Raw genomic sequence first — 72,089 nt, forward strand, 5'->3', positions numbered from 1 at the left:
AAAATGAGTATGAAAACTACATAGAAATATTGCAGGCGCAAAGCTACAACGGGTACGATATTATGGGAACTCTCCCGTTATACCATGTAATTCAGCAACTATTAGATGGGTGAAGTTGTTTTGTCTATGTAAATATGTAGATTATCCAAAATAACCATGAGGCATTAAAAAAGTATAAAATATTAGAGCGCTGTAGTTATAAATAGAATTTGCTTCAGTAATACGCACTTTACCGCTTAGTGCTCCATGACTAGTAATCTTAACATCATTCATTTTTATCATCGTAATCAATAAAAACCTGACGCATCACATTATTTTCTACAATACGGGTGTAGAAGGAAGACGGATATTACAATTAAAATGCACAGATTTTGTAATTATTAGTTCTGAATTATATCTGATTGCGAATAGTGAGAATCGAGAACAATTCCTACTGCTGGACTGGTAGGAATGAGTAATAGTTGGTTCATCCAAAGTGAGAAGCAATTCCTCGTTAATATCTCATTATCTGGTTGTGGGTCTCATTTTTAACTATTTGTTCCAAGGCCTAATATTGCAGCTATGACAATTTTATTGTACATTTTTATATAAATTTTCCACAAGTGTATATTATAAATATATATATATAGTTTATACCTAACAGTCTATAAATATGTGAAATAAACTTTAAGTAAAGTAGATGTTATTGTGTATAAAATATAAGCATCACATTATAATATTATGTCAAAATAAGTGTTTAAATATATTTTATTCTAATTAATAAAAGAATATTAGTTCAAATTTGAGTGTTTCATTCTTCTTCATCTATACTTCATCTTTTCATTCAATGTAACCTTTTTGATGATAATTTCATACCCATAGGGTGTTTGTCCACTACACGGAATTACACATAATTTTACCGTCTGGCACGTCAGTCAGCGTTTTAAAATGACGATTGGCTTGTGCTTTTGTCCATCTTTTTTCGGATCAGTGCGTGAACACGTTGCGCGTAAATTCGATCACACTAAACTGTCGTAGTAGCTTTTATTTACCGGGTAGTGGACAAGCGCCCTTAGAATGACTAGATTCCAGCTGAAAAATAAATACATACATAGTTTGATTTACAGCTGCAACACTTTCAATAAATTCCAATATAATAATATATATATATATATATATATATATATATATATATATATATATATATATATATATATATATATATATATATATATATATATATATTTTTTTTAGCTGGTTTATAATAATGCTACCCGAAAAATGGCAAAAGGCCACAGATAATAATGGTCAATATGTACTTTATTGAAATTGATTTTCGATAAACAATTTTTTTTGTTAAAAAATGTACCAAAAAACCGCGGAGACTATGGCCCAATAAACGTGTCCAACTGATGTACAGTATAATATACGATCGAATGCTGCTTCCATATGCTACGTATTAGTACACAGTATCAGTCGAATTCGGAGAAGGGGAAGTGTTTCACTTTCTTGTCTAATCCAGGACAATAAGCCCTAAAAAGGTTTACTTAACAAAAAAAAAAACAATCTAATCTTTTGATTTTTAACCGAAAAATTTACTAATTTAAATTGTTATTTTAATGTATATTTTGTTTTAACTCTTGTAGTTTAAGAAAAATATTCGTGAACCAATAAATCAAAAAATGTTTTTACTTATTTACTAAATGAATGTTACACTTAGTGCAATGCAGCATTTACAAGATTACATGATGTACAACCCATTATCTTTGTGATCCTAATCGATGTTTTCGCAAATTATATTAATCAAGAATTCCAAGATGCAAATCCTCTGCAAAAAGTATCAAGCGATGTAAGCTGCGATTAAATCCAATTATTAGTTATTAAAACTATTATTTTTGGCTTTTTTTTAACGAAACTATTTTTTGTTAATGTAATGTAATATTTATTATTGTCAATGTAACTATTGTTTATTATATCATTTTTTATATGTAAGCTGTACAATTCCCGAATAATAATAATAATAATTAATAAAACCCTTATCCGCACCCCAATGGTGCATAGGGCACTGCTTCATATGAACACAGTGTTATCTTGATCGTTTACACACGAAGGAAAGGTGATCAGCCCTCCGCTTCAGGTACCAGTCCAGGGTAATATTGAATAAATATTACAGTGAAAAAATCACTACAAAAAAAATTCCCGAATAAATAAATAAAATAAAAATATGTTACCATCGACGCTTTTCCACTTCGCGAACGTTAAGTATAGCATAATATATCGTAAATATTATTACGGTTTAAATTTACGCGTTTTGGGCGGTTGCCGGCAGTCGGATTCAGTTGAATGTTGAATATCGTTTATTGTTCTCGATCTCCAATCAAACATGGTCAAATAGCCTGAGCCCGCTAGTTATCAAATGCTTTAATATATCAAACTATTTTAAGTCATGTCACGTTGTCATTTTTTAATGTGATAAGTCTCCGGCTGTTCAAATAATGACTAAATTGTATTTTTGACCGATTTAAAAAAAATACTGCGCGGCCTTCACGGTACGAAGCAGATAACATTATTAAGGTGTACCTAATCTGGCAAGGACACAACGACTTTTCGGCCGATCTCCGCTACGAGTGTGCGAGCTAACGCCAGCTGACGACTCGGGCTATGTTTATCTTGGCAATGTTTAGTGCGGGCACGTGCGTAGCACCCGAGTTCTTATATTAGTGGTGTGCGCTACAGGACGTCTGGCACCCATGATCGCATGATTAGTATACACAGTGGCGGTGGTGATAATCTATGGTTGATTCTTTACCGATTCCGGCTCATACCTACTACTAGCTTTCTGCTAACCGGCTCTCATCCTGCTCTCGAGTCCTGCACTGCTGCCAGAAATGTTGGAAACTCCCCCACTTAGGGAGAGTGCATCTCAGCATATCATCAAATGCGAGAAGTAAGTTCTCATTTCAATTTTGCGAGTGCAATTTTGTGCTCAAGTCGGAAAATTAATTTATTCGTTGTAATATACACTTTTTATTATCTGAATGTATATGTATATTGTGGCTCGTGTCCGGAAAACGTGACTGGGTGGATGAGCGACCGTTGCGCGGCATATATAGTATTTGAAACAAGCAATGATCACCTACGATTGTGTTTTTTAAAAAAAGTTTTTATGGCTACGTTACAGGAGAATGGCTCAACATTAATTTATGATTTGTAATTGTTTTGGATACACACTACATCAGACAAATTATTATGACAATTACCACTATATATCAAAATAACTGTAAATTGTAAAGCGCCTTTGAGGAAACTTTGTAAAACGTAAACGGCGAACTTTGTAGAACGTAAACGGCGCTATATAAATTATAAAATAAATAAATGAATAATGATAGATATGCTTAATGGGTAACTGTAATTTAAAAAAAAATTGACATGTATTGTGATCTACAAAATACTTCATCCAAAAATACTTTCTCATTAGGTATGTGTATGAAACCTGAAATCCGAACCACTGTAATACGTTACTATTAGATCCCCATTTTACAACTAGTTTTTAATGCATTTTCCCAGTCAGGTTGCTAGATTTTCTGTTAAAAAATGTAGTGCAATTTTAAGTAGGTACTCATGGATGTAATAAAAATAAATAATATATTTAAAAAAAATGTACTGCCGCACCTCACCGTTCTATGTGGATCGGGATAATATTGACACGTGACAAGTGTCAAATCGAAATGTGGGGAAGAGGTGAAGTCGGCCGCGGGAAGGGTTATCGGGTTATTCTAATTTAGATCTAAATAGATTTTTCCAAACTTTCCAAAACTTTATTTGAAAAAATATTTTTGTAATATTGTTTTCCCCGTTTGGTTTTGAGCCTTATTTTTTTTAGATAGCACCAAAATAATTCGTATCAATTGCCATAATTAATAAAACATTGCCGTAATATGTATAATAAGTAGGCACAACGTAACAGAGTGGTACGAGTAAAAATGTCCGCCTTCGTATTGCGACGGTTAGTTATCTGGATTGGCTACCGTGAGTTCTCGGTTTCTTTTCTGGTGGGGCTGACATTACCAGCTTAAGTTGATAATCTTGTTATGGTCGAGATAATTATTGGATGCTGATAGGGATTTCATTATAAGGAAGATTAAGAAAAATTACTTACGTTTTACGATAACACTAAAAATATATGTATGTTCGTTGTACGATTTTTTTCCAAAATCTTAACGTTTAATTAGATGCAGGTGACAACTTACTACTGTTTTTGAAGCCAGTTTCGCCCGTGATTTGGATTTTATGAAAATAGTACAAACAATTTCCTTTTCGGACATTTTATGGTGTGTTCAATTCTCCATAGGAGCTTTACCTAAAACAACCTTTCATGTCAACAAAGGTGATTAGACTTTGCAGGCCCAAAAAGCTTATCCGGATATCCGGTATTCTGCCAAATCTAACCAGTTGGTTAGGCGTCAGTACGCCATCGTCAGGGGCAATACATAAGGCGTCGTCGATCATCACGCGTTCGCGCGATAGCGTGAATCGGGTGTCCTAGTAGATAGCCGCGCGAGTCCTCGTTCGTGCGATGTCGTCCGTTCGTCCCCGACGACGCGACGCGATTTTCGCGCGAATAGATTATCGAACATTTTCGTCGCGCGACCGTATCGCGCGATTGCCAATTAGAACACTTATTCGAGATCTGTATTTTTAATCGCGGATTCGTACGAGTAAAATTCGCGTGAATGCGCGATGATCGCGTAATCGTGTTGTATTAGGACGACGCCTAACACCTTACGCCAGTGGTCACCATCATCCGGGCCGCAAGATTTTCTTCCGGCCCTCCGATAATTCCTGATTTTTTCGAATAAATAATTCTATTCTATAATTTTATAGAATTTTGTCATTTGGTTGTAAATTGGCGGCAGCTATATTTCATTCACCAATCGGAATTTGAATAGGTAGTGCACAAATACTTGGGCATTTGAGAGAGTTCTCGGATAATAAACTATTTTCACTCGGGAAAAATATCGAATTCCACATACTTTACATATAAAGGATGTTTTTAGACTGTTTTTGTGTACAGTAGACGCTCCTTAACCTGCGCCGCTTTAACCGGCCTCTTCTAGGAATGCCTCGCGCGCAAAATACACGCAGACAATAAGCAATAAAGACAGTTTAATGATGACGAGATATTTCAGGCGGTTATCAACGAAGCACAAGAGAAATAAGAAGTCTACTGTGAGGAGTACGAAGAAGAAAACTCAGTTGGCCACGACGAAGAAAAAGAGGCTCTACAGGTGGCGGTGATGTACATTCAGCAGCAAAAGGATTCTACTGCAGTAGATGTAATGTTCATAAAAAAATGGTGTGACTACGCTTTTAAAAAGTCAATTCAACACAAGAAGCAGCAGAAAATAACAAATGTTTTAAAATCCATTGTAGGCCTACTTTAAAAAAAATAAGAGTGATGTCTGGTTTTTTCCTGTACATATTTTTTACAGTTTGTGAAATGTTAATTTTTAATGTGTGGGTTTCTTATACAGAATAAAAGTGTTTTCTGTGTTTTGAAAACAATGTTATTTTAATGTGTTATTCACTACCTTTTCTTTAATTGGCTTCTTCCTTATTCGGCCCTAGGTCGTTCCCGTCAAGGCCGGTTAAGAGAGCGTCAACCGTATATAACAGCCAATATGGTTAATGATTTCATTCATCATTTTCATTTACAAAATTAGCTTTCATAAAACGTGAGTCTTTGCAAATACGAGCGAGTATTCATCTTAATTGTTTTATTTGTAGCTCAACAGATAGAATAACATCCATACAATATGTATAACTGTAAAATTACACAAAAAATTATTTAATAATTGGGAGGCGTTTAATATTACTTTATTTCTTTTTTAATTATCTGTAAATAAAAATTCGATATTCCTGCATTAAAATAAATATTGATTTATCTATCAATATTTTTTTCATCCTGTCTCTAAGGTTAAAAAAAAACAATCCGACCTTTTTCTCGAAAAATTTGGTGATCACTGCCCTAAATAAATAATCCTAATTTACAGGATTTCTGTGAAAACAACAGACGTCTCCGGGGTGTAAGTGTCAATTGTTTCAATTGCCCTTTGGATAGACGTCGCGTCAATTAAATATCAGAATTAACGTGTCTTAATAATAATTTTTCTGAAATTGCCAATCACCTTATATCTAAGATAATAATTTGGCTTAACTGGCATAGAAATTTTACATGTAAATAAAACTTGTCTTCGTTTAGATCAGTCCTGGCCAACCCAAATTGCACCCCGGGCCGCATCGATGACCTAAAATTTTCTCAAGGGCCGCATACATTAAAAAAAAAATAGAAATTTAACAAAGAATTTCATGTATTTTTATAAGTATTATAAATAATTTGAATGCAGAGGTAATCAGAATATACAATCAGGGTAATCGTGAAAAAAAACATTCCTACGACCAGATGTGAGAAGACAACACACATTGAACCAACAAAAAATGTATTTGCATAGTAATAAACATTTTGAAAAATTTTAAAAATCAAAATTATTAATAAGGACACATAATTCAAACAATATTAAGAATTTTATTTTAAATAAAACCAATTTATCAATGGCCACTCAGTGTGAGATTTTAGTTGCTTTTCGCTTACTTAATTTTTCTAAATCTATTTTAATAGTTGAAGTTGGACACCTCAACTGGTTTTTGAGATTTTTTAAGATTGCCATTGGGGATGCTGAAGAGCGTACGAACATGTATTGTTCACTGTTTTTATAACAACACGTATACTTGGCTCATAGATAATACTTGAGCGTTTAAATTTTGTTGATGTATCAAACCGTGTATCTCAAATATATCACTGGTTTAAAAATATATTCTTCAAACATGACCGCGGGCCGCACGTAAAGCCGTCGCGGGTTGGCCACCCGTGGTTTAGATAATCTTGAAAAATTATAAATAAGTAAAGCAATTAATAAAGACTTACCCATAATAAATAACCAATTAAATTAAACTTCAAGTCCGCTTTTGAAAATATGTACATATTTCCATTGTGGTTCCTTTATCTTTTTTCTCTCTTTCATATATTAATAATAATAATTTTTGTTTTACGTAAATAGGAGACTGTAGATAATTTAGAAATAACCATTCCATCATCAAGTCAACTGTAGACCCTTTAGTCTACAGTTGACTTGATGATGGAATGGTTATTCCAAAACCGGTAGTCATCAAGTATTGTTTATAAGTGGTATTACACAAAGTGATCGAATAATGATAAGGAGAGTGTTACATATGATATTAACCAAATAGGATTATTTATATTAACATAAAACATTATTTGATTTCAGTGTGGATAGAAAAATACCCCTTTATATCGAGAACTGTGAATATTCAGATAACATCATAAAGAGTTCTAAGCAGAGTCGAGTAAGTTTCTTTAATAAAATAAAAATAAAACTTTTTCAAAACCCTATATTACTTAGTAATAAACTAAAATTTATTATTTTTTTTCAAAAATGGGAAAGATTCCATTTGAATACGTTTTGTTTGTAGATTAGCATGACTATCTTAAAATAATCTCTTAACATGACCAAATTTAAAAGCTTTATGCGGAGGTAATTTTAATATACATCAGCATTACGCACCAAGGTCTTATATTTGGATACAAAAGTATTCATTTAAAACTTAAAACTGGAGCTTTAAAGAGGGAATCCATACCCTAAATAAACTCCCTTCCGCCTTAATGGCACTGATTTCGTACGTGTATATTTTCTGCTATTAGACAGACATCCAATATTTATGGCATGCAAATACTGGCTATATAGCAATAATGATTTTGACTAAATGTTTCCGCTGGTTGATTCCTTAAGAGACTGCGAGATATATTATTATAACATAATTTAATGTAATTAGTTGGATGGATTTTCAACTGAGGAATGGCGCAACTAGCATCGGGGTTCGATTCAAGATTTATTTTAAGTTAGTATGGGTGTTTAGTTGTTGTTTTTTTTACACTTTTATTCTTTATATTCTTTCCATTATAAAACCCATTGTGATTAATGGGATCTTTAGATAAAAAATGTTTTTTTCCCAATAATTAATTGTCCAATTTATTTAAGATAAATACATAAACAATTTATTACAATAAATTTAATGAAAAGATATTACACATGTAATTCGAAATTGAGAAAAGATGTTTGTATTTTTGAATATAGTATCATGATAATATAATAACTGGTAGTATTGGTAGTATTTTCATGGTATAAAAGGGGAATACGTGTCTAACATCAGAAAATATTCACTTAAGAAATCAGAAGTGTCAATTATCCACAATATCCCTGCTGACTATATAAATGTTATATTTGTCCGGCGAAAAACTCGGAAGATTAATCAAACGGTATGTAATTTTTCCAGATGGCTCAGACGCGAATGTTGATACTGATGCATGTATTTCTAGCTATTAGTTTTATATAAACCTCGAGATATAAGCATTTGAGAATACTAGATGAATGCATGGTTGACGTTCATGAAAACTTTTTGCTTTGCAGCAAGATCCGGTATCTCATCGGATTGTGGAAAAGCGGCGTCGCGACCGAATGAATAACTGCCTGGCTGACTTGGCACAAGTCATCCCAACTGAGTACCTGAAGAAGGGACGTGGGCGTATTGAAAAGACGGAGATAATCGAAATGGCAGCTCAGTATATAAAACAACTGCATAAAAAAGTTCGGAATAACCGTGAGCTTTATGTATAATACACATTATTTTTTAAGATCTCAACTGATTTTTTAGTAGAGAAATTATTAAGATGAGGATACGCAAGTCCGGACAATTATGGGGCTTATAACCTGTCATTAGCTGGTTTGAGTGATAACTTACACTTGTGTAAAATTTACCATTCTGTCCATGGTTAAATATCAAATATCTGTTAACTGAAATATTAAATGTGTTTGCAGATATGGAAACATTATTAGACAGTGATAGAATGGCTTTTATCAAGATAGGCTACCGACAATGTATATCTGAGGCCTCAAAGTACCTGTCTACCCACTATAATCACAGCGAGCTTATTAACCATCTGCAACATGGCTATGAAAATTTTTCAACAGGTAACCACTCTTACTGTTATTACAATACTAATATTTGAAGCCAAAGTACATCTCTAATTTATATGATCTTTACGGTTAGGGATCCTCTTTATGTGAGGGTTGTAATTATATTAATAAAAATTGTGGGACTGATCACTTTGCCTCCATAAAGTTGTATCAATCTGATCCGGTGCCCATACGCATAATTTGGCTACGGATAGGGGTAAAAGAAAAATAACGAATTCATTTTTTTTTCAGCATGTTAATTAAATAGTTATTAGTAATATGAAGGCAATAATAAATGGGGGCCCAGACTAGCTCAGTTGCCCAATTTTGAAGCTAGTAAAATTGTCTATAGGAAAATTTCCTTAAATAGAATCGTTTTTACTGAAATTTTCTTTGGCAAAATTATTTATATTTGTACATACAGAGATAAAAATGATGACAATACATATTTTTTGTTTCCAGATGGCTTGGTTTTCGTACACTGCCATAACAACAGGGAGGGAAATGATAATTCCTGTGACACGACTGATACTTTCAACTCCCATAAACAACCCATTGAAAGTTACATTTCTCAACATTTTAAAACATGTAACCAAAATGCAACGATTAAAAAACAAAAATCTTTCGACATGTTTCCAATGCATGACAAAAATCAAAACAATATAGGACAATCTAATATATCCAGGGAGAATTTGAAAGAATCCGATACATATACTAGTAATGGAAATACTAAAATGAACACCGTACACAGTACAAACAGAAGGTGTTATCCAAGATCCCCAGACTTGACAATAAATAACTCTTGTTCTCCAATATCTGCTTCCTATTCTACGTCTGAGCTATACTCAGAGAATTCATTCCACGAGTTTCAGAAAACTGAATCATTTCCACATGGTAATAGTAACAGAAGCTTCAGCGCAGATGATGGTTGTGACAGAGATATTAAAAATAAATATAAATTTAAAAACAAAATTGAAAAAAGATTCTCACAATCCCAAATGAGACATCATAAAGATTTTAGTTCCAGTGACAGTTTTTCAAAGAGAGAACAGACACCAGACGAAGGGAAGAGACCTAACAAACATCATACAGGATTTGATTACTTTCAATCGACAAAATCTTATATACGTGATGATTTTCTTGCCACATCCAAAAGTTTGTATTTGAGAAATCAAATGGAACCAAATTATGTTAGATATGATACCCCGGAGATGAGAACTGACCAAGAATTCCCCGTATCTTTGAACTCTCGTGAAAGCAGCAAGACCAGTGACATTGATCATCAAAACAATTCAATCAGTTTGTCACCTCAATTCCACTTGTCTCAATTCAATTGTCACCAAGTTCCAATATTTGTACTACACAGTAAAGGTACTTTTTATGTACCATTAAAAATAGATTATGATTGCTTGATACCTTTTTTGGATAAATATAATTTACTTGAACTTGACCCCAACATTTCATTACATACTGTGACCATAAATGTACAGTTTTAGTTATATTGTTTTAGTTATAGTTTTAGTTAAGTGCCTGAACCTGTATGCATTTTACAACTGAGTGCAAAATATCCCATTTTTCATGTTATCTTCAAAGAAAAAAATCTCCAAACTCCTATATCAACAGTTTAACCACCGCTTGCGTCCTATTTTAACTACGCATTATCAACAGCATATGCACATATATATATATATATATATATATATATATATATATATATATATATATATATATATATATATATATATATATATATATATATATATATATATATATATATATATATATATATATATATATATATTTATATATATTTTTTTTTTTTTTTTTTTTTTTTTTTTTTAACTCTTTATTCCAGCTTGACTAAGTGGTGGGTGCAATACTTAGTCAGCCATATATGTTTTACAACATTTTATTAAAACAATGAAATTAGAAATAAGAAGGAAATAAGAAATTGAAAGAAATAATAAAAAATAAAAATAAAAATAAAAATAATAATAAATTTGGAGAGATGTAGACGAGGATTAGCTCGCTGGCAAACGCAGCACTGCGCTCCAGTGCCGCCACATGTCCAGCCCCCATCTGTGCTCCACAAGCCGCTTTATGATGAGGTTGGAGCTCTTCATCAGCCTCTCCCGGAAGCCTGCCACTCGGTGCCTTAACAGGCCATCCCAATGTGGTAGGCGTGCTGTGGCAAACATACCACTCGCGCTGCAGTGTCGGGGTAACTTCATTAAAGCTCTGTAGCCGTTATTGTAGCATATTTTCATGCTCTTTAAGCTTCGTTGTGTAACCTTACACCATAGTTCGCTGCCGTATTGCTGCGTACACAACACTTGGAACAGTCTATTTTTTACCTGCGCGGAGCAGTGGGCAAAGCGGCGTGTCAGCATATTGGACCGCACGCAATGAGCACGATACTGGCGCTTGATGTCCTCATCATCCGCACAGTTCTCCTGTAGGATATGTCCCAAATACTTGAAGCTACTTACCCGCTTAACTTCTTGTCCATTTATAGTTATGGGCGGTACCTTTAATGAGTAATTTTTGGGTTTAAATACCACAAGCTCACATTTTTTGGCGTTGTACTCTAGGCCGTTTTCTGTGGCATAACATTCACAAATGGCAATAAGTTTACGTAGGCCAGCTATCGATGGTGCCATCAGGACCATATCATCGGCGTATGAGATGGCATTCACTCTCCCTCCTCCTATGGAGCATCCCGCATTTACTTGGTTTAACCTATCATGTAATGCATCCACGTAAAGGTTAAATAGGCTAGGAGATGTGATTCCACCTTGTTTGAGTCCTCGCTGAGCTTTAAACGGAGTTGAGGTTTCGGTCCCCCATTTTACTCTATAAATGAGATTTTCGTTCCAATTTTTTAACATGCATTTCGTCGTAGAACATTCAATTGATTTTTGTATTTTTTCTTCCAAAATGTGATGTACTACTGTATCATATGCTTTCCTGAGATCCATAAAACAGGCATATACTGGCGTATTTCGGCGCACATATATATTTATAGTATTTTTAACAGCGAAGACAGCTGTGTCCGTTCCCGATCCTTTTTTAAAACCAAATTGGTTGTCGGTCGTTTTTAGGTTTTCAACAGCTTTCTCCATCATTATCCTGACTTCATAAATATATATATATATATTTATATATATATACATATATATATATATATATATATATATATAAATAAAATATATATAAATAAATATATATATATATATAAATATATATATATATATTTATATATATATACACAAAATAATGTTTTGTAAATAATAATTAAATATTCCTAATAACATACATTTATGAATATGTTTAGTCCTGTACAATTCCTACTGGGTCTAGTATCTTTTTTAATGTGGTGTTCTAGTCCAGCTGTAAAGATTTTTACTAAGTGTCATGTAAATTATGAGGTTTTGTCATAAATTATGTATAAAGTACACCATATAATAAGATAGTATGTATTTATATACCTGTTTTTTATTTGAGATAGCACACTCTCTAAATTAATGAATACATTCAATATCATTACTATCTAAACCTAAAAGGTAATAGATCAAATTTGAGATATTTTAAAAAAAGAAACCCACTAAAATTTGTGTTAAATAAAAGGACTTTCTAGTTCTATTATACGTGAAGTGAACGTTTTGAAAAAAACGATTCTAGTCAGGACAAATAGAAAGAAGATAATTTTGATAAACTGATAATAATGGCAGAAATCTGCTTCCGTGGTTTTTGGACCCTGTAAAGCTGCAAAATAGACTTTTATCATTCTATTTTTTTTTTGCATGTGAAATTGGACGAAATTTCGCGCAAGCGAATGCACGCGTGACATAAATTCAGTTACAATTGTGGAACAGAACAAAAAAAATATTGTTTGCGTAGGCTCGATTTATATTTCCGTTTATTACGTATGGTAATACCAATGATTGTATGCCACACTGAAATTTGACAATCGGGCTGTGGCGAAGTGCATGTTGTCAATATTGTCCACTGTCATTCTTCATTGATAAATAATACGAGACCCGTTCACCGGTCTACTCACATCTTTTACTTGGTCCATATTGTGCCCAGAAAAACATCCACGATGTTGGCTTTAATTAATCGAATTTTGGATTGGTTTAAAAGTCTTTTTTGGAAGGAAGAAATGGAGCTGACATTAGTTGGATTACAATACTCTGGAAAAACAACGTTTGTTAATGTCATAGCAGTAAGTAAATAATTTATTTTGGTTTTTTTCTCAATATTTTCCCAATGTTCAGTTTCTGGTAACCAATTTCCATTTCGGCATCTTTTTTGTGTTCTTTTAAAACCTGCTAAATTATAAAAAAATGTATGATCTATTTTTTATATTGCAGTCTGGTCAATTCAACGAGGATATGATTCCAACAGTTGGATTTAATATGCGGAAAATAACAAAAGGAAATGTCACAATTAAGGTGAGATATTTTCACGTACTTAAGGAATATTATTTCTTTTCACGAAAAGGGAATTTGTGGCTCCACAGATTAGCCACTTATGAAAAACATTCTAGTTCTTAGTGTGCTTTCTTGTCTTTGTCACAAATTTAAATTTTTTAAAAAACAGTGCTCCATTTATCTCATCCAACAGCAGTATAACCGATGAAATATTGACTAGGTGTAGTTTAAAATTATTTTTGCTAGCTTAAAATCCTTTTAAAGATTTTGATTGATATCTGAACATAGATGAAATAGTCCATTGAAATGGAATTATTTAAGTTTGGGCATTTGCAGGGCTTATGACCTGTCATTAGTTGGTTTAAGTGATCGCTTTATACATTACTTTAACATTTTCCATTCTACCCATGATTGACGACCACATTCCTAGAATTTGGAAAACATCTGTATTTTCCAGTAATGCTTTGACTGCGACATCTATGGTTGAAATTATCAAGTTGATACCTAAACATGAAATGTATGCAAGATTCTTTTCTGAATCATTCTCGCACTAGAAAAGGCCTGAAATATCATTTTTAAATTTCATTATACTTTTTTAAAGAAACACATGCGTCCGCCTCCTTAGTGTAATGGCCAGCTCTCTCGGCTACCGTATTGGAGGTCCCGGGTTTGATTCCCAGGGAGGGTCAAATAAATATAAGTGATTTTTTCACTCTAATATTTATTCAATATTACCCTGGACTGGTATCTGAAGCGGAGGGCTGATCACCTTTCCTTCATGTTAATGATCAAGATAACACCGCAGTACCCTGTGCACCATCGGGGTGCGGATAAGGGTTTGAATGAATTGAATGAATTTTTAAAGAAAAATCTTGAAATGAATATGTCCTGTGTGTAGTAAAACAAAAATTTGGACACACTCAAAATATTAAAATGGTTTCTTTAGTACTGATTATCGATGGCACTTAAAAACGAGCATGTAACAAATTAACTTTGTAATTCTCATACACTTGTGTGTTCAGCTCTACTTACATATTTTCTTTACTCTGTAATCCACCTACACCCAGCGTGTTCAGCTCTTTCTTTTGAACTAAGTTTGATAAAAATGTATTATAAAACCTCTCCGTATGAAGTGTTCTACAAAATATTTGACCAGGTTGCATATTGCTCCACGGTTGGAGGTTAAATCTACCATATTATCAATTATGCAGATGGCATTCCTTTCTCATTAATAACTCGTTACTGTACAGGTAAAACACATTTTCTCTAGCAATTCCAAACACTAATAAAATAATTTATTTTAGGTTTGGGATATTGGTGGCCAACCCAGATTCCGATCAATGTGGGAGAGGTATTGTAGGGGTGTTAATGCTATTGTGTGAGTATATTTAATAAATCATTTGCTAAGCTTTTCTCCGAGCAAGACTGCTTAAAATGCAAACAAAAGTAATTATCACACGGTGGCTAGATACATTTGTAATTCATAATCTGTTTGATAAAAATATATTGGGAAGAGTTCACAGTGATTCATAAATATATGAATCACCATATATTGTAGTTTTATAGAGGTGGAAATGTTTCATCTTTTCGGATAAGCAGATTTTAAGAAAATTAAGTGAATAAAGAATAATATTATTACACAGATATTTTTTACATTGTTACAATATAGTATTTACCTATCCACATTACGAATTTTAATACAAAATATTCCAACTTTACTCAGAAATATTTTATATTGCCCAGTGATTCCATCTTCATTCTGCTACAACATTCCTAATTTTATGCTATAAGCATTTTAGCCTTTCTTGAAAACAGCATCGCAAATAAAAAAAAAGTTCTTTATTGAAAACACAAATATTTCTTACTAAAAAAATAAATAAAATAATAATAATGTAAATAAGTATGATACGCAAATATAGTCGATACTTGAGATATCTTCATGGAAAAACTTTTTATGTGCAAATATTATGGTCTATTTATTTAAGATAATGTTATTTGAATATGTTTGAAGTATAATATTAACATCAAATAGTTATTATAATTTCTTTGTGTAATGTTCCCAAAGACTAAATTTCTTCCATTTCCGGCATCATTCAGATGTTGATAGTGTTATTCTGGGTTATTATGCGTGTATTATTAGCACTTCTTAGACCCAGACAAACATTTGTTCCTTAAGATGTTATAAATTAATGTTTGGTAATTTACCAATTAAGTATTCAATCAAATTAACTGAATATTATTTTTCTTCGGTTCCTGGTAATATTATTGCCAGTGCTTGTCATGTTGTCTTAATCTATATGAGATTTAACTCATGTAATTCTGCCTTTTTAAAAATTTTATATTCTCCTCAGTCACAATATTGACCTAGATCTTCGGATCCTTGTCTTTCGGATTTTTACAGTTGGTTAAATTTATTTTTAGATCTCCTGCTCCAACTTGATTATTTTTTATTATGATTTATTTATACAAAGTAATCGAGTGAAGTAATCAACTAGTTACATTTTATTTTTAAAGGGTTTTATAAGGTTAATATTTTTATTTGTCTATTTTAACTGTGAATAAACTTGCGATAGTTTAGGACTGGTCCTTGCTGATTGTGAGACCCGGCTGGATTTGTTGATATGGGGGGTATGTAGTATGTTGCGAATGTATAAATAAGAATGGTTGTACAGGTACATGGTGGATGCTGCAGACGCAGATAAGATAGAAGCTTCTCGTAATGAGCTGCACAGCTTGCTAGACAAGCAGCAGCTGACTGGTATCCCCGTATTAGTGCTGGGAAACAAGAGGGATCTGCCCCACGCTCTCGATGAGAATGGACTGATAGAAAGAATGTATGTACCATTTTTGTTATTTATTCAAGAATTATCTTGCATTTTCTAATATTTAGATATGTACATAGATTGGTATTATATTTCCTCAAGAATATAATATAATAAAGAAATGAAAAAGATCATAATTTAATAGCCAATTTGAAGTATTAAATAGCCGATATTCCTTATGCAGGATTGTTGTGATTTGCAGGAATTTGTCTGCCATACAAGACCGTGAGATATGCTGCTATTCCATTTCCTGTAAAGAAAAAGATAATATCGACATAACTTTGCAATGGTTGATTGCACACAGTAAGTCGGGAGCTACTCGTTGAATGTACAATATCTATTGGTTACTTTAGCTGCTATAATGCATATGTATTATTAATCCATATATTATAAGAGAATTATTACTAGGAGTTCTTATTGCGTACTGTTCATTCTGTTTTTTTTTACTGCATTTTTTTAATCAATAAGTTGCCACAACTCTGTAACTATTTGAAAATTTACATCAAAGTTACAATTTAAATTTGTATTTGTGATTAAAGGTTCACTATAACACATGTATTAAATTGATATGAAATTCCCCAACTGCATTTTCTTAAAATATTGCAATTCGACTTGATGCACCTTAGCGCTGATTACATGACATGGATTAAACCAATGTTTTTTATATATAAATTATAAATTTACGTTCATTTGATATTCTTTTGTTTATACTTTTCATTGTCATTAAAATATCTTATACATACAAACTAGAATTGCATTTCTCTTTGTTAAAATCTAAGAGCTAGTCATTTCAGATATTAGGCACATTGAGAATAAAAAAAACCTTGATCACACCGGTTGACTTGATTTTTTTAGTTTGTTGAGTGTTCTTACCTAATTTGGTTTTCTGATTACAAAATAGAAATTAATTTTTGGCTTTAATATCAGAATCAATCAAAATCGGAGGTTCGGAACATGTCTTAATAAGATAATATGTGGAATAAAAAGCCTTTGACCTGATCTATGAGATCTTATACATATTTACAATTTACATTGCTTTACTCTTAAAAACTTATCGCCATGAACCCGAGAGCGAAATTTGGGGACATTCACTTAATATATCAACATCATGTTTACATGTATTTTAACAATATTACAATACTCAAAAACTTGATGCGAAAGCCAAAAATTATGTATGTGATTCAATTACGGATGGCACAAAATGTTGAAATTTTTCAGTCTATGTTATTGGTATCTAATTAATTATTTTTTTTAAATATATTTGAATTAAATATTCATATTATGTGACATTCATGTATTTTAATCCCAACTTAAAATCCTCTAGTTGGGTTTACTGTAAAAGAGGGTTACAAATAGTCAGTATACTTCTTAATTGAATGCAAATTTGTCAAATCTCACAATAAAAGTATCTCCTTAATTGTTTTTTTCTTCCACTCCTAAGATAAACCAAATCGATATTAAACAGTTCATCTAATTCCGCCTGTCTGGTGTTTAACTTTTATGTTTAGTTGGGTAAGTTCAAAAAAGGCCTGAATTATCTTAATGAACAATAGTATTATAAAAGGTCAACACTATTGAATTAATTATTACTCCTTATGTGAACTTATTCCACGTAACCTTACCTTTTCTACTTGGTTTAAAACTGTGTATGCTGTTAAAAATACTAATCTTTAAGTCAGAAATATTGTATTTTTTTTGTTAATGCCACAATCAAGTTTACTTTGTAAGCCATTGCCACATATGTCCAATTTTGATTTGCTATTATTGTGTCTCAGTAATCGTTTGATATTAACTCACTATCTGCGGGAAGGGTAATTTTACCGTTTCTCTCGACTCGTCGAAAATTAAGTTCTTTTTACGCATGACTTTAGCGGCATCTTTTGATCTCATATCGATGTATACAGTATGGTTAAATGTTATCACTTCTTTTCAGAGATGTTTATCTCTATTATGAGCGCGCCCGCAGATAGTATGTTAATCTAAATTTAGAGACATACAATTAAATACAGATGGTTTTATTAAGTTCCTCTTTGATTTCATAATTTTACATCCATAAACAACCCGGCTTTCAAACAAATATAACAGTTCGTAACTATTGTATGGAATTCTAGTCAAAAAAATGTGAATTTTTAACACCATAGAATAACTAATTTTATTATAAAATCAGGATCACATGACTGTTAACAAATCCATAGTAAATTTATTTTGAAAATTATTTATTATGAAAAAAGAAAAAGGTAAAGTTTGTACATGCCCGAATACTTTTTACATTTCTTAAAATAATTAATGTGAAATATATACATATATACATACATACAAATATATATATATATATATATATATATATATATATATATATATATACATATAAATAAAAATAATTAGCCTTTTATTATGTAACATTATAAATAATATAAAATCAATGTTTTTAGTATTTCAAATGTAAGTTTTTTTTAAAAATCTGAATCTGCTAAATTAAAAAAAATATATTTTAGCAAATATCCATATAAAAGTGCACAGTGAGCAGTGACAGTCCAGTATTCCGCCATCTATTGATAAGGTCTCCGAATACTGTAATAAGGAGACATTACCAAATACTTTGTCTCAACTAATGCAACTAATGTGATGGTTAAAATAAATCAATTTCACTTTTAATTAATAAAAATATAAGCATAGAACAAGCATATAAAGATTAAATGAATGTGAAAAAACAACAACAAAAACATGGTTAAAACACACTACTGAGTTTCACAAAGTAAAGTATTCATTTGATTTAGGTATATAAATTTAATCATATTTGCACTAGTGATATATACTTTGTAATCATATTTTTAATCAACTTTTTATACATTATTTTTTTGTTTTTTTTTTTTGCCTACATACTAGATTTAAATAAATAAAAGATGCAGCTTTTTATTACTGTTTCATTGTTAAATAAAAAAACACATTATTCTTTTGATCGGGTGAGTAAATATAAGTAGAGTTTTACTGCTGTGGTTAGCGTTACGGATTCTGAGATTCTAAGTTGAAACCCTTTCTCTGCCATGCTTGATGTTTTCTATTTTCAAACACGAGTCTAAATACTTTAAAATACGAATAGTATTTTGAAGTATTTAAACATAAAACAGGGATCAATAGATTTTTTTTCTATAAATTGCTTGGCATGTTAAAAAAAGTTAAAAAGGGAATACACAGTCGTGGTCCAATGAAGATATGGAATTCATCTCAAAATCAAAATACTTTTTGTAATGATAATTTTCTTAAGTATGGAACTAGCTATTTTTTATGACAGTCATTGTAAAGTTCACAAATTTTAATTAATACTTCAATGCTTGAAAATTACAGACCAGCATTAGGTAATTTTTATTACTAGAGTGTTGATTATTATAAAAATTGAATCTTCTTTAGTACATCCATCTTAAATTATTGATTTATATGCTACTACTTTTTGGGTTTTTATAGTCACGTAAGTGCTGAGGTAAGTTACATCCTATTTTTAAAGCACTACAACATATAAATACACTTCAGGCCAGCATTTGAATTGGATTGTTTTTTTTTTTTTAAATGTTTTTTGTTATAGTGCTGTACTATCTGAACCAAACACCATCCATTTGAATATATAAACAATACATGTATATGTATGTTTAATCTAACACAAAGCTAACGCGCAATTGATTTTTATTTGTTAAAATTCTATAAATATCACTACATGCTCACAGACCATGAAATAATTTTAAATACATATTATATATTGTAAATGTATGTATTTACATTATCATATACTTTATCTCAACATTGAAATCTTAGAAAATGAAGAGGAAGTCAACAACTGCAAATGCCTCTGAGAGAATTGCAAAGAATTTCTTAAAAATTGTCTGCTAGTTTGTGCTTTGGTGAGTAGATATATTATTTGATTTAAGGTGTTACTTTATATGAGTGCGTAGTTACCATTGCATTTGCGAAAGAATATATATAGTATTCATTAACTTTTTCAAAAATGAGTGCGTCTTAATGCATGCACTCATCATACATGGTTAATGTTATTTCCAGTTAATTGATGATATACAGAGAATAATGTGTACTAAAATGTTATTTGGTAGTATGCTCATATTTAAAATATACCATTTGTATTATAATAAGATAAAAAAGGTTTTATTTATATGAATCTCTGCCATACCATCACACTAAAAGTTTTTGTAGATTTTATGGATAAAATTGTTGTTCATCTGAATTCAAGTAGTAAAATGTTAGGTGGCTTTAATGAAATTTTTGCTAAGGGCTATTGATTGTTGAGTCTTAATGCTCATTTTTATGATTATTTTTTATAAAAATAAATGGTGTGCTTACTTTTATGTTTTGATGCTGAACTTTATTTATTTTTAACACTTTTTGCGACAGGTGCAAATTATATTAAAATTACTACTGTGATGGGGCAGTTTTACACATCTGCAAAAAAAGCATTGATTTCGAACAATTAGGATAAATTTTAAAACTAGTAGGAAGTTTAAAACAAAAATTTCAGAGATAATTTCTTTATTACCCAAAGTATTTAAATTTTAGAAATTCTCAATCTGTGCTCTGTATATTCAGGGCCAGATGTTATTTTGTTTTGGTTAATAATATCATCATGGAATTTGAAGGCAAAATATAATAAAATATCAAAGTAATATTGCTCCGACCAGTATTCAAAATATGGCATATTTAAAGACTCGTAAGAAAGAAAAGTATATACGAATCATCCGTGGTGAATGTGTTAAAATGTTGAACAATATTTACATAATTTGTTAAAAACATTAACATTCGGCTATGCCAATATAAATGCGAACAAGGAAATAATTATAACACATTTACGGTAAAAAAACTCTCTTCGTACAAAAGATATTTATGCATACATACATATTTGAAATTTAAAGCCTAAGAGAGGTAAGGAGATTTCTTCTATACTTCAGAAGGTTTTGTGGTTTTTTATTCCTTTTAAAAACTTATACTAACCTTTGCTAACAGTCCACTGGTACATATACACTACTGTGATAAAAAAAATAAGGTGTAATTGTTTATAACTTTCATCTACTAGTACTCTCTAACCAATCCTAAAACAATTGTTGGCCTTTTAAGGATATAGCGATTCATTTTTTACCTTTTCTCTCATGTCGAAACGGTGTCCGCGGACCAGTCTCTTAGCTTAGGGAATAGCCAGAAGTCACATGCTGCTAAATCAGGCATATATGATAGTTGTGGAATGATACGAGTTGAATTTTTGGCGAAATGGTCTCACGCAACGCTGTTTTTCAATAGAAGATTTCACTCTTTTCAGGCACAAGAAAAAAACTTTAAAAATGGTCTGGACTGACCCAAATTAAATTTTAACAGTATCATCAGCAAGCTCTAATTGTCAATCAACAATTTTTAGCATCAAATATTTGATTTCCTTCACGTGTTGTTCATCAGTAGATGATGATGGTCATCTGGGGCAATTTTCATCTTCAACATTATCTCTGCAGTCTTTCAATTGTTTATACCACTCGTCAACATTTTTTGTGACATAAACTGGTCGCCGAAGTCTTTTTGCAACATTCTCAACGTTTCTGCGACATAAATTTTATTCCGCAAACAAAATTTAATGCTCTTTACTCAACAAAACCAGCCATCGTATAAATCAATTAACTTTTTGTAACGAGTGTAACTATGAGAAAAATGCAGATATTGACACGAAATTTGACACACATATCTGTGTCTATTGTCTGTGACAGTAAAACCAACCGAAATTATAAAAAATGCTAGAAAAAATCACCCAATTTTTTATCACAGTAATATTTCCTAAAAAATAAGTGTGTCCTAATAATATTTTAAATAAATTGATACAAAAGTGAATTTTGATGTAACAAACAAATAAATTGTGTAAATATTGTTGGATTGTAAGCAGGTTGCCTTTATTTCATACATATTTTGTTTGCGGTGTTCTTCGGTTTGAGACGAGAAGAAAACACTGACCGGTGTAATTGTTTTAGTATTTAAAGAATACAGATGTTTTTTTTTTTTTATGAAATAAACATTATACATTTATTTTCAATGAAAACCTAAAATCCAGGTCATGGAGGAAGAAATATCATGAAAGGCCTTGCTTTATGTATGTCTTTTTACAAATTAAAAACAAAAATTATGTTAAATAATATATATACATAACATATGAATATAAAATTAGTTAATATACTGTTTAGAATTAACTCTTTTATAGTATGTATACAATTAAAATATTTAACTGATATTAGGAATAGATGTGCTTCTTTAGTAAATTTCACTTAAATTAAAATTATAGCTCCAAAATAAGAAGAAAAAAATGTTTTTCATTATCTTTTCTATATTTGCAGATAGAAATTTGAGGTGTATATTATTCTTTATCTTTTTAATTATAATTTAAATATTTTTCATGTCAATCACAACAAAACAGAGATTAACGTAACTACCCAATTATGGCACAAATATACATTTGATTTAAGGAGTTGGAAAAAAGTTATAATTTTATGTTACATATTGACAAAAAAATGAAATAAGTAATAATTCAAACACAAATTGACAAAAATAAAATTTTCATCAATTTTAAAGAGTGAAACTGGTGTCAAGTAAAACAAGGCTGTTGAGAGTACCAACAATTGAATATTGTTTTATTTAAACACATCTTTTCTTAAATGATTTTGTTTCACTATAAGTCATTTGGATTTTTTAATGTTATTTGAATAACCTGTTTAATTTTTCACTCTAATATTTATTCAATATTACCCTGGACTGGTACCTGAAGCGGAGGGCTGACCACCTTTCCTTTGTGTGTTAACAATCAAGATAACACTGTGTTTATATGATGCAGTGCCCTATGCACCATCGGGTGTGGATGAGGGGTTTTGAATTGAATCGTTTAATTATATACTTGGGATAAACTACATTCACCCTGTCAACCATATGTTATAAAATTTGAATTTAATAGTTACTCAAAACATAAAGTTCTAAGAAACATTTTTCCTAAAATAAAGTAATTCAATCAAGATTGAAGAAAAACATGTTTTCCTTTGTACCTATGATTAAATTTATTTAAACAGCATTTCTATAATAAAGGCATTAGGATAATTTTATTGCAAGTTTGTATAAAGAGCTCAATGTTTTCTGAATAAATATAATACATAATCATGATAATATAATGTGTTTTTTTTTCTTTTCTTTGGTTCATTTGGAGATTAGGAAATTCATTCAAATTCAATTCAAAATTAAAATTCTGACTAGGGGATAGGGGAAAATGGGAGGGAGATTTTTGCACAATATTGGATGTTTCTCTTGCCAATAATAATAATAATTTGGATAATTTATACAGCGTTTTAAAAAAAAAATACTTTCTCAAGGGCAGGCGGCCTTGGATAATAATATGATTATGATAATGATAGAAAAAACATTAAAAAAAAGGTCATCAATTGATCTCAGGGCGTCGAGTAAGCTGAGTCTGGGTGGGGAAAAATGAGCTGACATATTGTTACGCCTTCTTCTTGGGCTGGAGAATGGCCAAGATGTTGAGCAGGATGCCTCCCTGAGCGACAGTCACGCTGGAGAACATCTTGTTGATCTCCTCGTCATCGTGGATAGCTAACTTTCAGACTAGCACAGTTCAAACAGGATTTCGCTTTATCCTCTTTTTGTCACTCTTCTCAACATGATGGTTTTGTCTTTGAAGTTTACCGCTTACCCTGGCGCACGAATGGAGCCTGGAGCTGGCGTAATTGAGGTATTTAAGATTGCCATTCTTTACTTAACATCAATTTAACTGTTTAAGCACATGTTCTTGGACCGTTATTGCCTATTGCATTTTTATTCCAGTCATTCATCTCCGAGAAGGCTAAGGGTTTTGGATGAATACAGATTACACCACAACAGTTGTAACGTACCCTATATGGATGCACTAAACACAAAACGTATATTGCCACACGTGTTCATTCAGACAGAAACTCTTAGAAATGTACCACGCCAACCCGCATCGCTATATGAATGACAGAATGGTATGATTGCCGCACTTTTATCAGTTAACAGCTAACCTTAAGAAATTTCAAGTTAATACCTATCACAATATTTATGAATATGCATAAACTTAACGATTTAAGATCAAATGTCCGGCGGAAACTAAATCAATGATTCAGCGTGGTTCGCTCAGCAGCCACTGCAGGCGCTCGGTGAACCAAATGTGTAATGTAACAAAATATTTGGTTCTCTATAAGTTTCATGTATTACGTTTGATAATGATGTTGAGTACATCGAAAAAACATATACTACTACTGGCCCTTATCCGCCCCGTGGTGCATAGGGCACCGCATCAAATTGATGCAATGGTTATTTGATCGTTTATTATATGCAGGCAAGATAATCAGTCTTGCACTTCAGGTACCAGTCAAGAGTAATAATAAATAAATAGTAGAGTAAAAAACCATTATTTATTTTAACCCCCCCCCGAGAATCGAACCCCAGGACCTCCAGTACGATGTACAAATGTGCTAACCACTGCACTGCTGAGGTGGACATAATTAGTATATGTATGTAATACATTTTCATAATTAGTGGTATTTATTAAGTTAACTTTAAATTAAAAAAAGGATAGAGATGATCACAAAGTCACTGCTGAATCAATAATGAAATACACTACGAATTTAATAAAGTCATATTAAAAATAAAACACATATGTACATTTAAAACTACGAATTTTTATTGCTATACCAAGATATTTTTTGTTTGTATCTAGGTTCTCAATATTAAGGGGGGATTTCCAAAACGGATGATGTATTTCAGCTGAAATGGTATGGAACTATTTCCTTGGCTGTGCATATTAAAGCTGAGAGAAGAATTACATTACATTTCATTGTAGCAGTATACTGCATCGGAGGAAATGTGTTAACCATTTTAAAGGAATTCACAGCGTAATATCACTTTTTACGTTGGCTTTTCATTCTTGCTAAATATTTCCGAGCATTGAAATTATCTTCTATATCATCTTCGATTTTCACTTTGGTTTTTGGTTTTCTTCGTTCCAAGTGGGCTTTACGTTCTTGATCTGTAAACTTGCTAAGATCAATAGGCATCTGGAAACAAAAATAAAATAAATTGTATGTTTTATGCTCGGAGGCTATACCAAAGGGCTAATCTTTAAAATTTCACCCACAAAGAAACTCTTTTATTTTCAGTAATATACCCCAGGCAACATAAATAGCCGAACGACTAATTAGTACGAAAATTCGCATTTAGTGCTCAAAATAATTGAACCAAGGTTGGTTTTATCACTTCTAAGAACAAATAATGACTACTTATGAACCTGGAAAGTCCAAAATTTCTTTAGATTAACACTGACTTTGGTAGTGATGAGACGTTTTATTGGAGTGTCTGTATTTTATTCAAGCAAAATGTCTACGAGATTTAGTTATTGTTGCGGAATAAAAAAAACTTTTCTAATTATGATAAAACAAGGCAAATACAGTGCAATGACTTTCAGAAGATTTCTGAAAAAAATCAAAGAAAGTGGGGCACTAAATCAAAAAGTAGGCACAGGATTGAAACACTGCACTTCAAAATGTGATGATCATGTTCTAAAAAAAATTTTCACTACGAAATCTGTTCGCATCAGCTCCAGAACTAAGAGCATGACTAAAGAAAACCACCGGTGCCAGTGTTAACGTACGCACAGTTTAAAATAAATAAGTAGAATTTGGATTACAGTCCAAAAGACGTGCAAAAAAACTTCTATTGAATCAGAAAATTAAAAAAATCTGTTTGGAATGGGCGAATGCTAAAAAAATCGGATGGAGGACGATTGAAAAAGAGGTGTATTTTCTGAAGAATAAAAGTTTAATTTGATTGGTCCAGACGGTTTGCAGACAGTTCGCCGACAATCTGGACAACGATTTAGTGACGAATGCCTTGCACCCACAGTTAAACATTTCTCTATTATCATGGTGTGGGGATGCATCACAAAATTGAGTGTTGGTAATTTAATAATGATAGAGTGCTGAAAACTATAAAGAATTCATTGTAGAGGGTGTTATGCCAACAATTGACCAATGTGGTCAATGAAGAAATTGATGACCCTGAATTTCAGGATGTTTCTGTGCCTTGCCATCCGACTCGTTCTGGGAGTGTGAATTTTTTTTTTAATGCGTATTAATACTTTACTTTATTGCATTCCTGAGACTAATTTTGGTTTTTTTCTTCATCGGGTATCACAGTTTGAAGAGTCATTGCGAGTTAATTGCTTTCATGGCCAGAAAACAGCCCATAACTAAACATAAAGGAAAATCTATGGGCCGTAATGGGGAAAAAATTAGGAAGGAATGTCCGAAAACGGTTCAGGAGTTTAAAAATTAAATTGAAAAAATATGGTATGAAGAAATTTCCGGAGAATATTTGAGAAAGCTATACAAATCCACGCCAATACGAATAAATAGCGTGATAAAGGCGCTGATAAAAATAATTAAATTATAAATATTTTTTGAAGATGCTTTAAGGCTTTAAGGTGTTTTATTTACAAAATAAATGTTAGAATAATTGTATATATTAGTTTAAAAAGTTTAAAGCAAAACTATGTCCTCGTGTTTAAAAAGTTCCATTTTTTACGGGTTCTGCTATTTATGTTGCCGGGGGTGTAATTCATTGATGTGCGGTATTAAAAAATAATCTTGGTCCGTTCTGAAGTAAATCTGATCCTGGTGGGAGGCTACTTGGAAAACAAATCTATATGTACTTACAAGTATTAATCTTCTCGGTTCGTGATATCTAATATTGATACTTGAACCATCCTGATGCACTAGGACAGTAGGGTAAGTTCTAGCATATAAATTTCTGTGGATTTTTGTGATACTCGCTGTGTTGGCATTTAAATAACGTACAGGTACAAAAAAGTTTGGATTGCAGAAATGATTAATAACGTTCTTAATCATTTTTACTTTCTTCTGTACAAAGAAATGTCAAAATCACAACACATTTATAGGTTAGTGCCAGAGACTAACTATGAACTATGGGTAGTTCACGGACCAAAGACTAACATAATTGTATACACAGACCAAACACTTATTGACTAGACTAGCTGCATATAGGGGAACCCGGGGCGGAACGGGGTATCTAATGTTTGATGTGAAATTTGAGAATGAATTTGAAAAAAAATGCTTGGATTTTGTTTATATTCGCATTAGTTAGTTATTTTTGTACAATATTGTGTAAGAAAAATATTTTATTTAACAAAAACGAAATATAATTTTCCCATATAATTGCCCAGGTACGGGGAAGAATACGTATAGTTGACTTATAATTAATTATTTATGAGGAGCAGAATCATCAGTGTCACTGTTTAGGTCAGCACATAGTAAATGAGTCCATCTGTAGCAATTCACCACTCAAGAACAAGAACATTAACTTTCATTCGACTTGGAATATAGTTCATTGCAATGAAGACAACTGGCATCTTCATTTAGCGAACTATTGTCGTCGTAATATTTACTCTTCTCAGTTTTTGTTGTTGTTTTCTTCTCATTTTACTGGCTTTTGTAAATTCAGATTTTTCCATTAAATCTAGTTTTATTCTTGCTCTTTTTTCTCCTGCCTCTTGTAATTCAGCCTTGTAAGGAGAAGTTGTCAAAATTGCTGCTTTCCCTCTTTTCTGTGCTGATTTAATTTTAGGTAAAGGTATCAAACCTCTATGTGAAGCACATTCGAAAAAAGTTTTAGATTGTCTACAGCTTGTGAAGGTGTCAGCATTTATGAACAACCAAGGCGTTCAACATCAATGTCCATATTTGTAACCTCTTGGAGAGTCTGGGAAACTGTAAAATCTTGGGGATTTTGGATAGGTTCCAGATTCTGTTTGTCGTATTTCTCAAGAGTGTTGTGAACTTTTACTAATATTATACTCGGTTGTATATTTTCCAATGGAGTAGAATTGTTATTTCTCTCAGGATTTTTTTGAGAATCAGCTGTGCTTGGAACAAATTTTCAGTTGACCTAGTGAGTGTAGTGTCTAACTCAATATAAGTAGTCAGTGAGGGCAGACAATCAGTCAAAATTTGTCAGATGCCCTTTTATAACCCATTTGTCCAGTAATAAGAGGTTCCACAGCTTGTTCCATATTTTCTGACGAGCGTTTTTGTCTGTCGGTTTTTTGACCTAATGCCACATCATATCTTTAAACAATAAATTGTAATAAAATCTCATATATCTTGATCAAAAAATAAATAAAAATCTGAGACATAATGGGATATCTCATTCCATCCCACCCCGTTCTGCCCGAATATGAAGGTTTGCACGATTTTAGAAAATGATATTACACGTTATATGTATTATATTACATGCAAGACTTCACGACGAAACATATGACTAAATATCATTTCAAAAGAAGATAAAAATGAGACGATACACCTCAGAAGACTACAGCTGCGATTTACAAAAGTTGTGTAAATTATAGTACGTTTGGAATATCGCGACGTGGTGCAGTGGAGCACTAACACTATATGAAATGAGTTGCAGCCTACTACTGAGTGATAAAATACTATTCATTCCCCACCACCCAGATGACAGCTTTTTCCCGTTCGGCCCGGTACCCCGTTCCGCCCCGGGTCCCCCTAATCTTTGGATTAGCCAGTGGAATATAGAACTCTGAAATGCAGTATTGCAATTGGAAAAAGTTTCATGTTCTTATCAAATAGGTAAGAAGGTACTTATACTAAGGAAAGTGACACGTTCAATAGCCTTTTGTTTGTATAGTAAGCACCCTTCTCCATTCTGTATCTAAGATGGCTCCAGGCTGTAGATTTTAAGATTTTTGCCTTATCTTTAAACTTCTCCACATAACTCCTCGGTATTCCTCTCCTCTACTTTAAAAATAATTCCCTATAATTTTATCTCGATACAAACTAAGCTGGACCTAAAAAGTACGTGAATGGGCAATTTTGCTTCAATAGGGATAACTACTATGTATGGCTACTAATGTATTTGTTTTTATGGCTTTAAATTTAAATTTTAAAAATATACTCGTCTATCTCCTTTTGGCACGGTCGGTAGGATGAAAGAGGTATACTGATATTTCTTCAATTTCTGTCAACATTATTAGCGGCTTTCTCTTTCACTCTTGCTACGATCTCATATATGAAAAGAAGACAGAAAGAATCACGCATAATATTACTTCGACTAAAGATGGTCTAAAAACAGTCTAAAATGGCAGCTGCACAAGTTGATAGTTCGTTTTGCTCATTCGGTGAAAGCATAAATTGCATATTGTCTAAAATTAGTATTTTGTTGTAAATTGAATAACGTTGTAAATTTAAAAAAATCATTTTATTACAATAATCATATATTTTAAGCTGTTAATTGTGTCAGTGCGTGTTAGTGTTTTGGTATTATTCATTGGTACCTCTCACGAATTATGTGAAGTTATTCTCATTTGACATCAGTTTACAAATATATTTATTGTAAATAAATATAAATATATTTCGAGTTCCTAGTTTTGAAGGTATTTAAATATGAAATATTCGGTAGTAGTAGTTTTGAAGTGTAGATTAAATTTACTGCGTACACAATTCTCGAGTCATAAGCGAGATTACGTTTTCTCCGAAATTCCGATCGCCCGAGTGATAAAGGAGTTGATATGATAATACTCTATCGTCTTATCTTTCTCGATTGTGCCGCCTGTCAGTGTAAAGAAAAGTGAGCCACCATGTACGAGGTCGGCTAGTCTCCTAGATATGACCGAGTAACACTTACAAAATTGTACTTAAAACCTCATCTCTATAATGCAAATGAATGAAATAAACGATGGGGGCTACAGGAATATTAAAAAGTCTCCCTCGACGGAAGAAAACTCGAGGTCGAGGTGCTCTAAAGTGCTGAAGATCGCGGAGAGTTTTACCAACAAGGATCAAGAGTTGTCCAAGTTCAAGCGCAACAGAGAACTCGCAGGCGACGAGTATGAAGAGAGTACTCGCAACACTCCGGAGGGGGCGCGGGTGGACGTTGGATCGCCGAAGGGGACAGACAGGGAGGGCTGCGGCAAGGTCCGCAAGCTGACCAAGTACCCCCTGAGACTGAGCGAGACCGGCCACCTGGAGCGTGACGTTCCTGCAGACCTAGACTGCAGGTCGCAGCCCGGCGACACGGACTCTACCAATAGCGGTACTAGTTCGGTAGTGAGCGTGCACTGTAAGAAGCAGTCGCCGAGTGTGGCCGACGCCGGCGAAGTGCCGTCCAGCGACCGGCTGGTGACGGGGTCCTCGTGCAAGGCGCTGCGCACCGCCGTCGCCGCCCTTTACCCTTTCGACGACTTCATTCCTGAGAAGATCGGCTCGGGATTTTTCTCTGAAGTTTTTAAGGTGAATATAACAGCTTATTTAGTACTACAAACTAATTATCATGCGCCTTTTCTCGCCTTATGTAAAATGCTTTAACCGTAGAATATTTCATGTTAGCCTCTTTATTTTCTGCTCTTTTATAGGTCTTTTATATATTATCAAAATATGGGATTGCAGGAGATTATTATGTTAATATTTTCTCATCATATATTTTGCATTGTAAACATGACATTTTAAAATTAAAAATACCACTAATTATACTTTTTGTGACTCGTGTTTCCATGTATTTAACATCAAACACTTGTCAAACGCTGTAGTTATGTTGAGTGCATATAGTGTGCTAATTTGTAGTATTTATCCAATTAACTAAAAATTATACAATTGATAGATAATACTAAATAGTGAGTGCTGAACCATGAATTGAATTCATTAATGTAAAATTGAGATTCATTAATTTGCCTATTCTATGAAGTGAATATATGAGAAGTTGATTTATCATCAAATCTTACTTACTGCAGCCTTCTTATGTCCAGTATTGAACAAAGGCCTTTCTCTTGGACTTCCACAGTTGTCTTTTGGATAAAAAATCTATCATTATTTATCAACTGATGTTCGGGATTGTTTCAATAGGCTATATAAATATTAAATCAGACTGTAAATATTTTCTTCATGCTCATGCCAGTTTCTTCTTCTTCCTCTTCCCCATCTAGCCACGTCCTGTACTCCACAAGTTGCAAGTACGTAAATATATATCCACGTTTTATTATTGTTTTTCTCGAGATAGATCTTACAGTTGTCATCATTGTTGTAGGTCTTGTCAATAGTGACTCTCGGTTCTAATTAATTAATGTTTCCAAATATACATATTTAAATATCCTGAGATAGTTGCAGCTCTCTATACATGGCATACTATTTTATAGGTTTCGGTAGTCGAACAGGCTAATAGTTATGAATATGGAAGAATTTTATTTTTGTAAGTTCAGAAAAGAGGCTACGGATCATCACTAAATAAATGGGTCAAGTAAATGTTATTCCATAGGTGTTTTCTTCATTTCATTTCATCGAGTAACATATTATGCCAACACAATACCACTCCGTGCCACTGTATACTGAGGTATCTCTTTTATTTCTCCTTAGCCGACAAACGGTTCTCAAATGGCATTTCTCTGTTTCTAGAGCATTAAAACATCCGAGACTGACTGATTTATTATACTCGGTAGTATTCTATGAATTTGACTCGTCTAAGTCCTAACTAACTACTAACCATCAAGCCGCTTCGCTGCAGGGGTAGGCAGAGAGAATAGAACACCACACCACTCTGTCTTTGCAAACATTCTTCGCCTATTTCACTTTCATGCATCTCCTTGTACATCCTCATATCATCTAAGTCCACCCGCTCTTCTTACAATTCTGGATGCGTATCAGGAATTTTTCGTTGTAGATACTATTTTCTGGTAGACGAACCTAAATAATTTACATGTATCAAAGTAAATTATTGCTGAACAAATCCCTTGTTGGCTCCATGCATTACTCGTCACAAGGTGGAAACCCGCAAAACGGCTCGGAGCATGATCAGGTTATCATGATTACAGAGCAGTCCAACGTTAGATGACATCAGATGTCTCCAACAAACTCTTTGTTAACTTTCCTAGATGACTAACTAGTTCTGTTCCACTTCTACCTCGTCTCGAAGCAACACTTTCATCAGCTTAATGTCTTTTGCGTTTCTCGCATCTAAATTGAATAATCTAATAATGTCTATTGTGAATTTGTTTTTAATATTTTAACCATGTAAGGAAATTCTCCCCCTCTGTAGTGTAATGGTATGCACGCTCGGCTACTTCACTCGAGGTCCCGGGTTCGATTCTCAGGGGAGGGTCAAATAGATATAAGTGATTTTTGCACTGTAATATTTTTTTAAATATTACCCTGGTCTGGTACTTGAAGCGGAGGGCTGATCACCTTTCCTTCATGTGTTAACGATCAAGATGACATTGCGTTTATATGATGCAGTGCCTTATGCACCATCGGGTGCAGATAAGGGTTGAAGAAGTACACGAGTTTCAATGATTGGACTGCTACATGTGGCAGGAAGCTCAGTTACCGTCTGCTGTTTTGTAGTTGTTTAAATGAATTGCTAAGCTGAATGCATCGGAACAATTATTTTGAAATCATTCCAGCTCATTATTTTTTAGGCTTAATCAGGTTTAATGAACTGCGAGCACAGCTACAGATTATGCATTAGTCCTTTTATATGGGAATATTTACCTTTTTTATATTACAGTCCTGTGTGATCTGTTTTACGATGTATCTGAAACTGTCAACACTTAATAAACTCTCTTTTGCGAATGAGGCATTTGGGTCTCGCGTGCATTGTCCTTTTTTTTATATATGTACGTCTATTTCAGTATAGTTTCTTGGAAAAGATTTTACAACTTCTTGTAATTTGACTTTTCATCGGCTGGTTTAATTCATCATACACTGTGTAACATTTTCCATTCCATCCATGGTTGAGCAGCTATATTTACCATCGATTTTTTTAAAACTATGAAATATCTTTGTGTTAAGGATTGTTCACGTGCGAGTTCTAAGCGCCATCTGTTGAATTTTGTAATAATACCTGTTACTGTTGTCAATGTATGCAATATTCTTCAGATTTATTTCGCTTCCTTTCGAGACATTTATATCTGTATAATATCTGGATAACAAACCCTCCATGTTTAAACCTAGTACGAGATTTGGACATATTCTAGACATAGTTAATCGAAGTAGATTATTATCTAAACATTTGTACACAAGTATAACTTTCCATTGTGGCCTTAAATTTAATGAATCAAGTAACAATATCTTATAATAAAATATTAAAGACGTTTATTGCCGTTTATTGTTTTGTCCGCCTCGTGGTGTAATGGTTAGCGTGTTTAGCTACCGATATGGAGGTCCCGGGTTCGATTCCCATCGGGGGTGAAAATAAATATTGGTGATTTTACACTATAATATTTATTTAATATTACCCTGGACTGGTCCCTGAAGTGCAAGGGTGATCACATTGTATGCCTCCCTGTAAGTAATGATCGAGATAACACTGCATCAGTACGATGCACTAACCTTTGCACCATTGGGTGCCGACAAGGGTTAGAAGATTGGCGTTGTTATTAATTTTTGTGTTTTTTTTCTTCATTCAAATGCAGTATAACTCCGCATATATTTGCTAGATATTCATAATTTATCTGAAATGATCTAAATGCAAAATGTTTTGTAAGCGCTTTCACGCAAACTCCATAAAAACATACTAAATGAATCGTGTATAGTTAGTTTACACAGACAAAATAATATTCTAAGCTTGACTAAAGATTAACTTCAAATATTAATATGTATAATTTAAATGAATGCGTTTATGTAATACTATTTTCTACATAGTAAAAATAATTTTAAAGGAGAAAAATTAATAATTTCATAAAGGTTGGGAAAATTTCTTAAGGATATATCAATTATTCATTTTGAAGATATAAGTATTTTTTTAGGTGTACGTAGCAGATTTTGTCTGAATTATTCCATTATTATCTTATCTTTTCTCTACTCAGGCTTTAGGCATTTGCACTCGCGAGGAATGTCCAATTGCACATTCATATGTTCTGCATCGCTGATCGTCACATAGTGACGTTTTATTGACAATGTTGTCGATGGTCGCGAGGAGGTCTCAGGGATGGTGAACATGTCAGAGGTACTAAACTATTTATACCGGGGTGAAGGGAACGTTAAGGTTTATATATGTTACAAACGAACGTCATTGTTAAATATCTTTTTTTGGATGAACTTTTCGTTACTGGGCCTAATATTAACACGATTTGGGAATATCGATAAAGGATTTCAATAAATTGAGAATATTAAATTCGGTGCGGAGTTAGAGAGTTTGTCGCGTGTATCTGAAATAGCAGATTATTCGTATGTTTCCAATGTAACGGCAACTTTTTTTTTTACCAAAAACTTTAAACTCGTTTCTCAAAACCACATTTTCGAAATTTCCGAGTAATGCGAGTAAATAAGTTACCAACTATTGCAGGTTTACCTCAAATATCCATATAAAATAAAGTGTTAAACTCATTTTTTTCTTCATTAACCTGACGAATTTAGGGTGAAAATTAAAACGTTAATTCGTAATTCCTATACCCGCCAGTTTGTTAGTTTTTTGTAAACTTTTTTTTTTTTAGAAACACGGACTATGTAATTGTTATCATGATATATTGTTGTTATTAACCTGCATATTTGAGTAAATCGTAAACAATAATATGTAATGAGAAGTACTTTCCCCTCCCCGGCGCAAGGCCGCTTCGTCTGCTTTCTATTTCTATAGGGCCATTGATCTTCGGCGACTCGAACTGTGCCGGATGATTATAGGAATATTTCAACAATCATATTGAATATTTTCCAGTTTTCAATAACAACTAACTCCCAAAGTACGCACAAAGTTCGTCAGAGGCTGTCGAGTGCATCAGCTATAGGCATTCTCCACTAACATTTGATATTTATGTAAAAAGGTAGAATTTCAGGAGCCGTCTTGCACCCATTTTCGGACTGTAGACCTAATTTTTTTGCAGTTTTTCTCCTAACATTTAAATATAAACGGTCTATATATTACACTCTCCTTATCATCAAATTTTCACTTTGTGTAATACCATTTTTATAAACATCTATTCGTGACTACCGGTTTCGGAAAATGATTCCATCAATAGGTCATTAAAATAAGATTATTACGATTTGACTTTTGTATTAAAAAAAAATTTGAAAGAGGGAAAGAAGACAAATGAATCACAATGGGAATATTTTTAAAAGTGGACTGGAAGTTAAATTAAGTTGGTTATTTATTATGGGTAAGTTTTTATTGATTGCATTAGTTATGTCTAATTTTTCTAGATTATTTAAATAAGTATAATGTATTTATTCATACATTCATTTGATATTCTTTCTTGTATATTGCGGTGGTATTTGGCAAAGGTTAACGTATTCTCAGAGGGATACGCTGGGTTAAGGTTAGGAAGGTTTGTAACTCGATAAATAAATATCATACAAAGTGTGCGTTATAGCTTTGGAAACCACGCTAACTAACTAACGACTAACGAATCAATTTATTCCGAACGACAAATAATTTCTTTTGGATTAATCCGTTCTAGATCATTTTCTAAACTGGAATCATATTTCATCATATTTAACGTATAACGTTATACCAAAAAAACTATTTGAAAAAATATACGGTTACTTTTGAACGTTAGCTCGCTTTATTCGTGCTGATAAGAGCCGATGGGAGAAAAGAGAAAGATTAGCATCTCCCAAACGATAAAATGAAGATTTTGACTTTAAACGTGTGAATGGCGAGTTGATTGCATAAAGGGTTGAACACACGACGTCGTTACATTATAATTTTCGCGCATTATACAAAACACGATATTAATTATATTATCCCATTCTTATCGCTTTCTTTTATATAGATACAACCCTCTACGTTTCTTTGTACAAATATAGCGGTATATAGATGTAGGTATCTCTATTATTACATGAAGGAACGGATTGTTACAGAAATTGTGCGACGATCATAATTAATTGACGAAGAAGATTATGTAAAAGCAAATAATAGCGCAAGAGATACCGCCTGGTAGTGTAGTGTAGTGGGATCGCAGAAGTTGGTAGAGGAGCGTCTGTAGAGCGGCTATCCTCACTACACTGTAGCGCAGTCCGCAGTGGGTAAGTCCCGCCAACTTGCATGCGTGAATCGGCGGTTTTCGCTCTGATTGTATTATTTTCCAATTATTTTTTATCTCACTTTCTCTCCTACGACGCGAGCTCTCTCATAAATATGTAGTGTTGCCTTGTGTTCGTATTTTGTAAGAGTTGCCATATTATTATATACGGTACGTACGTATCTCGCGTCGCTGTGCAGAGAAAGGTTTTTCTCGCGGAGGAAATACATAGTTGATAGGAAAATGCATGCTAGCGTGCGAATCAACACCTCGTGTCGGAGCATTGTCCCGATGAAACAGCTCGCCCTTCCTCCTCCTTTCTTTGTCGCCTCCCGCAGTTTCGGTACCAGCTTAGCGTGATCAGGAGCCTGTTACTGCGGCTTAGAAATTCGAGTTACGTAGCTGTCAATCATGGGTTGAATGGTGAATGTTACACAAGTTGCAAAGTTATTACTTAAACCAGCCAATGGCAGGTCGTAACTTCCTGTAAATACTTATTCGTCCATATTCTCATCATAATACTCTTTTTTATTTATGTTGATATACATATTAGTGAAATCTTAACCTCTGCTGATTATTTCACGAATATTTTTAAATTATGTCGGGATTATACTGGATTACACCAACGCTGTCTATTGATGATACAACACAATTTATCGGCTAGTTACATGTTTTACCGAGCGAACATACTATGTATTAAGATGTTATTAATACCTCTCGAGTAGCAATAGGTTAATTAACACAAATTCTTATCAAATTGGGGACATTTTTTGTATTTCAAATAAGTGGCCACTTTGACAAATGACTGGATTATGGAAACGCTAATCGATTGAAATCGTGAATTTAAATATTATCATCCATAGGTTTAATTTTAATGAAAACTAATATTATTGTAGTATTTGAACGTATGGATAGCACATAATTACAGTTATTTCTCTTGTATACTATGACTCCCCGCTGCAGCCTTGGATGACATTGACACAAATTCCATAGGTTAACATTTTAATCTATGCTGCTGTACAAGCTGCAATGTTCCATGTTCTATTTTCCATGTTCTCAGCGAAACGGAGAAATTAGTAATTTAATAAATATTTGCTGGGCTTCATTCCAAACTAAAATGTTTTTTTTTTCTTCATCTATCACCAGCCTAATCAGCCTGTCGTTAACGACAAAACAGTATTTGATAATATCCATAGGAAGCTACATTTCTGGTGGGCCCGGGTTCGATTCCCAGGGGGGGGGTCAAAAAAGTATAAGTGATTTTTTCACTCTAATATTTATTCAAAATTGCCCTGGACTGGTACCTGAAGCGGAGGGCTGATCACCTTTCCTTCATGTGTAAACGATCAAGATAACACTGCGTTTATATGATGCAGTGCCCTATGCACCATTGGGGTGCGGATAAGGGTTTGAAGAAGCTACAGTTAAAGTCACATTGCTTAATAAGTTAGTCTTAGAAAGAACTAAGTTTCTGGTAGGAATATAACTCGGCATATTCGTATGACTATAACTTTTTGACAACATCATACAAGTATACATTATCCAAATCCACGAAAACATCTAAAAAGGTTAGTTGCCCCTTTTGTGTTTAATACTGTACGTTGCGCATAGTGCACTTTTTTGTGCACATGTTTACATTTGCATTATTTTACTGTGTGGTCTATACATTTTGGAAAAAAAACTAAAAAAATATAGACATTAGTTACATTTATAAAAATAAATATAAATAAAACCCTTATCCGCACCCCAATGGTGCATAGGGCACTGCTTCATATAAACGCAGTGTTATCTTGATCGTTTACACATGAAGGAAAGGTGATCAGCCCTCCGCTTCAGGTACCAGTCCAGGGTATTATTGAATAAATATTACAGTGAAAAAATCACTTGTACTTATTTGACCCCCCTTGGGAATCGAACCCGGGACCTCCAGAATGGTAGCCGAGCGTGCTGACCATTACACTGCGAAGGCGGACTAAAACATTTATACTTTAAATAAAATAGGCTTATATCTGGTAGGATTTCCCGACAGTGTATAGTATTTCTATTGTTCAGGGTTGTGTTAATCAGCAGGGAGATGCTGTCGCTATTTCGGTTTAAATATGTCCTCGCGAGACGTGACTCCGGACATTCCGATCTTATAATATTCCGTAGAATTTATTCCGTTATTTTGTTAAATCACAAATATCATAAAATGTAATAGTTGATAAATAAAAACCGATCTCTGCTATTTTTGACGTGCTGTAATATATTTTTTAAAGAAAATATTTGTTTCTTATTATATGAACGTTTCAATTTCACGGTATTTTGGTAGGGCTAAGCGGTTCATTATTAAACATTGGAATAAAATGCGATAGAGTGGGCTCGCACCTACTAGAGTTTCACTCTCGAATCTGCGTTACTGCTTACCTCTTGTACAAAAAGGTTTTAGTACCTACTTGAGTAAATATGGTGCGATTTTATGTAGACATTAACGAAATAACAAATCGACAAAACCTCTCTTAAATAGAGGGTGCGATCTGTAATTTTATTTTTAAAATAATAAACATCATGTTGGGAGTTGTAGAGGCGAAAGTAATTACAGTGGAACCTCTCATAATGAGCACCTCATAACGAGCAAAAAAATGTGAAAAAGTTGCTCTCTTAACGAGCGATGTCTCGCCTAACGAGTCACAGAAAACGGGTAGTCCCTTTTTCACGACATTCACTTGTGAGTCGGGACTTCTGCTCCAGTCAAAACAAAAAAATATTTCGCTGAACGAATAAGCTTCTGGAACGAATTATGCTCGTTATGAGAAGTTCCACTGTACATAGAAAAATCTACAGTCCGTTTTTCCGTTCTCTGGAACATGGCGTCAGGCGTCAGGCGTCAGGCACCTGGCATTGGCACAAGAGCGGAGAGTAGGTGGCGAACTGGATGAAATCTTGTGTTCTTTATTCTGCAGTTTGCCCACATCGGCCACCCGGTAACGAGTAGACATTTTATTAACCTTTCTTTATCTCACCACCTGTATGTTGTGTTCCGGGTAAACAAACTTGCCCGAGATAAAAATAAATCGAAGAAAATCTGCCTGCCGTAATCTACTCGCAATCCGGTAGATTTAAATGAGGCGTTTCCGACACAAAGCACTCTAATTAACGAGACGTTTACACGTTGCTTCGTCGTATTTACTTTTTTTATAATACTTGCGGAGATTACATTGAAATATCGGTAGATATACGTTGAGAATGTTTGTGTGTACCATCTCGCCTTGTTGCATTCCTGGCAGACCCGGTACCCGGTACCCGGCGCCCGGTTGTTTGGTACACGAGCGCACTCGTTACCGCCCACCTGACACTTCTAGTTACCTCCGTACTTTCCTACCTTTCGAGGCCCGCAGGAATATTTTTATCCCAATTTCTCGCAGAAATTTATTCCGTTATGTATCTAGTCAATGGTAAATTTTATTTTTGGTTAATTTTACAGTTTTTGTAGATTTGAAAATTATTGTATACAAATATATTACATGGGTATAAAATAATGTTATTTTCATTGAAAAGTTGCACTTGAATATTTTGATATAATAAAATTACTGTTTATTATTTGTATTATTGGCTGTTAGAAACAAATATTTCCCTTTTTAAAAAATGTGTTTCTTAAATCCTCTTTTATATATAAAAAATCTAATTATTGAAAAATATTACATATTATATGATTGTCGCGTAAATAAGTAACCGGTATACGCGATTAGAAACTGTTTATTATTATCTCACCTGAGAAATGAATCTATAAATAAGATAATTTGTGTTTCCGTGAACACCGACCGTCTCGGCGGAGAAATAATATCATCGCACGTCGCACATCCCACATCCCACATCTCGCATAGCGCATAGCGCAGGGTTACCGGTTCAAATATGGTCAAAAGGGTAAAATAATGCCACGTGATTATTGTCCATTTTTAGGTAATGGTTAAATCTTCTCAGAGTCAATAAAGTGGAATGTTATAGAAAACTTTATTTAATTCGACAGCCAATTTGTAGTGACGATTATATTTCATAACTCGCTAGTTTGAAGGAAAAAAACTATGATGAAAGTGATGTGAACTATAAATTAAAATATTCTATGATGAACATTACACGGAGACATTGTTTTATTTAATTGCAGAGGTTTCCTATTTTTATATCCATTGTCCCCTAGGTGTTAATTTACTTAGAGTCAACGATCAAAAAAAAATTGCCTCTAAAATGCGATGTTTGTTTGTAATCTTTTAAAATTTTCTTTATTCTTTTATTTAGTACTTTTTGAAAATTTTATTTTTAACTTAAATTTTCCTGAATGTTCGACACAAAACCCCTTATTTATTTTTAACTTAAATTTTCCCGATTATTTAGGGGGGGGGAGGGGGTGTAGCCTAGATTTTAAAAAACGCAAATTTTCTAATTCTGCATAAGATTTCTATGGTTAAAAATCATATAAAATCGCCCGAAAAGTATTTTTTACACTTGATCTCCCACGATTTAATAGTGGGCGATGTTGCTCACGTTGGTAGTTGGTCACTGGTTTAATGCATTTAAAAAGCTATGCATTCCAGACGAATTAGCTTTACGTTTCGATGAGATACAATAACTGTCATTGATAGTGCGGAAATATACTAGGAGCTTGAGCGGTCGGGGTCAACCGCTTCAAGCTACCGCAGTTGGCCAATCTGCAGATTCGATACAAACATCCACTCCGCGCACACCGACGCTTTGAGTGATCGTGTTCGACAGCTGCAGTTGACTCGCGGTCGAGTGTGCGCGGAACGAGGTATTGAAATTGAAGAATGCATACTCGATGCAACTTCGACATCCTCATCCATAAGCAGCCTCAAAGGAAGCCTTTAATAACATTGCAACTATTTCAACTGGTGTTTTTTGATATGCCAATTTTGAAGATCTGATTTTTGTTTTTTTTTTATATTTTTATAAATACATAGAGAATCTAAAAAAAAACTTTTATATGTAGAGTATGTTAAATTTGATGTTCCCCGCGAGTGAAAATACCCTACATCAACAATAATTGATAATAATATTCATTGTTACATTGTCTATAATAAACTCGTAAAAATGAAACATTTACTAGTTATCCCTGGTTTACGTAAAATGGAATAGACTTTTTTTTATTTCCATCGTTTTTTTTTTCTAAACGCAAAAAAGTAATAATTATGAATTTGATTTGATCATTATATTTTCTTAAATGTACATACACTTTGAGCAAACACAAAAATGTTAAATACGAAGAGACAGTATGTACTTATTTCAATCCTCATACAGTTTATTTAATATATGAAAATTCGCAACTGCGTCTGGAGTGTCACCCTGTCCGATATGGTATAAGGCGCGGTGTCACGTGTCGTCGTAAATATTGTATTCTTAGCTTTTCCTTATTTACCAAATAGTTATATATACTCATTGCGTTTGAGCTATTTTATCGGATTTGTATTATTACTATGGGGTATCGCAACCTATTGTAGTATTTTCATACGTATTTCTTTTATCATAAACTCTTTACGAATTGAATTTTAAAACAATGTATAAACAAATATATCAGTGCCATTCTAAATTTATTTACGTACTAATTTTCAAAATTATTGATATTTAACTATTTATGTACGAAAAATTTGGAAAGTAAAAACGATGGCTTTTTAATAGTAGGGGCATTACGGGAAAATAAGTATCCAGGAAAATGTTTCCTTTACTATTCTACTAGTCATTAGACCTGTTGAGCCAGATTCTGTCTTGCGCTCCAGATTCGGACGACGTAAGTGATGGAGGACATTCATATCTCGCTAGAAAGGAAACGGAGGAAGAATAGTGTGGAGGAAAAGGGGAATATTACAAATTATCTTCGCAACGCTCATTATCTGCTTCGGTCGGTATCAGCTAAACGAAATGAATTGTTATCAGCGGTATTTGCGTTAGCAAGATAGTAATCGGTAATCGGCATTCGGCAGTTTGAAATCTGTCGGAACGGCGCATGTCGGAATGGGTGTATGCAAATGTAACGAGCAGCGAGTTGGAAGCGCACTTTCATATCGACGAAGAATTTGGTGTGAAGTCACGGACCGCAGATTGCGCGGGCCGCGGAGTACACAAGAAAAGCAATCATTTCAGTATTGTGTGGATGGGAAAATGTTATGTATTAACGAAACACGTCAAATTGGGAAATCCTTTCACTATCGCTTTGTTACCGGATTACTCTAACCTTTACTTCATTATTTCACTTTCTTTTCCCGATCTTTTGAATGGGCGCTCGGTGCTCGAATTCGCACAGATTTTATTTATCGCGAATAATGCCATTGTTTTGGATTCAAGTTGAATAAACGATGGAAATGATGTTTTTTTACGTGTGTTTCTCTTTCTACGCTTACAACGAAAAGATTTGCGACGCGATAAGTTATCGATACCCACTATATACTCGTACATACAAGTATGTATATTTAACCGTTATGCAAACAAAAATGTGTATTATTTAAGTCCGACCAATTGTCTCTGAAATCGTTAAAAAAAATATATGTATTGCATTATATTAAATAAAAATCAACAGTAGTCATTGTTCTAAACTGTAAACATTTATTTACATACTATCCATTTGTTTGTGTAAAAGAGGCATCGGAAACTCGAAGCTTGACTCTCTTACAAAGTAGCGATTCTGGAAATTTGATTTATTCGGTGGGTGTATCGATTTGTATATAGCCACCGATTAAAAGACCACCCGTCAGATTTTGTGTTATTCTGTCCAAAAACTCCCTTTGCATTTTGGGGCGAATCGTTAGCTCGGGGCCTCATTGGCCCGGGGGCTTCATTAGCTCGGAGGCTTCATTATCTCCTACGTAAATCCCGTACAGATGGCATTAAGTCAGGTATGCGTCTATTGTGATAAGTACCGCCTACTTGCGTATATTATAATTTATATGAAAGAATAAGTACATTATCGTACGTGCGCGCCCTTTCCGAGGCCATTTTTGTGACATTTATGTATTTCCCACACAGTTAACATTTCCCAGTATTATATGCATTACTCTGTCGGCCTTTTCAGCAAAATACACATACTAAAAAGTTTAACCGTATCGTTTTTTTTGTGAAAATGAATATTTTGTTACTAAACTACATACGCGAATATTTTACGTCGTGTTAGTGTTTTATAATTATTACTCCGTATCACAAATTGAATAAAGTTATTTACGGATTTTTTTTTGTTCTACTCGGTTTGCTACTTATTATGCGTTGAAACTTAGAAAGTGAATAGTATTGTTATAAATGTGTACTTTTTAATATACATTTCCCAATTCACGAAGAAAGTTAACAACTTGACCATGAAAAATCGTCTATAGAATAAATTATACGAATTGGTATACGGGGGTTATTGCAAATCCAAAAATATATTTCCACATATATTTATTTAATTTTAAATATGTTAAAATATTGTAGATAATTTTTGAGAAATGTTTATAAAAATTAACTCCGAATTTTGTCGCTAAACTGCCTATTTCCCAATGTTCCTTAGGCATTTCTTATCCCGTTTTTTTATAAAAAAAAAGAGTTTTCTTTGAGCCGACTGTCAAAAAAATGGACGAGTATTGCAAAATATTAATAATTATTTTGCTCTTACGGAAAGCTATTACTTTACACTTGTTTTCTTTGCACGATGGCTCTATAAATGGACGTAATATCGTATTTCTTATGTACTTGAATTATTTTAGCTCGGCACGAATGATGATCGCATTGAATTTGCTCCGTTTTGCTTCGGAAAATAGTTAGTTTAGTGATATTTTTTCGTTTTGCTATTATGTACCTAGTCTTAAAATACAAAAGTCCGCGTGGGCGTGAAGGGGCAGACTGTTTCTTTACAAATGCAGGAAGATGATAATTTTCCGCTAGGCTGTTGCGGTTCTGCACTTTTCAGCGCCATAATACTCGTATAACCGTTCTTACAAACTTGTACGTGCAATTTACCTGCATAATACGCATTTACCTACATAACGTTATTTTATCTATTATTGTTTCATTATGCTGCCCCCCCCACCTAGACGCAGAACTGCGGCAGTTACAATTTTTAGTATCGATGGATTAGTATCGAATATCCTATAATTCGAAAAATCGATATTCCAGTATCTGCACTCTAACGTTACAAATCTGTTTCATTATATAATATCTTAAACAATTTAACTAAATAACCATCACGCCGCTTCCCCGCAGGGGTAGGCAGAGAGAATAGAACGCCACACCACTCTGTCTTTGCAAACATTCTTCGCCTCTTCCACGTTCATGCATCTCCTCATACATACCCGCCGATTGTTACGACTCCTAACCTGATTTTAAACAATTTGAGTAACGTATTTAAAGCAAAATAACGTTAGTAAAATTTAATCAAATTATTATTTTGTATAAAAAAATAATAATTTCGTTGTATTTGATATGACGTAAACGTATTTGCAAATTTGAAAAAAGTTGATGCTTTATCGCATACATTCAAAAAATCAATTACCTACTTACGTTTCGTCCATTATCTGAGAACTACCTAGTTTGTACCATAGACGCCTCAATCCTTATGACCCGCCCGTCGTCGATTTAAAAAGTTTTTTGATTTTAGTTTTTAAGACCGTTGTTTCATTAAAGAATTGTTTAAAATTCCATTATTTATGTAAAATGTTTGTAATTATTCAAAAAAAAATATTCATTACAAAATTTAATCTTCATATTTTAGTGAAATACCTACCTGTCTTTTATATAAATCGTATTCAGGAGTAGCTACTATGAATAATTTTGTTATTGGGGACTGAATAAATTCTGATTTCATATTTAAAAAGTATTATAGGATTTGTTTTTAAAGCTGGGAAGGGCTTTTTTTACTATGAGAGTTTGTGTGTAAGGTAAGGTGGCAAATACAATTGATGTATTGGTATTTTTTTGCAATTTAAAATTCAAACTGATTGCAGGCTCAAAAGATACAGAAAAGGAAAATTCAAACTTGAAGATGAATAAATTTTTATTTAATTAAAAAAGTTTTATTATGTATAGAAATATTTAAATAGAGTCTAAGAGAACCTGGAAACTGTCAAAGTCTGCGACACTAATTACGGGACCACAATCCGATTTGATTTTAATTGGATGTGACTCTTGTTTTTTTTTTCATGAATTTTTTTGTGAAAATTTGTCAAAAGGTAATGGGAAAAATTGAGCTATTTTTTTTTCTCTCTCAGCAGCCATTGTATAAATAGAGATCAATCAGTTATAAGGAATGTAGAAATGATCACTCGCATAACCTCAAACCCTCCATTCCTCGCTTGCACCAGCTTTGAGCTTACTAAGGTAGTCAGGAATGGGAAGGGTGAATAGACTGGGAACACATGGAGGATGAGACTGCTGACCACATATTTTTCAACTGCCCCTTACTCCCTAACCTCGAGTTCATTCAGGACATTCGGTCGGAGGGTTTGTCCTTCCCGCTGAATGTCCAACACCTATTGTCAATCAACTCAAAAAATGTTAACGGTGCGATCATTGAACATACAAAAAAGTATGGCAAAAGCGTGTGACCCCAAAAAAAAAAATATTGTTTAAGTAAAATCACTTAGTATGGCAGGTATCACCCAAAATTGGGTGCTTTGCCAATTAATTAAAAAAAAAAATTCAAACCCTCATATCACAGGCCCCGCTTTGTTGATAGGATGGATGTATTGGGTTGATGCAAAAGTAATGACCGTTTTTTATGATCCCAGGTAAAAAATTTTTTTTTTCTTAATTTATGAAAAATATCTTCTTTTTTATGATTCCATTGTATAAAGGATGCTTTTCCTCTACTTTCTATTCAGTTTTGGCCTAGCCAGAGTACAGTTATGACCCCTTGTATTTTTTCAAAATGTCGCTCGATAAAGTGCATTTACGTCATTGTTTACTTTATGAATTCCGTAAAGACAATACCGCGAGTGTGGCAACCAAAAACATTTGTGAAGTGTATGGAGCAGATGTCATCAAAGTTCGACAGGTACGAAGATGGTTTACAAAATTCCGATCTGGAGATTTTTCACTCATTGATAAACCACGTACCGGGCGGCCATTGAAGTCTGATGATGACAAGTTAAAAGTCATAATTGACTCCAATCCACGTCTAATCATCAGGGAGATTGTGTCAATGATGGGAGCCAACCAAACAACCGTATTAAGACATTTAAAGCGTATGGAAATGGTTTCGCGGTACGACGTTTGGATACCTCATCAATTGTCGGCTGCCAATTTATTGGATCGTGTTTCAACGTGCGTTGATTTGAGTGCGAGACAAAAACATGAACCTTTTTCGCATCGTTTGGTGACGGGAGATGAGAAGTGGGTCGTGTACAACAACGTGACAAGAAAAAGACAGTGGGCTATACCTGGAGAAGCCCCATTAACAACTTCGAAGGCCGAAACCCAAAAAAAAAGTTAAACTTTGTGTTTGGTGGGATGATAAGGGTATTGTGTGTTTTGAACTCTTGGAACACGATCAGACAAGTACAGCAGAACGATATTGTCAGTAATTATCCAAATTGAACATGGACCTTCAAAAGGATAGACCAGAATTGGTAAAAAGAAAAGGGGTAGTGTTTCATCACGACAACGCGCGACCACATGTGGCTATGTGGTGATCCAACACAAGCTAAATGAGTTAAATTGGAATGTTATCAAGCATCCACCGTATTTTCCAGATTTTGCTCTTTCTGATTTTCATTTATTCCGATCACTGCAAAAAAAATTAAATGACGAAAAAAATTATACAATAGAGCAGGTAAAAACATCCCTTACTTCATTTTTCGCATCAAAATCCACGGAATTTTTTACTACTGGTATTAATAAGCTGATAGAAAGATGGGAGAAGGTTATAAGAACTGATGGAAATTATTTAATTTATTAAATAAATAATACATATTAAAAAAAAATTAAAAATATTATATGTAAAAAACGGTCAAAACTTTTGCATCAACCCAATAGAAATAAACTTTTCTTGTTTTAAGGTTTTCTATATGCTGATAGGGGTTCGGTTGATGGGTGTAAAAATAAAAAATAACTATCACACCTGTCATGTATTTTTTCTTAAAAGAACATGAAGAAAAGAAGTTGATGCACTCGATCATGTATTTGACCATCATATGTTAAGTTTTTTTTTTTTTATAGTTTTGGAACCTACATTTTAAATGTTTTTCAAAATACAAAATAACTAGAAAAATTTTGACCATGAGTCTGCTGTGATATTAATTTAGCAAAACTGGTTACTGACATTATGATTCTATTGACATTTTCACATCAGTTTCCTTGTAAGTGAAAAAAATAAACACCATGAATATCATAACTGTATAAGGCGTTAAAAAGACATTCATATTGACAATCTCAGTTTTGCTATATTTGTATTTAATTAGTTATTTGAGCTCCCACCTGGAATCACATTCATAATCCTGCATCATTGTATGAATTGTAAAGAGTAAAAGGAACATGTTTCATAAAATGTTGTCTCCGATTCGATGATTCATAGCAACACACTTGTATACGGGGCTGTGGGGCTACGTTCAGGCCATGACTAATTGGCTACCTGCCAGGTGTACTTATGTCCAGGAGATGACAACACTGTGTGATATTCACTTTTTCAAATAGTTTTCTATTATAAACAAGCAAAACTTTGCTTGTTTATAATAGAAATTTTGCTCTCTTTTGTACTCGGATAATTTAAAAATGGCACCACAAAACCAAAAACATGATAATGTCCATAAATTTGTAATGAATTTAACAAAAATGTTGAATTTATGGGTCAGTAGACAATTTAAAAAATAATCCGAATCCTGACTTGTATCTGATGATTGCGATAGTGCCAACAGTTGCCCCCGATTGTGGTTACTGCAAAATAGAATGTTTTTCTTAAAAATTTGAGAAATGTTAGCAAAAAGTCAATCCTCAATTTTGTTGATTGATATCACAAATAATATGTTTACATTTATATTTATTTTCTGTTAATAAGCAGGTAAGAAGTTATTCATTTTTCATAAAAATGTACATTACTTGCCTACCTATGAATCAAATTGCTTATTTTTGATTTAATCAAACCAGTAAAAGTATTTTGATTTTAAATTTTCTGTGATTTAGTTTTATTTAAAAAAAGGTTTTAAAAAAGTTTATATTTAAAAAAAGCTGCATTTACACGTCTCATGCGGGGCTGATCGAGAGTAAGTTAATAAATGACACGGGCATATTCCACTTGCATAACGTATTAAACACTGTTAATCGCGACAACATGTAAATCATATAAGTATTTTAAATCTTTCTGCAATATATATATGTACAGTGGAACCTCTCATAACGAGGTTACCTCGTTCCAGCATCTTACTCGTTAAGTAAAACATTTTTCCCATACAAATCAATGTAAAATACGATAATGCGTTCCAGGCCGAAAGAAAACTCATTATTTATATGAATTTTTTTGACATTTATTCAAATAAAATTACTTATTTGAATAAATGTCAAAAAGTCTTGTTGAGGAGTGTAAAAACTTGTAGTGGAAATAAAAGGAGTGTTAATAAAAATATGAATTTATGACAAATATTTAATCCCTTTTAAATAGAAAACTTCAAAATTTGGCAAAAATGTGTCAGCATTATCATTGAATAAATTTGTACCGCGAATAGCCACCACCTTATTAAGGTGATGTTTCTTAACGTACGATACAACAGTTTCCCATATTGTGCTAAAAGATTGTTGCTCTTCTACTTCTTCCTCCTCCATTAACAAACTCTTCTCTATAATGTTATGCTGTGATACACGATGGAACTCCATAAGCTCTTCCGTGGTCAGCTCTTGGCTGTACTCTTTCACAACCTCTTCAATTTCGTTGTTATCCACCTCGAGTCCCGTGATATTGCAGAAATGAGGGTCCTCTTGGTAAAGCGGCGAAAGTCCCGGTTCACAAGTGAATGTTGTGAAAAAGGGTCTAGGGCCTTCTTTTTTCGCACGTTATGCGAATTACTCGTTATGAGAGGTTCCACTGTATTTCGAAAAACGACTGGAGACTCAACTGTCCCCGGGAGGATATTGGCCGGTTAATGCAGCGATGCGACAGAACAAGAACAGACATGCATTGCATTTTTTTTTTTCAATTGCAATGGATACTTTTTATTTTTATTTAAAGAGTGCTTTTGTTGTTTTGTGAGTTGGTTTATATAAATGAAATTTACAATTGTTTTTCCTATTTGTAAGAGTGCCAAAAAGTAAATAGATTTTTAAAAAATGCTCTCATACGTTATTTACTTTGTGCATTTATTTTTTAAACATCTGTAATAAAAAATAAAGGTACCTATTTTAATTCTCTTTAGTGTATAGCTCTACAAATTATGTGATACCAAAAACGTGCAAAGGGATAAACAAAGTAAGCAGCGACCCAAGTCACTGTTAAAGCGAAGCGGTGACTTACAAGTCACCGTCGCCGATATACCGGTCACTTAAAAGTCGCTGTTAAGCTCATCTCTACTTCATAATTTTCCCAATTGATCAGCCTCTGGTTTGTCTCGTGATGAGCTGGAAGACTCGAATAAGTTAATGATTTGGGCCCGTATTGAGTAAATCTCTTCTTCCTCGCCGTCGTTTTAATTATATTTTAGCCATCAGATTTTTATGTCGTAGTAATTTCAGCAAACAAATATGCAGTAAATAAGTTTATAAACACAATATACATTGACACATTTGGTTGCAGCATTGTTATTTGACTAATTGGCTGTGTAAAAAATTATTGATTTAGTTGTAATATATTTTTCCATTTACTGTTCACGTTCGTGCTCGTTGAATCACTACAAAATTAAATAATTTATGTCTTAGATTTTATTGAGTCAAATAGGGCAATGCTCACGTGCATTGATTAACGGCACATTCCTTTCGATCACATTTTGTATAGGTTATGCGACCCAAATTGCACATACGTCGAAATATCGCTCATTTACAAACAAGAAATGCTGCCTGAAGGAGCTCTCTCCGATCCAAGCCTTGGTATACGAACAGAAAAAATGGAAAGACGGGAAATGATTTCTTTACTGGCTCGAATTGAATTGTACATGATCAAATTTCATAATGATCACAAAATATTACTTTTTCCTATAGTTGAATTTGGTTTTTCCAGGTTACTCACCGCACTACAGGCAAAGTGATGGTTCTGAAGCTGAACCAGCAGCGTTCCAACCGACCCAACATGCTAAAGGAAGTGCAGCTCATGAACAAACTCAATCATCCCAATATATTAGGGTAAGGACTTCATTACTCTTGACAGTTGATCCGTGGATTTTAATATGGGAAAGCTTTAGAAATACAACAGTTGGCATTCTGAATATTTAAATATTATTCAAATTGCCTTTTGTCAAAGATGGATAATTCGTACAGAGTGCTTGTTTCGCTTTTGTTTTCCATCATTGTCTGTCAATGATTTTTTTAAATACTTATTTGTGTCATGTTCAGGTTTATGGGAGTTTGCGTGCACGAGTGTCAGTTGCACGCCCTGACAGAGTACATGAACGGGGGATCGCTGGAGCAGCTCCTGCAGGGGGGCGCGGAACTTCCGCAGCGCCGCCGCGTGGCGTTGGCGGCGGACATGGCTCGCGGCATGCACTACCTGCACTCTTGCGGGGTCTTCCACCGGGACCTTACCAGCAAGGTGACTCATCCTGCTCCATCAAAACTCCCAAGAGACTCATCATCTTCCGCAAAATGAAAGAGTACTCCGTCCGAAGCTACCTGCCATGTTGATCGCTTAATCTCCATATATTATATACGTCCTAACAGAAGTGGTGAAATAATACAAATTTAAACACGGAAGTCCGAGTCTACAAAACTCACCCGGAATTTTTACTTGTACTTGCTTGAACATTTGTATTTGAAGTTGCCGGAGTTATGCATCCCGAGAAAAATAATAAATTAAATAATACCTTTTTGTTACTTGGAACTAAAGACGAAAATACAGTCGAACTCGGTTATAATGAGGATGAAGGGACCAACTGAATTTGCTCGTTATAACCATTCCTCGTTATATCCGAGAATAGGTATTTTTTTAAAAACATACCTATCACATGTAGTATGTTATCTGGAATGGTCACATAATAGAACATGTCTCAATTGAAACAAAATTCATACTTAAGTCATATTTTTCTGTCAATCCAGTTTTCCTATAAAAATTGGAAAATACTGTGTTGCTTGAGTACAAAACTATTGTAATAATTTCATCAAAATTCGTACGATCACAGTTTCTATTTTTTATTCGAGTCCGTGATATTCTTTTTAAATTCAGATTAAAATACAATATTGACACTGAAAATGATGAAAACTTTTTATACACTTTCGCTTCTTGTTCTCTCAACATTTTTCGCGCCATGTTCTATTTCACGAATAATTTCCGCCTTTTCACGAATTGAGACACTTTTTATTATTAGTAGATATGTTGATAATTCGAGGGTTTGTTTTTGCTGCTCTAGAATAGATCTGACATTCCCCACCTTGTAATGTTTATTACACAATGTCAAGTCATAGTAAGCATAGAATATACAAAATATGAAAACTATCGTAAAAATCCCCGAAACATGTATGATGTTCAAAAACCATAAAATAAGTTATGTATTGTAATAAGTAGGTCCTTACAGGCATGACAAAACTTACAATTTGCAACATGCAATTTAAACCCAATTGTGTGAAACCTTTTTTTTATTGTCGGTGACAACATGCCATAAATGTAATCCGATCCTGGCGGCAACGGTCTAATTGCCTGGTTAGATTTTATTGCTTAAGGTCAAAAATGTTTTAAAGCATTCAAATATTTACATTTAAAAATGCGATTTTTTTTTTGCTCGCTATAGCCGAAAAGTTGCTCGTTACAACCGTGAATAAATGTATGGAGAAAACCAGAAACCAAAATTTCAACGAATGTTTCCTCGTTATGTCTGAGATCTCACTATAACCGTGCTCGTAATAACCGAGTTTGACTGTACTTACGAAACACATAACAAAAAAATTATAATGTCAAAAATTTGCAGCTTATTGATGGTACACGTAAGAGGGGTCGATATACAGGTAGTATATTGTTTGTTTATTTACTTTTCAGAATGTCCTGATACGTATAAATGAAGCAAATAATGATATGACAGCTGTGGTGGCTGATTTTGGTCTTGCGGCTAAAATTCCACATCCTGTGTAAGTAAACACATTATTGTTTTTATAGCATTGTATTCATATTTGCGTGAAAAATATATTATCCAAATATTAATATTTATGTAAAACCGCAAATAATGAGTGTGCTAAAAGTAAGGGGCAAATAAAGTACATAATTAATATATTTTTGATTTATTTTCAGTAATGGATACCGTTTACCGAGTGTGGGCTCACCTTGGTGGATGTCTCCAGAATGCCTGAAAGGGCGGTGGTACGATCACCGATCCGATATCTTCTCTTACGGGATCATTCTTTGTCAACTTATTGCGAGGGTAATGTTTGTTACAAATTTACATACAAATTATTCCTAGAAGGTTCAGTAGTCGGGTTAGGTTACCTCGGAAACTTGTCATGTCTGTATCTTATTTTTTGTACATTTTTTAGTTGGATGCTGATCCCGATATTCTACCGCGTACAGATAACTTTGGTTTGGACTACCAGGCATTCGCTCAACTTTGTGACGGAGATACTATTCCTGATTTTCTTCGATTGACCTACCATTGTTGTATCGTGAGTATTTTCTGTTTTAATTTTTTTATAATTATGTCATAACTTAAACTGTATGCAGCGTGATAAGCATCCATAAATAACAAAAAATTAAAAATAATCTCAAATAAAGAATATGTAGGCAAAAATTACCATTGTGAATCCATAAATCAGGTGCTTTTATTGTAACATTGCAGTAATTTTGTTTTACCTAATACACAAATGTTTCTTTTCTGCTGTTTTTATAGTTTGAGCCAAAATCAAGACCCTTGTTTCCTGAGATAATCAAAAGACTGGAAACAATATTAGATGATTTGAACAGAAAACTCAATGCATCCTGGTCTTGTTCAGAATCCAACTCCATCCACAGGTATTCAAATATAAATATATGACTAACCACAAAGTAAATGCTTTAAATATTAAAAAAATTATTAGTAAAATATAAATTACTTTTATGTATGTCCTCATTCTCAAGTATGTAGCATCAAAACATTCTCCGGAAGGTTGATAATTTTTTCTGCTTGAATTTCAGAATATCTGGTGATATTTATCTAAGAATTGTGAATGTAATTGTAGTTCTCCGGTACGCCATGCGATAGTGAAGGCGGAGATCTCCAAGCGCAACTCGGTAGACGTGTCGCTGCTGCGCGAATACGGGCATCACGCGGGCAGTTCTGACAGCGTAGAGGGGCGCGGGGTGCCCAGTGCGCCGCGCCCTGCCACCGCCGACTGCTCCGCCGGGGACCCCAGCAGCCAATCGCACCCTAAACTCAATAAGGAAGACCCTGCTAAATCTGCCTTCCATAAGAAATGTGAGTAAACTTTAGGGCGGCATATAGGTCTATTCTATAAAAGTTATGCAACCCTGTTATGTTACTGGTCTTCCAAAGTATTATGTGTTTGACATTTTCAACAATTAAAATTAAATAATCAATGTGAAATTGCTCAGGAATATTTTTTTAAAAATATCAATTGTTTGCGCTAATAATAAAACCAACCAACTGGCATTTTTTTAACAAACGGATGCGTACAGAAAGTTCAAGAAATATATCATTACATATTCCAAATGACTACTTATTGTCCTTGGAAATTTGGTTAAGCTTAATGATTCTGGGGTGTATTTATATTGATTTTAAGCACATGGGATACAGAGCGATGGCAATTTACTAAATGTAAATATAAAGAGGATTGTGATACACGGGTATTAGAGTGTTTTTCACACTTAGTACGTGCTTTGCCGCAACTCACTGGTGCGTACAGCAGTTAAATACCATCGGAATGTAAACCAAAACCAAAATTTAGAAAATCGTTATATCCTCAAGTATCTGTTATTTTTCAATTCAATTTAACCATATATTGTTCCACCTTATTACGCAGAGAGGTGCGCTAGAGTACTTGTGTGCGTAAAATAAACAATGGCCTATCTTATAAATGTGTGCTTAGTTTGGAGTGTCTGCAAGCATTATTGACATAAAATACTTTATGTTAAATCATAAACATTAGTCCTCGTCAGTAATGCGACTGTGTTGGAACATCTAAAAAGACGCAAGTTCAAATTTAATAGATATTTTAAGAGTGCCAGTGACTTTTATTTTTGTCCAATTTTATAAATATCGGTTAATTTTTTAGCTCAGCATCGGCGATCTCTATCGGAGACGGTGAGCGGGCTGGTGTTCTCTCCGCACACGGCGCCCTCAGACAAGGCGCGCTGTCACCTCCTGCAGAGGGCCGCCGCGTCTCCGCAGCACGCGATGCTGACACGCCGCCCGGCGCCCTCCTCGCGCGCCGCGCTCACCAAGATAGCGGAGATCATGCTACTCAAGGACCCGCACTACAAGGCCTCCTGCCGGCCCGACGGCTCGCCCTCCGCGCCGCCGCTGCCCAACCCCTTCACCACCTTTGCGCAGTTCCGCGGCGTCAAGAAGATCCTGGGCGGGACTCCCGGCTCCTACGCTTCGGGAGTGGGAGACCTTTTCTCCTCGTGCTTCGAGCTGCCGTCGCCTTTCTTCGGTGGGAATGCGCAGACATCTCGCGTGCCCAAAACTGTAGACGAAGTTGACAGTGTATCTTGTAAAACTACCAGAATGAGATCTGCAGAGTCCACCAGCGTTAAGAGGACCAGCTCTTTACCGGTTTCCCCCGTACTTTCTAGGCGGAACAGCTTCGGATCCTCCGATCCTCCCGAAGAACCCCCTCTGCCAAACACTTCCGCCGCGGGAAACCGTTTGCAGGAGTGTGCTGATAAATTGGCTAATTTAAATTTCCAAAAGGAACGCTCGGAAAACAAAAATAAGACCGACAATGCGAATGATTTTTGTTGCGACGATGCAATTTCTGGTTGTGACGCATCCGGAAATGTTGGCGCGGATTCCGGGAAGGACTCCGATGGAAGCGCTTCGGATTACTGGAAGGAGAGTGAATATACCGGCGGTGATAGCAAAACATCTTCTCACAAGGTCATTGCCAAGTCCTTGTTCAGCCACCCTTTATTTAAGAATGTCATGGATACGGCGATAGTGACTCGGGAAGAGCGACCGACTTCGGAAGGAGTGATTCTCAAGGATGGTTATGATTTGGCCGATAAGCCAAAACCTTCTCCCGTATTATTGCAGAAAAGCAGTTCTAGTATAGAACTATCAGGAGAGAATTCTTTCCCTTCTCTTTTGATGAAGAACGGTACAAATGTGCTCCGCAGAAGAGGATCTTGCGAAAGTGGTATTTTCTCAGTTGTCAATGAAGATTTTTCAACTTCCAATTGCATCGTAGACTGTTATAACTTTGATTCATTATGTCCTTGTGTTTTAAGACTTTTTTGTCACTGCAAATGTACAGAAACAGAAAAGTGCCTTTTTTTCCAAAATTCATCACAATCTGTGGAAGTCTCAGATAGTACTTCGGATGATAAAAGTGTTCCTAATAAAACTTATAATGTGGAAAATACCGATAGTCTCTTTGAAAATGAGTGCGATTATAAAGAAGCGTGCGGTGCTTTCTCGCAGGACGTTGTTCACAATACATTTAGTAATTGTTGCGGCGATGACCTTGCAGAATGTAACCAAGAGAGGTGCGAACATAAAAAGTGCTCCAAAAAAACGGACATTGTCGGAGACCGAAAAGAGAAATGTTCGCATGTTGCGGATGATTGTAACCGCTGTAAAGAATTTTCTAACAAAACTCAATTAAAAAGTGAATATAAACCCGGTTGTGAATCCAATTTATTGTTGTGTCATGATTGTTTAAACTATTGTCAAATTTTACACCATAAATATTGCTATAAAAATATGAATACCGAACACGCTTTAGGATGTCGCACATTCTCAGGCAGCTCCGCTAACTCCAGTCTCTTTCTTCACGACGACTCGGCTATGTCCACCACCACCGTGAGCTCCCTCCGCAGTCTGGATGATCTGGATTACCTCAACCCATCTTCTTCCAGAGAGTACTTGCGCGCCAGTAACGAGGCCGAGCATCTCGCAGAGCCCCAACAAGCGGACTGCAAGTCTCGCTTCGGCATCAAAGACGACCAGTCCGTTTCCGAGGCCGATTCGGAGACCATTTGTGGCCGCTGCGACAACATCGGATCCGCCCAAACTGCGTCCGCATTAAAACAATGTCAATTATTTAGCAGATGTTGTTTATTCTATCACAATCGAAGGAACAATCTTTGTCCTTGTCGCGGATCTAGTACAAATGTGGACATCGACGCTTCCAGTGTGGATCTCGGCTTGATTAACAGGCTAGCTATGGATGAACAAATAAGCAACATTATTCTGCAAAGAAACCTCCTAACAAACCAGTTGCTCTACTCGTCCAGCAAGCGAACCTCCAGTATTTATACCGACAGTTCGGACGATATATCTTCTCTGGCCGGCTCGGACTCCTTATACTTGGAAGATCGAATCAATTATTCTGGCATTAATAACGCACGCTCGGCGCAAATATCAAAGATCGTGGAATATTTCGAGAGAAAAGGAGCCGGCTTTATTCCGAGCGCTCTCAAACCTAATTTGGCTTCCATCTCCGCCGGGTCCGCTGGCTTCTCTCCCGACACCCGGTTTAAAATGTCGGGAAACGCCGCTTTTGTGCCCAAACTGTCTATGGGCGACAAGAATCCCAGGAAATCGGGTCTCCAAGCGGAGTTCCTGGATGTGAAGAGGCAGCTGGAGGGCGAGGCCCGCAGCGGCGGGGACCCGCAGAAGGACACGGGGCGGCGCTTGGCGGAGCTGCGGCACCGCCTGTCGGGCGCCGCCAAGTACGCCGAGCTGTGCCCCGGAGTGGAGGCCACCGCGCCCGGCTGCGCGCGCAAGTGCCTGTCGCAGCAGCGCCTGGTTGTGTGCGAGGGAGCCGTCAAATCCAAGCTTCAGCTGTTTGACACCAAAAAGTAATAACTATAACTCTATCTAGACTGCTGCATTTTTCAGTTAAATTTATACGCTTGTATTTATTATTCTTATATTTCATTATCCTTATACGAATACAGCCAGCTCTTTAAATTCACCTTTCTCTAGCGGACTTGTAATTTGGTGTACCCATACTTATGAATATACATGTGGACTAATTTATTTTGTAGATGTTTAGTAGTCAATTTTGTAAATGTGCATTGTCGTCATTTGACTTGCACCGAAAGGTTGTAACGGTTTCTCTGAATGCAATTATGTGCACATTGAGAGATACATAGTAAATAACAGTGCCTCAATAGTCAATTTTAGTGATTTAAAAAAATATACATTTTACCTTTTTATATATATCTTCTTAATATTTTACTCGCAATGTTAAATAAAAGGGTCGAACGCAATGTTGTATTTGCCATTGTGCCACCGTTTTGTTTATATGAAGATAAATAGAATTTCTCCTTGATTTTTGTACGTTTGAATATACATAAAGTAATCTTGTCCAACAATTCCACAGACATAACATGGTAAAAGTGAAGAAATATGTACGTATCTTGTCGATACAAACTCTTCAACTGTCAACTGTCCAGACTATCATATCCACCAATTTTGTCATATTTTATTCATATTTTGGATTTTTTTGCATTGTAAGAACTGATATGTTAAATTATGTGAGCCCAAACCTAAGATTTATAATTAATTTTGTAACATTAAAAATATTATACGATGTATATGGAAAAATAGACGGAATAAAATAGTTGGTTTTGCTAGTCTGTGCATGACCAGTGTAAAGACAGGTCATTCTCCGCTATGTATGTATTAGCGAATTTATACTTGGTTACTAATTTCGGAATGAAGCTTGCAAAAAAAAAACTCTTAATTTTTATTATAACATTTTATTTTAAACGTCAACTGTAACCACTAAATTTGAGGTTTCTTTAAAAAAAACATTGAAGGAATATTCCTGTTTGTTCTTAAAAGAATGTAATATAAAGGTACATAGTTATACATTTTTTATTGATACCTATTATAAGTCATAGTGCAAATTTCTGCATAACTTTTTTTTTTTGCAAGTGACACTCGTCCTCAAACATAAAATGGTTAAAGCAAATATAAATGTTAATTAATGTTTACATCCAAACTATTATGTCACAATAAAGACTGAGGAAGTATAATTGGAGTGGAATATAAAATATGTAAAAAGAAAAATAAGATTTCAGCTTTCAAAAAACTGTAAAGTATTTATGCATACGAAAACATATGATTTGTTTAAGTTTATAATTATTGTTCTTTTTATTATTGTAAAAATATACTGTATTAATTTATTATCTTTGGATATGTTGTGTATTTTTATTTATTAGTGATTTAACACATTTATTACATTTTGAAAATATCTGTCCTATTAAATAAAAAAATATAAATACAGGTAACCCCTATTCTGAGTGCAGATTTCTTATATTGTGTTTAAAAAATATAATTAGTGCTTGCAGTATCTTTCTTTCTTGCTCAGTCACATCATATACATAACATCAATTTACGAGCATGAATGAGACAAAAGAACACCGGTACGCTTGTTAGGTCTATCCTTCAATGGGATTCAAGGCGCAGTATCGCAGGTGCACTAATTAAAATGACTGCATTTTTTTTACCCTTTTATAATTTTCTAAAAGAAAACTTGCCAAAAGTAATAATTATCACAATGAAAAGTGGTAAATTTGCAGCTGCAGGTATTTTTTGAGTCTATAGTGCGACTCCATAGATTGTAAAATTTCACTTGTCTGGACTATATCCCCGCGATCAACTCTATGTATTGTTTAGTATTGCCAAAAGTCTGTCTTTATGGCTCATTTCATGTAAATGTATTTTCGTATCTCAACTTTTAAACCCCCTTTTCAAATATTTGAATATGTATACTTCATGTTTTTCAAATTTCAAATTAACTTTCATTAAGTCAAGTTGCGAAATTTCAATAGCTGTGGTAAAACTCAACTGTGGATACAAAGTGGTTGTAAATACAAAGATAGTTCGTTCCGTCGTAGACGATGCAAAATGGTACGTGAAGGGGCCCGGGCACGATCAGTAAAAGATTCAATTGAAGCATGATTGCGGAGCTTCAATCGTCTGTGTCAATTTATTCACTCCAGTTGCTTTGTGATCCCGCATGGATCATTCTAAACTAAGATTTCTTTTATTTGTGTTCCTCTAATCTTTTGATTTTTCTTTCCAAATGTCGCAATATAATATAATTATTAGAAACATAATAAAATGGCACTCCAGAATGACACATCCGCCATCACGGCACCTTAACATACTATAAAACAGAAGATTCGAAGTAAAGTCTCAACTAAACAGACCACTCGCTTTGCTGACAGAGACAAAATAAGGAGAACATCAAAGATGAAGATTGTGCTTGAATATTTTTTTACTATCATTTTCCGTCAATGAAAGAAGTCTTGAATGTTAATCACTTCAACGTGAGCATTATTCCTGGTTTTATTGACCATTTTACTGACTGATTCCGGGTCACTTAAGAATCATTGACAATAGTACAGATATGATAAAAACTTGCCATTTTATTCCGATTAGGTAGATATACCATTATGAATCAGTCTTGTTTATGGTGAATTTATTGCAATAATGGATATAATTGTCTATTACCATTTTCTTTATAAATAGGTGTTTAGTGAACAGAATTACAATTGTATTTTTATAAGTAAATTTATGCAGCTGATAAATAAAAATAATTTTGTACATGATTTTTAGATTGTGCTATGACTATTTTATTTTATTTATTACCAAAAATTTGATCATATCATTGTTTAAAATTATAATTTTATGTGTGAAATCATATTGTTTTATTATTATTATTATTTTTTATTTATTAATTCTATGTTCCTCTTATCTGAAGTATTGTTAATGTCACTAAGAAGTTCCGACTGAATTTTTTTCTTAATTAGTTTTATGTAACCTCAATATCCACCTTATGTAATAATTGATATCAGTATTATTCTTAAAACAAAATCAAGGGTTCCGAGTCTGTATTATGAGAAAAGTCATGTCTAGTTGCTTACGGAATGTGCAGTTGACTGGTTTCTCTGCCACTTAGGCCCTTATATATTTGGGATAGGTTAATGGCTATTCCCAATTGTTACACTGCAAATATAAAAGATTGGTTTTGATCCATATAATTCTATGCCAATATATACATATTTTTATAACGTCATAGGAAGGAATACGTGTTAAACCCTTTACAAAAGCCTATAACATTTATTATTTTTGTAAAATGGAAATATGTTGTGTTCCTCTACAATAATAGAAAGATTACAAAAAATATTTGAACCTAAAGTAGCGCATATGTTTTGAATTTTGTTAGTATCTAATTTGATTGTACTTAATAATTTTCTAGGTGCAAATTTCTTATATATACATAAATTTTTATATCTCGAAATAGTCTTCACTCTTTTTAATCATTAAATTGTATTATTTAGTTGCCATCGTTTATATTTTGTGGTAATAAATATGCATCGAGAACACTTAAACACATATCTTCCATTGATTGAATCCTTCCTTTGTCTAGCGAAGTAAATGTAAATTGTTCATAATTACACTGTGGACTAGTCGTATGAAGGTGGCAAAATTATACAGTGTAACTAAAATATAGTTTTTTTTTTACACTAATAATGAATTTTCAAAATTTTATCTAATATAAATAATCATCTTTCTTTTTTGATACTCGTTAATGAACGAACATCAGGAAAGATTCTTGGGAGGATTTTTATTAACCTGCAATGGATGCCATTTTTATGGGGTATTCCATATGTTGCCAAGCATTTTCCAATTGTTTTATCTCCCATTTTCTATTCTTAATTTCTACACAAATAAAACTTCAAAACAACGAGTTTTGTTTTTAATTTATACTAAATCAGAGATTGTGGTTAAATATACTTATGTAAATTTCTGGAAAATCTGGTAGAAGATTAAATATATAATCTGTGCGACCGTTTCAAAGTTAAAGTAATGAGTTATTTTTACCACTTAACACATTATAGCTATTCTTAGTTACATCTGTATAATATATAAGTGCCGTAATCAACCTACAAGAAATGCCGCAGTTCCAATCCACAATTTGATAATAATCTTGGGCTGATTGCAATAATAATTATATAATGTACTGTAGGAGAAAGCTAGGTTTTATATTTTGTTATAAGATATTAAATAATGATATAGGAAATAACGGTAACTATTAGGAATAACGGATGGTTTCCCTCGGTACAATACATGTAGATATTTTGTGACAAACTAACATTAAGTAGGAGAATGTTTGTTATTAACAACTTTTATTATTATTATTTATATGGTTTATTTTACCATTCGAGTATGCCATCTGGAAACCTGCTACTGAAATTTGTTTTCTTTGGGCTGTCCATATTGTTGACAGCTATACACTAACACCGCATTAATGACATGAAAAGCCATTTACTGCATTGTATCATAAGTAATATTTATGCGAAACATTGTTTATGTTGAATTGTCTAACATTTGAAACTAAATTATTGTTAAATATTTTGTATTTGGTTTATATCCGAAATGAGGTATCATTCTGTCATATAAATACATAGACGAGTAGCATATAGTTTTGTACAGAAATGTATATTGGTAAATCAGGCAGCAGTATTCAAGTTTTTCTTACATTCATAATTTAAAATAAAAACTAATAATTTAAGTAGGTAATTATTACTATTATAAAATTAAATTGATACAATGATTATATTTTTGTCTTAAATAATAAATATTGATTTGTATGTATTAAAACATGTAAAATAAATATATATATATATTGAATCATATTCGTGCATTTTATTTATCTAAATGTCACCCACTCTTTATACGCCTTATCAAATATATTCCACTCCTATATCCACAAAGAGTGCTGGACTGATTACCTTGCCTTCATACATATTATAATAGGTGATCAAGTTGTCCCCTACTACGGTGGCCTGCCTACCATTCGGCGCAAATAGGGGTCAGGAGAAGAAGAGCGCGGAACTGCTAAATCCTTAGAAAGTTTGCACTGATATTCCACTATTTTATAGTTCATATTATACCATTCAGTATTGAAAGGATGGGAAATAATTGGAGAGTTTTGGGTAACCCACAACATGATGATAACTGCATGATGACTGCGAAACAGCTAAATGCTTAGAGAGTTAGCACTCTTGCACTTTTCACTCAATATTATTGTTCATAAAATTATATAAATAAAAAATAAAAAAAATTCAAAGAGGATAAGTGAATTGAAAAGTATAGCTTGTTTTTTATTCTCAAATATATTTTTTATAAACACTACATTTAGTGTCCAAATTGATTAAATGTTGAAAAATGTGAATCATTTCCATTACATATATTTTTATGTATGGTACACAATTTTAGAAATTGATTAATATGGTTGTTAATCATAGAAAGAGAGGTAAATGATACGCAGAGTATAAAATTATTTCTTAAACCAGCCAACAACACGGCTGTCCAAACTCAAAACACAGTGAGGGACATTTTTTTTTGTAGTACGTTTTTTTGTTGCATTTTTGGAATAAGTAGATTCTATTGTACGTAGTCCCAAAATGCAAAAAAAAAGTACTACAAAAAAATATCCCTCACTGCGTTTTGATTTTGGACAGCCGAACAGGCCTTAAGTTTTTTTAATAATAAATATTTCATAATTCCGTCTCAATAACACATTGTGAGATATCAATAATACTAATAAAAAAGATACACAATATGTATGCGAGTACAATATTTATTTCCCAAAGATATATAATATTTCGTTTTAAAATCTTTTGCGCTATTTTTTATTTATCCTATTTAGGTAGGTATAACTTTCTTAATTTATTATTTACCCTGATCGCTGAATAATGGTATTATTATCGTAAACCTTTGTTTCTAAAACTTGCAACATTCAAGTCCCATTATTTGGGATATTTTCCTCGGTTGACCCCTGACCTATCGGGTGATGGTGGTACCTAATAATTGAGGCCATGTAGTTGATTATTCGCATTTACTAATATGTTTTATCGATGCTATTTTCTGCGAAATTGCGCATGTCCGTCATGCGTTTGAAAATATGTAAGGGGAAATTTTCACACGAGTGGCAATCGTGACGTCACCCCCTGCTGAGGCTTACTAGGATACGTATACGTGTACGTGTACAACTGTAAAACCGCGCAGTCGCAACCCCGACTACCTACACCGCGCACCGTAAGAACTAGGGTAGCCGTGTTTAGATTATTACTTAACTTGCGCAAGTCAAAAATGGTAATCGCTCCGAATAATTCGCTGAAGGTTTGCAATTCATTAATCATCTTCGTAGATCTAGATCAATGAATTGCAACATTCAACAATGGGGGATTATTTGGGCTTTTTCCATGAATTATTCGAAGTAATTACCGTTTTCGACTACATCTTGTAAATTAAAATATAAGTTACGATTTTTTTTTATTAATCTCAACATCAGTTTTACGTAGGTAGCTGATGAACAGTACAATATATAAGGACCTAATTGCACAATATTTTTAAAACATCTTTTTTACTTTATGGTTGATACTCTTTGTGTTACGGCCTGAAAACGAGCAGTTGATATTTTAAAATGTTATTTATTCACTTGCGAAGAAAAAGTGCTATGAAAATCGTTAACTTAAAATGCAATAAATGAGTCCCAGAGCCAGACCTAATATAGGTTCACTTGCACAAACACGAGTCCAAAGGTTACAAGGGAGGTTTAGAATCCACTAATTGATCTATAAACCTTGTACATAAAAATCAAGGTAAATAAAAAATGCAACACCCATCTAAAAAAAGGAGGGGAGAATTATATGCTCGTTTAATTTACAAACAGTAATTGACAAGACGCTAATAAGTCTTTCATTCGATTATTTCTCATCTTGCACATGTTACTTGAGCAATCCGCATACTGCATGTAAAAGCTTCACATTTCTAATGTTCGACTTTTCTTCGGCAGCTTATACGCATGCTTCGGACGGGCAGCCCGTTCATGTCCTAAAGATGAGCTTTATAATTATTTATTTCATGTGTTGGTAATCCCATTGCTTTTTAGAGCGTCTTACTATAAAATGGTAACGTTCGCTTAAAATTATTGGTGTATGTTTGGTTGCTGCGCAGTGTGTGGTCTTAAAGAAATTTATTTTTATTTCGATATGTCACCGAACAAGACGGTGAGTATTTTTATGTAAAACAATTAATACGGTAACTTCTGTAATATAAGTGTAAAAAGTAAAAATCTATGAATTTATATTTTATCGAGAGCGGGACTGTGTCTTCTTAAAATTATTTAAAATAAATACATATTCACAATATTTTTTTCCGCCACCGTAGTGCAGTGGTTTAGGTCATTTGGCTACCGTGCTGGAGGTCCCGGTGCGATTCTTAGGGAAGTTAAAATTAAATTTTGAATCTGATATCTGATATAATCCTGGACTGATACTCGTATAACTGATGATACCTGAAGCGCGAGATTTATCACTGTGCCTTAAGGGGATACAACGCCAACACATAATTCAATCACCAGCCGACCATCGGAGAGGTTACACGTCTTTTTACGCCCGATTTAAAAAAATAATGTATATTACATATTTTTTGTTTTTTAGAATACTTACATATAGATTTTTAATTTTTTTTTTAAATCCTTTCCTTTCAATTACTTTTTTCTTTTCAAAACCGTATAATTTTATCGAAGAAAAACTTAGTTTTCAATGCAAAAACGGTGTTTTATGAAAAAAATCTATTGCGTAAAATGTTACCCAGTTTCGAGAAAATTAAGTTGCGGCTTAACGAATACTGGGCCTTAATGTAATTAACGATTAATATAATAATATATCGGTACGATACACTGCCCTATGCACCATTGGGTGTGGGTGTAATAAGTAATAATAATTAAAAAATGACATTGGAGCACATTTCTTTTAAAACTACATATCTAATAATAAAAGCACGTGTTATAAATGTATTATTGCAGTAGAGTCCTCGACACTCAGTAGGGTGATTACTGTAATTTGTAAAATAAATAAATAAAATCACGGAATATCAATAAATAAATAACTTAACCGGTATAATAGTATATGTATATTTATTCAATACCGATTAATATTGAAGGATTTAAAAAATACCACAATCGTGTATTTGAGTTTATACACAATGAATATTCAAGTATGTATAATATTTTTATCATAATTGAAAAAAAAAGTTTTGTTTTTAAAAATTCTGGATTCCTTTTGCCCGAGGTATAATACCGAATATCGGGACATTTTCTCTGGCATCAATAATTGATGCCAGAGAAAATGTCCCGATATTCGGTCGGAATATTGTGAATTTAATTTTCACACTAGGTGTGAATAATTTAATTGGGGGTGTGAATTCTTTGTAAGTCCTGAATAAAACTGAAAGGTGACCATTCAAAAACAATTGCGTGTATCTTTTTCTTGCACTCATATGAGTCTCGTTTTGATATTTAACTACTTGAGGGCATTCTTTTTAGGCAAACGCCTCAGGGGATGGCGGGGTATGAAGATTCGCGCGAAGTCGTCATGCGGTCGGCGACCAGGGTAGTGGCGGGAGCGAGGGGCTCTGTGCCCTTCCTCCAACAAAATGTCAAGGAAAAATGTAAGTACTTTTTTCGTAACAAACAATCTAAATATATAAAAAAACGCTGGCTTATTCTGTATATTTAGTATTCTTATGCGTTGCCAAATTAACTTAATATTTTATTTTTATTTTATTTTATTATAAAATTGTAATTATATAATTATGGTCAACATACAATTGTTTACCATTTTTAACATTGAATAATAAATGTTGGTTTAAAATTATATTATATATTGAGAAAAAAACACAACATATGTAAAATTACAAAGTCCCAAAAACATGTGCCTGACTGAACTAGCAGAAACATCTAGACAAATTCATCGAAATCTTTACTTTAAGTGAATATCTACTATATTTTTATATGTTTGGTGTTAAGTCTGAAAGGGGTGATAGAAAAGGTTGTCAGAAACCCTTGAAAAAAAACCTTGAAAAACTGATTGAAAAGTGCTTTCATAGATATTAGCGGTGTATTCATATCTTGCAAATAGATCGTTATTATTAAATTAAATTAAATTACTGCGTTTATTTTACTTTTATTTTTTCTTCTTCTTAATCTGGAATTACTATTTTAGTACAACAATATTTGTATTAATTCAATCCATTTTAATAAGACATTGTGAGCTATTTTGAGCGAGAATGAGTGACGCCGTGAGTATTTACATAGTTTGAAGGCATTAGAAAGCTATGTATAATACATATTAAAATGATCTTATTTATATTCCTCGAATACTGGTACGAATAATCATTTTGAATTCGTCGAAAATATAATCTGAAAATATAATATCTGTTTTGAGTTTTGGTAGTAGTTATCTCAATAAAAATGAGACTGTTTTACGGTCATGTTAGATTCTGACGGGAAAGACATATTCTACTGTACACTACTAACCGCTGGGGATGACATTATCAGTATTTACAGAGCTAACATATTATTTATCTACATTTGTATGCACGCATCTCTCAAGATAACGTGATGAAATTTCATCTAATATACTAATTTAGTATGCTAAGAAATTCGTCATTTCACGTATGTTGCTTATTACTTTTCTTAATATAAAACAGTATAAAAAACATGGTTTATTGTGGAAAAAGTGCTTTTCAGTTACATAAATAATCTCATTAGGTATTTAATGTTCTTACTAAATATTTTATCAAGAATATTAAATTTTAATTCACATTTTTATAATTTATCTGTACATACTTTATCCGATCGCATCCTATCCGATTTGGGTTGGGGATAAGAGTTAAAAAAATAAGTTTTTGTTGCTGTTCGTTTTTTGCGTTTTTTTGGATGTTACTACTATGTACTATGTACTTATATGATTACCTAATAATTACCTTATATAGTGCCATATACTCGTATATTACCTAACATAGATGGCAGTTAAATAAGCGTCATGGTGACGAATTTTCGCAATTACCAAGATGTCTGACAACTATCAAAATATCGAGAAATTTATGGACCATTTGGCACCTTTTTATCGCTTAGAAGGCAAAAATTAAAATGGCAAAGCCTAATGTATATCTCAAATATTCAAGAGGTATTTATTCTTTCTCAGATGGAAACTAATAATATTTACCATAAATCCAAATATTAAATATTTGATAATAAAAAAGACCACAAGGCCTATACCAAGAAGAAGAAGAAGAAGAGAGCAAAAAAGACATCTTAATTAATTGTGTTTATTTTTCGATCATTAAATACATCACCGCTGTAAGTAATAATTATTGAAAAGAAAAAATAAATGTCTCTTACAAAAAAGTTGAGAAAGGTATTTAAAAAAATGTAAAAAAGACCATCTCTCACTATCGCCTTAAGTAGCATGTTAGATGTTGATATGATCCCATGATTTGTATTATATGAAATTGAATGTGGGCCAGGCAAAATTGTGAGGGAAATAACAGCTCCATACACATACGCCCCATGTTATATACATATTAAGTACATAACAAACTTACATGAATTATATTTTTAACGGATGAATATGGATTTTTTTTTTGTAGACGAGATGGGTTGGCTGTCGGCACGTTCCGTGCTGTGGTGTCTGGTGTTCTGGGGGTTCGCTGTCAACTACATGATACGAATCAACCTTAACATCGCCATAGTAGCCATGGTGCTGCCGCGAGCTCGCAGCGGAGCCTCTCCCCTGGCCGTCGCCGCTTGCGCCGCAGACAATGCTACTTTGGAGGAACACCCCTTAGCCGAACCTGACAATACCAACGTTAGCAATGCTCATTCTTATAAATAATACTGTTAAAAAAAAAGATATTAATTAGTCTCCTACCCGCACCCGATGGTGCATGGAGTACTGCATAGGTTCAAGGCAGTATGAATTTGATCGTCAAGTACAATGAGAGCAATGTGTGGGGCCAGTTCTCGAATCTAGGATTGGAATATATTTTAAAGGACACAGATGACTTTAGTGAATGAGCTCAGGATGATGGGCATCACTGCTGTATGGGAATGAAAAAAGAGAAGGATTAGTAGGTAGGAAACGGAGAATAGCGGCAATAGCTAGGACACTTACTTACCCGTACTTAGCTTACCCGTACTCATACTAGCTCTCTAGATTCCCTCGAGGTATTTAAAATAAGCACTTGCTTTAAACATTATATTCCCATTAATTTACTAATTATTTCTATTATCTTTTCTAATCGCATGAGATTTTTTCATGTCAATAGTTTATAAGTTTACATAATAATCTGTGATTTATCTACAAAACAAAGTGTCTGAATACAAATTACTTTCATCTTTATTCCCAAAGGAGCGAGTAGTTTTAGTAAACTGTGTTTTTTTTTAGATAACTGAATGATGAAGCGAATGAGTAAAATTGTCTGCTTTGAAATAATTGACTTCTAAGGTCTGTATATTAATAAAATATTTTTTTTTTTTAGGTAGAAAAGTTTTCTTGGGATGAAAATCAGCAAAATCTTATCCTCGGTGCTTTTTTCTGGCTCAATTGGCTGATGCAGTTGCCCGGGGGCCTGTTAGCGCACAAATATGGAACCAAAACAGTATTTGGCATAACTAATTTTGCAGCTACGTTATGCTGTTTTTTAATACCCGCTGCTTCTCGTCTACACTATTCGGCAGTTATATTCGTCAGATGTCTCCAAGGAATGTTTAGTGTAAGTTGAATAGGCACTTAAATGATAACTGTCTCTTAGATATATAAAGTTATGTTGGTGTTAAAAATAATGTCAGACAGAAAAAGTCCTGTGTAATTTCATAACTAAAAAATCATTCACATTTTTTTCCTTTATTCAAGATTCTGAATAAAGGAAAAAATTACATTATACAAATTACATTTCAATGAGTTTTGACTTTTTTCATTTATTGAGTTTTTAATTATCTGGATTTTTAACACTGCTAATAGTTATTCCCTATCGATAATCACCTTGCGATCCTTATTGTAAGTCACGTTCGATGTTAGCAATCCCTAGAAGTAAAACAGAACAACCAAAAAGTTAGACCGCCATCAATTGGTAAAGCATTTTTCTTTTTTTTTTGACCTTTCATCAAAGATGAAGAAGAATATGGAAGTCTGGGCATTTACGGGGCTGACAACCGTCATAGGCTGGTCATGTGTGTGATTATAATCCAGGATTTGGACCTCACATACTAATATAAGAGTTTCTGCTTAGTAAAAAGTCTCTTTACATCTCACCAATAGATGTCTCTAGTGATTCAAGAACAAGGTTTCTAAATTGGTTCACATATACAGAACTTGCAAGAATTTGAGTAGTGTGGTTGTCAATAATGGGTAGAATTGGTGAATGTTACACGTGTGTAAAGTGATCATTTAAACCAGCCTATGACGGTCGTCAGCCCTGTAAATGCCCAGACTTCCATATTCTTCTTCATCTTTGATGAGATGTCAAAAAATAATATGAAAATAACTCCTGTAATTGGAGATAATCCAGATTTTGTGAACAAGTATTTGGACACACTCAAAATGTTGTTGGTAAAGGATTCATATATGTAATTATTTATGTAGTATAATAGTTAATATAGTATGGTCAATAATACATTAAAGGTCGCAACGTGATTACACATGATAAAGAACTATTATTTTCTCATGTAATAATGTACTAATGTAACCGAATGCTCGGCTCAATCAGTAGAGCAGAAGATGGAAAGTTTGAAGGTTCAGGGTTTGAGTCCCAGAGTAGGTTGTTAGTTTTCTTGCTGTTCCATTATTTCGCATTGATTAAATCATTTTCTTTATTGATAATTTGTTGTATCTTAATTATATTGAGACGGCAAGAACCACTCAAGACAACTTATGTGTATTAAAACTCAGCCACTTGTAATCAAAAACATGTAATTGAATTTCCCAACAAACAAAAAACCTTTATTTTGTTAGTCATATGCATATTTAATAACATGTGTTGTACAAGCATGTAACGTAGATATCTATCTAGTTGAAAACAAAGAAGAAGTATTCACAACTTTCTCTTCACAAATATATGGATTTTTCCATTAATGGACCACGTTAATATACAACTAGTTCGATAATGGAGGATCTACTGTATAAAATGTGATTCAATGTGTATTGAATTTTGATTATACAATAGATGTTAATATATTTATATCGGGCAGTAGCAATCTTTTCTGGCCTGCAGATTAAAATCAGTACTACCATATTTTAATTTTAAAATATCTCGCTGGACTGGTTTGTTAGCTTACGCAAAACAGTAAGCCAATAAAAGTCAGGTTGTTTTAATGAATAAGATTAAGTTGAAATTGGGGTTAGTTCACTCAATATATAGTATATGAATGAATCATTAAATACTCAAATTGAACTTAAACATAAAGACCCATTTATACAATATAAAAATTTGTGTATAACCACGTCGCTCAATAAGTATTTGCTATTAAGACGGGGTGTTAAAATATGTAGGTGCTTCGAATATTCCTAAGGTTGAAGGCACTGGAATGTTCCTGCAAGGATCCTGATCCACACTGACGGCCTTTGCACTGCAGCGCCACTTCTCCCTCTAATCCCCGCCCCTGCTTTCCTCACTTTCCCCTCCCTCCTATCTAATATAATTGATTTTAATGTTTCTTTAGGGTTTCACTTGGCCAGCTATGCACAGCTTAACAGCTCGATGGATTCCACCAAATGAAAGAAGCAAATTTGTCACCGCTTACTTGGGTACTTTATTTTTATCATAAGACTTACCCAGACACTTGATAGAAATAGTATATGTACCTTTGCAGATTTTAAATTTACAAATTATTGCAAATCATATTGATAATGAGAAAGTGAGCTCCGGTTTGGACTCCAAATAATATTTTATTAAATTAATCAATATATTTCAAAAAATATATTTTACTTTGAGCTTTCTGTGGAAATACTTTTGTTTATCAGTCAACCTATTATTGTTGTTATAATAAGTAGGTACATGAAATTAAAATAATCATTTCAAATAATATTTTGAGTCAGTATACAGAATATGGAGACAAATTTCTTTATCTCTTATCAAGGTTTTATATTAAGGTGAAAATAAATAAATGTGGTTATAAAGATTACATTTTCTCCATTAAGCACATGCTCTCATTATCTTATATCGGGTTTTTCTTGAGTTTTTTTCCTCAGATGTGATTAATAACGAGTTATTAAAAAAAAAAATTGTATCTACATATCTAAGGCAGGGATAGAAATAACGTAATTCTATAAAATAGCACCATAGTATTTTCCGTTAATTATTTTAGTCGTTTCATGGCCTCTTTGCAAAAAAGTTTGCGAAATAGCTGTTTTCAACATATTGTAACTGAAAATGTTTTTCAGGGAGTTCGGTCGGAGCAGCAATGACATTTCCACTTTGTGGGTACATCATACACTGGGCCGGATGGCCGCTGGTGTTTTACTTGAGTGGTGCACTCGGGACCCTGTGGTTTGTTTTATGGTGGCTTCTAGTATACGATT

General features: G+C 33.6%; 5 protein-coding genes across 7 annotated transcripts in view; 4 read left to right on the forward strand and 1 right to left on the reverse strand.

Moving 5' to 3' along the window:
* Positions 1–2,511: 2,511 nt before the first annotated feature.
* Positions 2,512–10,711, forward strand: LOC148310483 (transcription factor cwo-like). 2 transcript variants are annotated; one of them, XM_088258350.1, is made up of 5 exons: positions 2,512–2,926; positions 7,326–7,404; positions 8,526–8,715; positions 8,934–9,086; positions 9,534–10,711. In XM_088258350.1, the coding sequence occupies exons 1-5, from the start codon at positions 2,868–2,870 to the stop codon at positions 10,565–10,567; spliced, it is 1,515 nt and encodes a 504-aa protein (XP_088114476.1). In that variant the 5' UTR covers positions 2,512–2,867; the 3' UTR covers positions 10,568–10,711. The 2 variants fall into 2 exon arrangements, with proteins under 2 accessions (XP_088114476.1, XP_088114477.1); XM_088258351.1 differs by lacking the exon at positions 9,534–10,711 and having other exon boundaries at positions 2,746–2,926; positions 8,526–8,702; positions 8,934–9,080.
* Positions 10,712–13,029: 2,318 nt separating this feature from the next.
* Positions 13,030–17,743, forward strand: Arl8 (ADP-ribosylation factor-like protein 8). The gene is made up of 5 exons (XM_088258361.1): positions 13,030–13,296; positions 13,445–13,525; positions 14,809–14,882; positions 16,177–16,338; positions 16,529–17,743. Exons 1-5 carry the CDS (start codon positions 13,174–13,176, stop codon positions 16,650–16,652), a joined length of 564 nt encoding a protein of 187 aa, XP_088114487.1. The 5' UTR covers positions 13,030–13,173; the 3' UTR covers positions 16,653–17,743.
* A 7,295-nt stretch (positions 17,744–25,038) lies between these two features.
* On the reverse strand, positions 25,039–27,337 carry mRpL55 (mitochondrial ribosomal protein L55). Its single transcript, XM_088258362.1, has 2 exons — positions 27,090–27,337; positions 25,039–25,433 (listed from the first exon to the last, which is right to left on the reverse strand). The coding sequence occupies exons 1-2, from the start codon at positions 27,279–27,281 to the stop codon at positions 25,278–25,280; spliced, it is 348 nt and encodes a 115-aa protein (XP_088114488.1). The 5' UTR covers positions 27,282–27,337; the 3' UTR covers positions 25,039–25,277.
* Positions 27,338–29,513: 2,176 nt separating this feature from the next.
* On the forward strand, positions 29,514–58,716 carry cdi (serine/threonine kinase). Its single transcript, XM_088258372.1, has 9 exons — positions 29,514–30,698; positions 50,559–50,680; positions 50,891–51,086; positions 52,524–52,612; positions 52,773–52,902; positions 53,015–53,140; positions 53,365–53,486; positions 53,693–53,928; positions 54,746–58,716. Exons 1-9 carry the CDS (start codon positions 30,123–30,125, stop codon positions 57,499–57,501), a joined length of 4,353 nt encoding a protein of 1,450 aa, XP_088114498.1. The 5' UTR covers positions 29,514–30,122; the 3' UTR covers positions 57,502–58,716.
* Positions 58,717–64,514: 5,798 nt separating this feature from the next.
* Positions 64,515–72,089, forward strand: part of NaPi-T (Na[+]-dependent inorganic phosphate cotransporter) — an 11,303-nt gene continuing 3,728 nt past the window's right edge. The window contains exons 1-6 of one of the 2 annotated variants that reach the window (XM_088258369.1): positions 64,515–64,733; positions 66,053–66,177; positions 68,161–68,378; positions 69,052–69,285; positions 71,231–71,315; positions 71,952–72,089. The exon at positions 71,952–72,089 is cut by the window's right edge and continues 83 nt beyond it. In XM_088258369.1, coding sequence (XP_088114495.1) covers positions 66,069–66,177; positions 68,161–68,378; positions 69,052–69,285; positions 71,231–71,315; positions 71,952–72,089 — 784 coding nt within the window. In that variant the 5' untranslated portion in view covers positions 64,515–64,733; positions 66,053–66,068. Of the gene's footprint in view, positions 64,734–66,052; positions 66,178–67,139; positions 67,280–68,160; positions 68,379–69,051; positions 69,286–71,230; positions 71,316–71,951 lie in introns of those variants that run through there. The other variant, XM_088258370.1, reaches the window with a different exon arrangement.

This window comes from Brachycentrus maculatus, unplaced genomic scaffold, assembly GCF_059751285.1.
Source record: "Brachycentrus maculatus isolate JH-2025_06_01 unplaced genomic scaffold, ASM5975128v1 h1tg000093l, whole genome shotgun sequence".
In the NCBI taxonomy this organism is placed as follows: Eukaryota; Metazoa; Arthropoda; class Insecta; order Trichoptera; family Brachycentridae; genus Brachycentrus; species Brachycentrus maculatus.

Excerpts from the sequence above, each read along its gene's own strand:
- LOC148310483 (XM_088258350.1), top strand. The coding sequence starts at position 2,868 with ATGTTGGAAACTCCCCCACTTAGGGAGAGTGCATCTCAGCATATCATC. Across the intron at positions 8,716-8,933 it reads TAAAAAAGTTCGGAATAACC|ATATGGAAACATTATTAGAC; the intron begins GTGAGCTTTATG and ends ATGTGTTTGCAG. Across the intron at positions 9,087-9,533 it reads CTATGAAAATTTTTCAACAG|ATGGCTTGGTTTTCGTACAC; the intron begins GTAACCACTCTT and ends TTTTGTTTCCAG.
- cdi (XM_088258372.1), top strand. The coding sequence starts at position 30,123 with ATGCAAATGAATGAAATAAACGATGGGGGCTACAGGAATATTAAAAAG. Across the intron at positions 51,087-52,523 it reads ACCGGGACCTTACCAGCAAG|AATGTCCTGATACGTATAAA; the intron begins GTGACTCATCCT and ends TTTACTTTTCAG. Across the intron at positions 53,929-54,745 it reads ATCTGCCTTCCATAAGAAAT|CTCAGCATCGGCGATCTCTA; the intron begins GTGAGTAAACTT and ends TTAATTTTTTAG.
- mRpL55 (XM_088258362.1), bottom strand. The coding sequence starts at position 27,281 with ATGATTAAGAACGTTATTAATCATTTCTGCAATCCAAACTTTTTTGTA. Across the intron at positions 25,434-27,089 it reads AACCGAGAAGATTAATACTT|ATGCCTATTGATCTTAGCAA; the intron begins GTAAGTACATAT and ends TTTTGTTTCCAG.
- Arl8 (XM_088258361.1), top strand. The coding sequence starts at position 13,174 with ATGTTGGCTTTAATTAATCGAATTTTGGATTGGTTTAAAAGTCTTTTT. Across the intron at positions 14,883-16,176 it reads AGGGGTGTTAATGCTATTGT|GTACATGGTGGATGCTGCAG; the intron begins GTGAGTATATTT and ends ATGGTTGTACAG. Across the intron at positions 16,339-16,528 it reads AATGGACTGATAGAAAGAAT|GAATTTGTCTGCCATACAAG; the intron begins GTATGTACCATT and ends TGTGATTTGCAG.